General features: G+C 41.8%; 1 protein-coding gene and 1 non-coding gene across 2 annotated transcripts; both read right to left on the bottom strand.

Moving 5' to 3' along the window:
* Nucleotides 1-21,782: 21,782 nt before the first annotated feature.
* Nucleotides 21,783-56,326, bottom strand: LOC133254657 (aromatase). The gene is made up of 9 exons (XM_061428770.1): nt 55,967-56,326; nt 52,631-52,781; nt 39,298-39,452; nt 35,801-35,977; nt 33,228-33,342; nt 30,334-30,448; nt 29,515-29,677; nt 26,853-27,094; nt 21,783-25,686 (listed from the first exon to the last, which is right to left on the bottom strand). The coding sequence occupies exons 1-9, from the start codon at nt 56,109-56,111 to the stop codon at nt 25,438-25,440; spliced, it is 1,512 nt and encodes a 503-aa protein (XP_061284754.1). The 5' UTR covers nt 56,112-56,326; the 3' UTR covers nt 21,783-25,437.
* On the bottom strand, nt 44,562-44,633 carry TRNAR-ACG (transfer RNA arginine (anticodon ACG)). The gene has a single exon. It is a non-coding gene; the product is annotated as a tRNA-Arg (tRNA).
* Nucleotides 56,327-63,590: the final 7,264 nt, after the last annotated feature.

Below are 63,590 nucleotides of genomic sequence, written 5' to 3'. Positions count from 1 at the left end.
GCATTTTGTTTAGGCAATCTTTTCCCTGGAGGCAACCTTTTCTTTTTTTTTTTAAAGCGATCCCTCACCCGCTTCCTGCTGAAAATTACTTTCCCCAAAGAGTAAGCTTTTTACAGTGATGAGAACTTTTAATTTCTCACTCTTCATTCTTCTTCTGACTCTGATCATTTTTATGATTATTACCTCAAACTCTTCAGTGTGTAGATGGCTTATTTCCACTTAATTATTTTTTGGGGGATTTATCTAATTCTTTGATTTGGAACAGATTTCTCTGTAGCCTCATTTTGCATAATTCACTGTTTTTATTCCCATGCATTTGGTATGTTGATTTTGTTTCTAATCTTGGAGACTTCCTTATGAGGAAATGTCCCACAGGGCCCAGCAGTACACTGCCCTCTGGTCACCTGAGCAATATATTTTAGGGGTGCCCTCTATGTTGGCTGCGTGAGTCTCTCTGTTGTGGCAGGCTGACTATTGTGGGTATGGTGATTGATGTGGCTGCACCAAGGTCAGGTTGGTTGCCAGGGCCTGCCTTGTGCATAGATTGCCACATGTAGTGGGCAGGTCCAGGTCATAAAGTGGCTTTGAAGCCCAGGAAGGAGGGTCCTTTGCTAATGCTGACTTGGTGGTGACAGAGCTTGGTCCTGGGGTGGCTGCTTGTGGGTCCAGGACTCCTAGAGTTGGGCCAGACTGTTGATGGGTGGGACCATGGCTCAGAAGTGCTAGGCCTGATGTCCCCCTACCGGGCAGGGCCAATTCCTCGCTTGGAATTGGGTGACTGTGGAGTCTGGGGTGACCCAGAGCTGGTGACGGTCCACTGGTGAATGCACCAGATCCTAACACAGCTAGCTGCAGGGCCATGGTTTTCCCAGGGCTAGTGTCCACCTACTGATGAGTAAGGCAAGATCCCAGGTCTAGGGGTGGCCCACTGATTGAGTGGATCTGTGTCTCTGGCTGGAAGGTCCTTAGATTTCCTTAGGTCCTTAGGTGTTAGCCTGCTGGTGGGCAGTGCCAAGGCAGAGTGGGGCTTCTCAAGACTAGTGCTGGCCCCCTGCTGGGCAGAGCAGGGTCCCAGGGTCTCTGGCAGCAGGGCCCTAGTTTGACACCCAGAATTTGTGTCAGCCTGCAAGGGCTAGGGCCTAACGCCTTGTGGGTGAGGCCAGATTTAGAGCTACTGTAGGCCTGGTGGGTGGTCTGGGTCTGATGACTAGCTTCAGAATCCTGGGAGTCCTGGGGCTTTGCTGGCCTGTTGGTACGGAGGGCCAGTTCTTGGGCTGCTGGGTGCGTAGGGTGTCCTTCAGCAGCAGGCCTGCTGGCCAGTGGGGCAGTATCCCCACCCAGCTGACTGCCTGTACTGGGACTTCTTGTGACTGGGGCAGACTCGCAAGTGGGTGAGAGCAGGTCCCTGCACTGATCGTCTAGGTAGAGAATTTCACAATGGTGATTTCCAGCACCAGTGTTTCTTGGTAGGATGTGCTCTCATTAATGACTGCTGCCAGCGTCTAAGTTCCTAGGCTGAGTTTCAGTTGCTTCCTGTGTCTCTGGGAGGCTCTCCAAGGTCAGCAAGTAGGTCTGACCCAGGCTCCTTTCAAATTGAAAGCCTGTGAGCTTGTGAGATTTTATGTCCATCCTTTAGAACTGGATTCTCTATTTGCCACAGACCTCTGGCTCTCCCAAAAGTAGCCCTACTGGCCTTAAAGCCAAATGTCCTGCAGGGCTGAGAATCCAGAAATACACCCATGCACTTATGCTCAATTCATCTACAACAAAAGAAGCAAGAATATATGATGGAGAAAAGACAGTCTCCTCAAAGAGTGGTACTGGGAAAACTGGACAGCTACATGTAAAAGAATGAAATTATAACATTCTCTAACACCATATAAAAAAACAAACTCAAAATGGGTTAAAGACCTGAACATGAGATCGGATACTATAAAACTCCTAGAGGAAAATACAGGCAGAATACTCTATGATATAAATTGCAGCAATATATTTTTGGATCTGTCTCCTACAGTAGTGGAAACAAAAACAAAAATAAACAAATGGGACCTAACTGAACTTAAAAAGTTTTTACACAGCAAGTAAAGTGAAGTGAAGTGAAGTCGCTCAGTCGTGTCCGACTCTTTGCGATCCCATGGACTGTAGTCTATAAGGCTCCTCTATCCTTGGGATTTCCCAGGCAGCAGTACTGGAATGGGTTGCCATTTCCTTCTCCAGGGGATCTTCCCAACTCAGGGGTCGAACCCGGGTCTCCCGCATTGCAGACAGACACTTTACCGTCTGAGCCACCAGGGAAGCCTTACACAGCAAAGGAAACCAAAAACAAACAAAAAGCCATTTATGGAATGAGAGTAATATTTGCAAACAATGTGACTGACAGATTAATTTCTAAAATATGCAAACAGTTCATGCAGCTCGATTTTAAAAAACCAAACAACCCAATCAAAAAATGGGCAGAAGATCTAAATAGACATTTCTCCAAAGAAGATGGACAGATAGCCAATAGGCACATGAAAAAAATTCTCAGTATTGCTAATAATTAGAGAAATGCAATGAGGTATCACCTCACTCCAGACAGAGTGGCTATCACAAAGAAGTCTGCAAATGATAAATGATGGACAGGGTGTGGAGAAAAAGAAAGCCTCTTACACTGTTTTTGGTGGGAATGTAAATTGGTGTAGCCATTGTGGAAAGCAGTCTGGAGATCCCTTAAAAAACTAAAAATAGAGGTACCATATCATCCAGCAGTCCCATTTCTGGGGCTTATGTCCGGAGGGAACTATAATTCAAAAATATACATGCACCCCCAGAGAAGGCAATGGCAACCCACTCCAGTACTCTTTCCTGGAAAATCCCATGGACGGAGGAGCCTGGTAGGCTGCAGTCCATGGGGTCACGAAGAGTCGGACATGACTAAGCGACTTCACTTTCACCTTTCACTTTCATGCATTGGAGAAGGAAATGGCAACCCACTCCAGTGTTCTTGCCTGCAGAATCCTAGGGTTGGCGGAGCCTGGTAGGCTGCCGTCTATCAGGTCACACAGAGTTGGACACGACTGATGCGACTTAGCAGCAGCAGCAGCATACATGCACCCCAGTGTTCATATCAGCACTATTTAGAATAGCCAAGACATGGAAGTATGCATTAAGAAGTGTGGATAAAGAAAATATGGTATAAATACTCAATATTGCTCAGCCATAAAAAGAATGAAATAATGCCTTTTGTAGCAACATGGATGAACCCAGAGATTATCATACTAAATTAAGTAAGCCAGACAAAGACAAATACCATGTGATATTGCTTTTATATGTGGAACTGAAAAAAAAAAAAAAGATATAGATGAACTTATTTACAAAACAGAAACAGGATGAGAGACATACAAAACAAACTTACGGTTTTCAGAGGGGAAAGCAGGGGAGGGATCAATCCCAAAGGGGAGTTTGGGATTAAAATATGTACATTATTATATACAAAATAGATGATCCGCAAGGACCTACTTTAAAGCCCAGGGAGTTATACTCAGTATCATGCAATAACCTATAATTGAAAGGAATCTTAAAAAGTATGTATGTATATTTATTTGTAAAACTGTAACTGAATCACTATGCTTTACACCAGGAACTAACAACATTATAAATCAACTATATTACGATAAAAGTTAAATGGAGAGATACATTTGATTTTAGCCATTAAAAACCTACAAAAGTCCATGGGGCTCATCTTCCTTGCACAGAATGACTAGCTGAGGAGTCCAATGTGGGGTTCAGATCCCTGACTCACAGGGGACACCTCAGCAATTATAATTATCCTCTCATTAGTAGACTGCCCACCCAGTGCGTAGGAATCTTAACCAAGTCTCCTGTCCCTCCTACCTGTCTTGTTGTGGTTCCTTCTGTATATCTTCAGTTGTAGAAGATCCTTTCTGCTAATCTTCAGATCTTTCTCATCAGTAGTTGCTTGTAAATAGTTGTAATTTTGGTGTGCCTGTGGAAGAAAGTGATTCTGGGTCTACTTGGCTACACCCTCCATCCTATGAGATTGAAGGACTGTGTATGGCTTCTGTAGGCATTCCCCTTGCTAATTTCACCATGGGCTCCGGGACTGGCAGCCCTAAGCCTGAGGCCCACTGGGAAGAAGGCGAGAACGTGCAGGCAGAGATGTTGTACAAAGTGTGAGTGAAAAGTATGTTGTACTCATATCCTCAAATTTTGTTCTTTTCAAAAATCTTAAATTATGGTATATATGTGCACATACATGCAGAATATTTTGCCAACCATGGACACCCTTCTTATTTGCCACATTGGCTTTAGAATACCTACCTGTAACTTTAGAGAACTAGAACTGTACAAATAAGTCCCCAAGTCCTCACCTTCTCTTCTATCTGCAGAAGTGTCTGCATTCCAGAACCCAGTGCTCATCCCTGTGTGCGTGGTTTCAAGTGTGCCCCCATCCTCTGTGGACACTCTGATAGGAGTGTCCATAATCAGAGCCCATGGCACTGCAGAGAGAGACAAGGTGGACACACAGGTTCAGAGACACGTGCTTCTGAGTAGGAAGGGTTGCTTAGGACAAGGGAGCCTTGGGGAGCTCCAGTACCTGAGGACATGAGGAAGAAGCAAAGAGGTCTTGAGGGCTGGTGCTGGGTGCAGCTAGCGCTGTGGAATAGCTACAGGTGGATGGATTGCAAGGATGGATTACCCCAGAGAAGTGCTGGGAGGTTGTGGTATGACCCCTTCCTGTGACCCATGGCCATCAGGAAAATGGCAAAGATAGTGCAATGCCTTAAACCAGTGAAGGGTCAGCAGTGTGCCTGTGCTGGTTGGTGTGGGTGGTCAGGGGGTTGGGGAGGGGTACTGTGGGCTCCTGGGACTTAAATGTAAAGGCTAAGACTTGCACATGTGTGCAATAATTAGACAGTCAGTTCAGTTCAGTTCATTCACTCAGTTGTGTCCAGCTCTTCACAACCCCATGGACTGCAGCACGCCAAGCCTCCCTGTCTATCACCAACTCTCAGAGTTTACTCAAACTCATGGCCACTGAGTCGGTGATGCCATCCAAGCATCTCATCCTCTGTCATCCCCTTCTCTTCGTGCCTTCAATCTTTCCCAGCATCAGGGTCTTTTCAAATGAGTCATCTCTTCACATCAGGTAGCCAAAGTTTTGGAGTTTCAGCATCAATATCAGTCCTTCCAAAGAATATTCAGGACTGATTTCCTTTAGGATGGACTGGTTCGATCTCCTTGTTGTCCAAGGGACTCTCAAGAGTCTTCTCCAATACCACAGTTCAAAAGCATCAATTCTTCAGTGCTCGGCTTTCTTTATAGCCCAACTCTCACATCCATACATGACCACAGGAAAAACCATAGCCTTGACTAGATGGACCTTTGTTGGCAAAGTGATGTCTCTGCTTTTAAATAAGCTGTTTAGGTTGTTCATAACTTTTATTCCAAGGAGCAAGCATCTTTTAATTTCATGGTTGTAGTCACCATCTGCCGTGATTTTGGAGCCCAAAAAATAAAGTCTGTCACTGTTTCCCCATCTATTTGCCATGAAGTGATGGGACCTGATGCCATGATCTTAGTTTTCTGAATGTTGAGACAGCTACCCAATGATTCCATTTTATTGACATTTTAAAGACACCAACACTGTGTCAGGCACTGGGGAGGGTACAGAGGTGACTAGTTCAGTGTTTCTTGCACCAGGAGACTCACAGTGTCTGGGGACAGGGTCCCAGCCCATCAGAGTCTGCTATGGGCCAGAGACCCAGGCCAGCATGAAGGACCATAAATGTGTCCAAGGTTCCAGCTGAGGAGGTGAGAAGAACTTCCTCCAGGAGGGGCATTGAGATAGGAGAAGGCTTCCTTGGGTACAAGTTGGCTTTTTTTTTTTCTTTTTAAAATTAATTAATTAATTTTAATTGGAGGCTAAGTACTTTACAATATTGTGGTGGTTTTTGCCATACATTGACATAAAGCAGACATGGCTTTTAAGTGAGAGTGAGAGGAGTGCAGACAGAAGGGTTGAAAGGTACATGGAGAAGAATGCATGAGAGGTAAGCTGGAAAGGAGCAGCTTTGGTGACAGAAATAACCAATGGGCTCTTCTTGGAGTCCCCCACCCTTAGGACCCCCTGTAGACTTCTTCCTGGTAATATGTGGGGTGTGAGGCAATTGCAGTCCTCAGCAGACTGAGGAGACCAGGAGACCCCATTGATGGGAACACATGGATTTTACTACTGATTCACATCCCTGCTGGCCCACAGGTTCTCAGCAGCTATTTTATGTTTCCCTCTTCCCTCAAAGATTTCTGGACATCCTGGGTGTATCTGATGTGAACCCAGGCCTTTGCTGATCCAAAATAAGGATCCCTCTGCTTCTCCCTATCCCTTCCCACTGAACCCTGGTTTGCCTGTGAGTCAGAACCTCAGCTGTGTACATAGGTAAAGTCTCTTCTCATAAGGTCTTCAGATTAATGTTTTTCAGGAGATGCAACTAGCTGCTGGGATGCTCCACCTCACATCATCCATGATTAGTTTCCAAGCCTGCCTGTGGCCCCAGCTGGAGCTCCTGATGTAGAGGGAGAGAGGGAGGGTGGGCAGGACACAACCTTGAGGGAGCACGTGCTCTAATGGCAGGATCGCTGAGCCTATCAGGCATCTCATCTCACTTCATCCAACCTGTAGGGCACATTCTGTCCTCACTTTTTAGGTGGGGAAACTGAGACTCTATTTCTATGACAGCAAAATTTGCAGAGCTGGAAAGCAGCAGATCTGGCCAGTCTGTCTGGCTCAGAAGCCCCTTCCATCAAGCCATCTTCCCTTTCTTCTCTGCTTACCTCCCAGTGTTGTAGAGAAGGAAGTACAGCTGGCAGTAGGGTCCGCTCAGGTTCTGAGCCAAGACTGGCATTTGGGGGGCTTGTCTACTAGCAGGCCTTGGTTCTTCTCCCAACTTGCCACAGCCCTTCTCTGGGCCTCGGGTCACTTATCTGTAGATTGGAAGTGTTGTTCTCACCTCCATGGTCCTTTCTGCAGTGACAGTTCATGATTTACGCTCTGAACCCCTGACCCTCATCAAGGATGGTCAATAGACCCTTGAAAAGAGGTCTCTTTTGGTCTTTATTTCAACCAAGTTTGATAGGCATTTCATGACCAGTTTGTTCCAAGGTGCCAGGAAGCTTTATTCCCATGTCAAGGGTGGATTTTATTATTACTTATTAGTGGAGTAGGCCTTTGGACTGCCTATTTTACTAGCCTGTTATGGTCCAGGGAATACTTTCCTCTTTTGCTTCTTCCCATATCCAGAGTTACATTGTTAAGATGGTTAATCTTATAAGACTATATATTTGATAATAGTTTCAGGTTGCCTAATCATCCGGTCCCATCATTTCATGGGAAATAGATGGGGAAACAGTGGAAACAGTGTCAGACTTTATTTTTGGGGGCTCCAAAATCACTGCAGATGGTGACTGCAGCCATGAAATTAAAAGATGCTTACTCCTTGGAAAGAAAGTTATGACCAACCTAGATAGCATATTCAAAAGCAGAGACATTACTTTGCCAACAAAGGTCCATCTAGTCAAGGCTATGGTTTTTCCTGTGGTCATGTATGGATGTGAGAGTTGGACTGTGAAGAAGGCTGAGCGCCAAAGAATTGATGCTTTTGAACTGTGGTGTTGGAGAAGACTCTTGAGAGTCCCTTGGACTGCAAGGAGATCCAACCAGTCCATTCTAAAGGAGATCAGCCCTGGGATTTCTTTGGAGGGAATGATGCTGAAGCTGAAACTGCTGTACTTTGGCCACCTCATGCGAAGAGTTGACTCATTGGAAAAGACTCTGATGCTGGGAGGGATTGGGGGCAGGAGGAGAAGGGGACGACAGAGAATGAGATGGCTGGATGGCATCACTGACTCGATGGACGTGGGTCTGGGTGAACTCCGGGAGTTGGTGATGGACAGGGAGGCCTGGCATGCTGGGATTCATGGGGTCGCAAAGAGTCGGACATGACTGAGCAACTGAACTGAATCATCATTCATTTTATCTGAGGCTCAGATACACATCTAGTAATACCAGGAACAATAATCTTGTAAATTCACATGTCATAGTCACTTTAGTTGTGTCCAACTCTTTGTGACCCCATGAACTGTAGCCCATCAGGCTTCTCTGTCCTTGGGATTCTTTAAGCAACAATACTTGAGTGCGTTGCCATTCCCTCCTCCAGGGGATCTTCTTGACCCAGGGATCCAACCCAAGTCTCTTATGTCTCTTGCATTGGCAGGTGGATTCTTTACCTCTAGCACAACCCAGGAAGCCCAATCTTGCAAATAGGCAGATACAAGTCACATAGCTAAGAACTTTGGTGAAATCATAAATAATTATATAAATTCTTATTTAAAGAATTTCTATTAGGTTTGGTCCATTATCTCCAAAGGTTGTCTGACTAGTCTGACCTGCACCAACCACTATGATTAAGGGAAATTATATGTTGGCATTGTATATAAAGATCACCAAAGATGTCTACATCTACATGGTGAGTTATGGGTCTTTGTGTCCATTATAGGATTAAGAAAAACTGTTATCGTCTAAGGAGCTACCTGATTGGTGTCAGAAGGAGAAAAATTGATCTTTATGGCTAAGCAGGTATTTCTGCCTTTGAGGGGTGGTTTGGTTAATGTAAATACAGATGCACAGTGCACACTAGACAGGAGAAAAAGGGCCAAAGAGAAAAAGTACCAAAGAGAAAAAGCTATATGTTTAAATTTTTCTGGTGTTTCCTTAAAAATTGAATTTTTATTTTTATCAGCATCACTCAGTTTACTGTTGAGGTTTTAAAGTGAACTCAGAAAGCAGTTACCAGTGAAACTATCTCCTTTATTCCAAGGAAATTACTTATACAAATCTTGCTTTAATATACCAACTACATAGCCTTAGTCATGTTTCATTCCTTGGAAAATTCTCAATTCTTTTCCTTTCCTTTGCTTGTGAAAAATCTCTTCAACCTCTGATCAGTCATCTCCCCTGACATTTGAGGTAAAAGAGGTCTGTTTCCTAGTGAGTTTGGTCTGAGAAGAGGCTACATGGGGAAAGCAGAACTGCTTCTGTGTTCCCTCTGAACTAAGTCTATAGACATTTGAAAGTCTAGCTGACATCATAAGAAGCAGTGGATTGTCTGTCCACTGAGACACCCCCAGAAGGTCATTGCCATGGTAAACTGACCATCATCCAAGTTTTAGGCTCTGCTTTATGGGCTTGCAATATGTCTCCCTCACTGTCTCAGCACCAATAAATCCACCCAGGCTAATGGAGTTTGTGGAGACAAGCTCCAAGCCTGAAAGTCAATGTGCTGATGAAAATAAGAAATTGTAACCGCCAGATGGACTGCACATTCAGGACTCTCTGTCTGCAGGTACACAGAAAGGCAGATGAGAATCAGAGTATCTATTGCTGAGCGTAAGAATGGGGAGAGAGGATTTAATTATAGGATATGGGTTCATTTAATGGCACCAGATCTCAGCAACCCTCTGTCCCCATGAGGGAAGCATCCTTCCAGGTGGAACAGAGCTGGTAAGGCCTTAACGAGGCTCCTTCTCTACAGAGCTTGGGTGAACCTCTCCAGGCTTTCCGTGGCTGACCAACTTCCTTCAGATCGGTACAGTCTTTCTGAAACTATTTTAATACCATCTGGTTTGTTTATATTGGAACCAAGTCACCTAGGGTATCTGTTGTGGATCAGGTTCTCTGGAAAGCAGACTCACAGGCAGAGATGTATGTGCACTGGGGGTACTCTTGGGATGAACACCTATGGTGGTATGAAGACAGCAGGGTGGGGAGAGGGAGTTGAAGTGCTGTGCAGATGTGACAGAGGTCAGCCAATCCCACGGGAGGCCCTGGAGCTGCAATGATCCCTTCAAGTTGTTCTGTATAAAGGTGGGAGGCCCAGGCTTTGTTCCCTGCATCCGTCGCTGGATGTGGGTTATCTGTGGGAAGGGGTCATGACTTTGAATGAGGCTGTTCTCTTCAACTGAGAGCAAATCCTAGAGGAAAACTCATCTGAGACATCAGATGGCAGCACTCCTGCAGCTGGTCATCGGTGCCTCAGTCTAGTACACACACCACCTCAGTCCACACTGGGACTTGTGAATATGAGCCTTGATCCCAGGGCCGGATTCTCAGAGACTGCTGAGCCCCATACAAGCCCAGCCATATCAGTGCAGTGGCATGTGAAATGAGTCAGAAGTGGCTGCATGGGATTTCATTCATTTGAAACCTTATTATTAGTTGTTATTGCCTCAGGCACCCTCTGGAATGATAAATCTACCCAGTGGAGGGAACATATGGCCATCACGACCATTCTGAGGTGGTCAGAATCTGGGTCATTACACACTAACTGTGCACCTCCTCTCCCACCATGGAGAGGGACTGCAGTTACAGACCCTCCGTTTGTTCTGTGTTTCCAGTTGCAGCTCCCTTTGCCTGGGATGCTCTCTGCCTAGCCTTCCCCCACGTCCAGCTGATAACCTTCTCATCTTTCAGGGTCCAATGTGAATGTCACCTTCTCTTGGAAAACAACGCTCCCTGCCCCCCTCCCCCACCAGTCCAGCTCTATTCCAGTGCCTAGCAGAACTTCTTATGCCCTCTCTGGGCCCCTAGAGCACCTGTTATCCCTGCCTCAGGCAGCTCCATTCTTGTGGTTCTGTTGGTCTTTCTCCTTTTGAACTCCTTAAGTCCAGGGACTGGATTTCACCCCATCTGTATCTCTGAGCACAGAGCGAGACAGATTCAGTGGATGAGCTGCCTGGATGAAGGAGGGAACTTGAAAGCTTTGACTCAAGAATGAGAGAGCAGTCAGGCTGAAGAGAAGTTATGGTGGATTGAATTAGAAAGAGTTCGTGTCAAGAGGCCCAGCAGGGAAGCTCCTCATCCTTCTCGACTTGCACAGTTTCACCTGAAATCCTCTGTGAATAAGCCCTCTCCCTGGTCCGCAGGTGGTGCTGCCTCATGTCTCTACCGCCTGCCCAGTGTGTGGCTGAATATACCAGCAGTCAGTGCATGGTCAAAATGTGTTGAATAAATGAGAGAATCCAGAATTCAAGGATAAAGGCCAGGACTGGGATGTTGCAGTAGGAAGGAAGTGTTAACTTAAAAATAGTTTGAATGTAGAAACGATAGCCTTAGATGACAGGCTGTAGCATCTGGAGAACAGGGAGGGTTCGTGCCAGAGGAGAAGGCAGTTTTGAAGGTGGAAGAGTCAAGTAAGTCAGGTTTGAACATTGAGTTATGGTCAGCTCACATGGTCCATCCACTGAATATGAATACTTAAGTCAACAAAGCAGGACTCTGGGTAAGAGGAAATGTGAAAATTATATTGTATAGCAGAAGAGAAGCATGGTACATAGGTCTCAGAGCTCCTGTTCTATTTGTGATGCTTCACTTTAAATACTTTGAGCAGTTTTTCAGGATTTTTCCATTCAGAAATGACAACTATGGATTTTCTGTCTAGACTTCGCTATCCTCTCAGTGGCTGTCAAATGGAACCTTCCTTTGCTATTTCCCATTCAGAAATGTTTCCTAAGTCGCAAGAGAGACTCACTTGCCTCTCGGCAGTTGTTCTTGAGTCGCTCAGTCAGTCTTTGTGACCCTGTGGGTCACATGCAGTCTGTGGACTGCAGCACACCAGGCTTCCCTGTTCTTCACCATCTTCTGGAATTTGCTCAGACTCACGTCCACTGAGTCAGCAATGCCATCCAACCACCTCATGCTCTGTTGTCCCCTTTTCCTCCTGCCCTCAGTCTTCCCCAGCATCAGGGTCTTTTCCAATGAGTTAGCTCTTTGCATCAGGTGGCCAAAGTATTGGAGCTTCAGCATCAGTCCTTCCAATGAATATTCAGGGTTGATTTCCTTTAGGAGTGATCCTGACCTCCTTGCTGTCCAAAGGATTCCCTGCAGAACACTTGCTTTTTGATAAACTACAGAATTAGCCTCATGGTATTTCAGCTCCATAAAAGCAAATTTCTCTTTGTAAAATACCACTCAAATCTTCATTATATACAACAGTTGAAAATTTACCAAAGATGTATTTAAGGATTGTAAAACCATTCAGAATAAACCTACAAACAAATGTAATGACCATTTTTCTCTAACCAGGTTATCCACTATCCTGCCTGACTTTCCTGAGGAACTCATTCGTATAGGAGTCCTGCTGCTACTGCTACTGCTAAGTCGCTTCAGTCGTGTCCGACTCTGTGTGACCCCATAGACAGCAGCCCACCAGGCTCCCCTGTCCCTGGGATTCTCCAGACAAGAATACTGGAGTGGGTTGCCATTTCCTTCTCCAATGCATGAAGGTGAAAAGTGAAAGTGAAGTCGCTCAGTCCTGTCTGACTCTGAGCGACCCCATGGACTTCAGCCTACCGGGCTCCTCCATCCATGGGATTTTCCAGGCAAGAGTACTGGAGTAGGGTACCATCTGAGTTTTGCCCATCTATCTCAGCTTCTTTTCTAGGATTTTATGAAGTTTATCTCTGCCTCTTCTAAGGCTTGAAATAAACTACTTTTTCTCCTTTTTTTCCTATTTAGGTTTCTATACACAGTAGGGACAAAGCCTTGCAATAGCGGTTACTTGATGAACCAGCTGGAGACAGACAGAGAAAGTTGTTGAAGCTGGCTGAGCAGAAGCATTGACTTTGTAGAGGTCAAGGAAGCCATACAACTGTGCTGATTTTATATTTCTTGAAAAATTAAGAGTTATCATATCTCCCTCCCCATGAGGTCGTTTGAAGAACGGATAAGAAGAGGACAAAATACTGGTCTTTTGCCTTTGTGTGGAGCCCTAGATTCATTTCCTACTTAGTGTGTTGGTGATTGATGTTGAAAGAAATAACATGCTCTTCCATTAGTGATATAAACTTATGGAATGTATAAACTCTTGAAGTACTTATAAACACTTAACTATATGGAAGCTGCAATTGCTTCTCACTTACAACAGTGAGAAGCAGATAAAATATTCCCCAAATAAATGTTATCGTGAAAGTAATATATTTCTGGATTAAGTTAGGGAGACTTTACATCTTTTCACACAGATGTATCAGTATCAAAGTCTTTTCAAATCCATAGAAGTTCAAACATATCAGACCTTTCCACTGCTCAAGACTTTTTTGGTATCCTCTTTGGTGTGGCTTAACATAGCATTCTAAACATGTTTTTGATGTGTATCTGTTTATATGATTAAACTCACATTTTTATGCATATAACCTGAATCTAAGTTCACATGAAAAAGAAGCATATTCTTAGAAAAATTATAATGAAAAGATACTGGTCAGACCAAATATTAAAATATTATAAATCTATGATAATTAAAACATGACTGTATCACTAATATAGACTAAAAAGCAAGGCAAATATATGCTGGAATTTATTACATTATAAAAGTTGTATCAGGTAGGGAAAAGGTAAATTATTCATTTAATGATGTTCAGACAACTATTAAATACATTATTATATGAAAAGAAAAGTTGGATCTCTAACTCACTTTTAACAGCAAATTCCAGATAGACCCAAAAAAATTCATAAAGAATAAAATTATAAATGTAATATGTGAAAATATGAGTGATTTGACTAATAATAGCAGAATGTGAAATAATCTTTTAACAAACCACATACACACAAATTAGTACTCTTGCCTGGAAAATCCCATGGACGGAGGAGCCTGGTAGGCTGCAGTCCATGGGGTCGCTAAGAGTCGGACGCGACTGAGCGGCTTCACTTTCACTTTTCACTTTCATGCATTGGAGAAGGAAATGGCAACCCACTCCAGTGTTCTTGCCTGGAGAATCCCAGGGACAGGGGAGCCTGGTGGGCTGCTGTCTATGGGGTCACACAGAGTCGGACACGACTGAAGTGACTTAGCAGCAACTACATAGAAATAACAAAAACAAGTGTGCATGAGAAAGAATTTTCAAGCAAAATTAAAAGAGAAAGGGCAAACACAAAGCTGAGAAAAATACTTGCTACCTGTGTAACTGATAAAGAGCTATTTTATACAATAATTACTTCTGCATATATAAAAGTGAGTGAAAGTCACTCAGTCATGACTGACTCTTGCAACCCCATGGACTGTATAGTCCATGGAATTCTCCAGGCCAGAATACTGGAGTGGGTAGCCTTTCCCTTCTCCAGGGGATCTTCCCAACCCAGGGATCAAACCCAGGTCTCCTGCATTGCAGGCGGATTCTTTATTAGCTGAGCCACAACAGAAGCCCAAGAATACTAGCGTGGGTAACCTATCCCTTCTCCAGCGGATCTTCCTGATCCAGCTATCGAACTGGGGTCTCCCGCATTGCAGGTGGATTCTTGACCAACTGAGCTATCAGGGAAGCCCATATATAAAAAGCATCCTGCAAGTAAATGTGAAATGGAAAAATGATATGAACAGTTATCAAAAAGGAAATGTAAATGGTTCAAACATGAAAAGATGCTCAACTTCGGTGTATAAGAATAGAAGTGTAATTAAATGTATAATGAGATATCATTTTTGGTAGCCTATTGGATTAACAAAGATTGTCAAACTAGAAAAACAAGAGGCTTTATCAATGATGAAGTTTTGTGAGCAAGAGGGATTCTATGTCTCTGAGATTTAACCTGTAATCTGTTTGGATTTTGAACTTCTTGAAGAAATGTAGTTGTCTGTGAAGTAAACTGGCATTTAAAAATAGAGTTTGCAACAATAGTACATGAATTGCTGTAGGCAAAAATCATCAGTAGATGCTAAAAGTAGTGAAAAAGTTATGATTGAGATACAGAGTTTTTATTCAGCCTCATACTATCTCTCTATAAGCTACTTAGTAATAACAAAGTGAGAAGAAGTGACTGTACAGTAGTTAACCCAAGCAGCCACCATCCTGTAAGGAAGCCCAACTGGCCACGTGTATGGGATCTGAGGCTCCCGGGGCAGATGTATGTGACGTATGTGAGTAAAGGAGCCTTCAGAAGATTCTAGCCTTTGGGCTTCAAGCTTTCCAGCTACCTCCAACAACATCATGGAGCAGAGGCAAGCCACTCTTGATGTACCTTGTCTAAATTCCTAAACCCCAGAATCCATGAGCATAATAAATGACTGATTAATGGTGGTGAGTTTGGGGATAATTTGCACAATAAAGGACAGAGATGGTATGGACCTACAGAAGTAGAAGAGATTAGGAAGAGGTGGCAAAAATACACAGAACAGCTGTTTAAAAAAAAGTCTTTATGAGCCAGATTACCACAATAATGTGGTTGCTCACCTGGAGCCAGACATCCTCGAGTGTGAAGTCAAGTGGGCCATATGGAAGCATCACCATGAACAAAGTTAATGAAGGTGATGGAATCCAGCTAACCTATTTAAAATCCTAAAAGATAATGCTGTTAAAGTGCTGTGCTCAATATGCTAGCAAATTCAGAAAACTCATCAGTGGCCACAGGACTGGAAAGGGTCAGTTTTTCATTCCATTCTCAAAGAAAGACATTGCCAAAGTATGTTCAAACTACCATACAATTGCACTCATTTCACATGGTAACAAGATTATGCTCAAAATCCTTCAAGCTAGGCTTGCACAGTACATGAACTGAGAACTTCCAGATGTACAAAGTGGATTTAAGAAAGTCAGAGGAACCAAACATCAACTTCTGTTTTACTGATTTCACTAAAGTCTTTGACTTTAGTGGATCATAGCAAACTGTGAAAAATTCTTAAAGATATAGAAATAACAGACCAATGTCAAGTCTGTATTTTGTCACCCTGCTTATTTAACTTATATGCAGAGTACATAATGAGAAATGCCAGGCTGAATCACATCCTGATTCCAGGATGAATCACAAACTGGAATCAAGGTTGCCAGGACAAATATCAACAACCTCAGATACGCAGATAATACCACCCTAGTGGCAGAAAGTGAAGAGGAACTAAAGAGCCTCTTCAGGAAGGTGAAAGAGGAGAGAGAAAAAGCTGGCTTAAAACTCAACATTCAGAAAACTAAGATCATGGCATCTGGTCCCATCATGGCAAATAGATGGGGGAAAAATGGAAACCGTGAGAGACTTTATTTTCTTGGGCTCCAAAATCACTGTGGATGGTGACCACAGCCATGAAATTAAAAAATGCTTGCTCCTTGGAAGAAAAGCTATGACAAACCTAGACAGCATTTAAAAAGCAGAGGCATAACTTTGCAACAATGGTCAAAGCTATGATTTTTTCAGTAGCCATGTATGGATGTGAGAGTTGGACCATAAAGAAGGCTGAGCACTGAAGTATTGGTGGTTTTGAACTGTGGTGTTGGAGAAGACTCTTGAGAGTCCCTTGGACTGTAAGGAGATTAAACGAGTCAATCCTAAAGGAAATCAATCCTGAATATTCATTGGAAGGACTGATACTGATGCCGAAGCTCCAATACTTTGGCCACCTGATGCAAAAAGCCAAATCATTGGAAAAGACCCTGATGCTGGGAAAGATTGAGGGCAGGAAGAGAAGGGGACAACAGAAGATGAGATGGTTGGGTGGCATCACTGACTCAATGGACACGAGTTTGAGCAAACTCCAGGAATAGTGAAGATCAGGGAAGCCTGGTGTGCTGCAGTCCATGGGGTTGCCAAGAGTTGGATACGACTTAACTGATTGAACAACAACAATGAGTAGTAAACGCATTCACCTATGTTTGTGGAAGGTGGTAAGCTTGCCTGAGGGAAAGTGTTGATGGTCAGGGAAAGCGTTAATTTCCCATGGGAAGGGAGGTACTAGTGAGCCAGTCCAGCTCATGGATGACTTGGTTTGGTTGACACTGTATTTCGGAACGTTGAACCTGTGTTTGGTGCCTACAGGTGAGACATGCTCCTTTTTTCCCACAGGCTCTACTTACAGATCATAAGTGCCTTGCTCCTCTAGACATTTGGAGTAGGGAACCCTTGTAACCTAGACACCACTGTACAGGTAGGAACAGCCTCATCTTTAGGTAAAGAAAATGCTGTTGTTTTGGGGGTATCTGGAAGGCCGAACCTCCTTTCCTTCCACAAGTCCTGCTTGCTGATGCTTATAATTTTCTTAAGCAATTCTTTGGGAAAATAGCTATGTTTGAAGGGAGGAAAAGATTTTGGATTTATGTATGTTTTATAACTGAGGTAGATAAATTCAGCAGATCAAGAAAAACTGGAGGGGGCAGGTGTTGATAAGAGAACCTGAGACACGGAGCATGTATGCTGAAGTTTGTATGGGGAGGTTTGAGAAACTCTACGAAGCAAGCATCTCAACTGGTAAAGAATCTGCCTGCAGTGCAGAAGACCCCATTTCAATTCCTGGGTAAGGAAGTTCCCCTGGAGAAGAGATAGGCTACTCACTCCAGTATTCTTGGGCTTCCCTGGTGGCTCAGACAGTGAAGAATCTGCCTGCAATGCAGGAGACCTGGGTTCGATCCCTGGTTTGGGAAGATCCCCTGTGGAAAGGCAAGGCAATCCATTCCAATATTCTTGCCTGGATAATCCCCATGGACAGAGGAGCCTGGTGGCGTCCTGTCTATGGCATCACAAAAAGTCAGACACAACTGAGTACCTAAGCACAGTGAACAGTTAACAAAGCTAGTAGCAAGAATTTAATGGCTGAAAGGGCAGAATTAATCTGTAAAATGGGGGAGATATCTGCTTTGTAGTATTATTGGAAGAATTAAATGAAATAATTTTGTAAAGGGCTGAACACAATAAGAAAGTACCTACAGTTATGATTGCTTTCTTGGTGTGAAAGAATGAACACTTCACAATAAATTGAAATAAGAAAGGCTGAAGAACGAAGTGTTCTCAGCTCCTAATCTATCCAAGCTGAACTAGGCTAGAAGAGGAAACCCCCATGCCTATGTCTGGCTGGATTAAATATCTGGATATTTGGAAATAACCAGATAAGGAACTATTTCATTCATATCTGACATCTTTGCCAAAAGAAGAGTTTGTCTGATATCCATCTCCATCATAATGGGTTTCTTCAGTTCAGTCGCTCAGTCGTTTCCAACTCTTTGTGAGTTGAATCATGAATCACATGAATCACAGCACGCCAGGCCTCCCTGTCCATCACCAACTCCCAGAGTTCACTCAGACTCACATCCATCGAGTCAGTGATGTCATCCAGCCATCTCATTCTCTGTCGTCCCCTTCTCCTCCTGCCCCCAATCCCTCCCAACATCAGGGTCTTTTCCAATGAGTCAACTCTTCACATGAGGTGGCCAAAGTATTGGAGTTTCAGCCTCAGCATCAGTCCTTCCGATGAAATCCAGGACTGGTCTCCTTTAGGATGGACTGGTTGGATCTCCTTGCAGTCCAAGGGACTCTCAAGAGTCTTCTCCAACACCACAGTTCAAAAGCATCAATTCTTCGGTGCTCAGCCTTCTTCACAGTCCAACTCTCACATCCATACATGACCACAGGAAAAACCATAGCCTTGACTAGATGGACCTTTGTTGACAAAGTAATATCTCAGCTTTTAAATATGCTATCTAGGTTGGTCATAACTTTCCTTCCAAGGAGTAAGCGTCTTTTAATTTCATGGCTGCAGTCACCATCTGCAGTGATTTTGGAGCCCAAAAAAATAAAGTCTGACACTGTTTCCCCATCTATTTCCCATGAAGTGATGGGACCAGATGCCATGATCTTCGTTTTCTGAATGTTGAGCTTTAAGCCAACTTTTTCACTCTCCTCTTTCATTTTCATCAAGAGGCTTTTTAGTTCCTCTTCACTTTCTGTCATAAGGGTTGTGTCATCTGCATATCTGAGGTTATTGATATTTCTCCCGGCAATCTTGATTCCAGCTTGTGCTTCTTCCAGCCCAGCATTTCTCATGATGTACTCTGCATATAAGTTAAATAAGCAGGGTGACAATATACAGCCTTGACGTACTCCTTTTCCTATTTGGCACCAGTCTGTTGTTCCATGTCCAGTTCTAACTGTTGCTTCCTGACCTGCATATAGGGTTCTCAAGAGGCAGGTGAGGTGGTCTGGTATTCCCATCTCTCAGAATTTTCCACAGTTTATTGTGATCCACATAGTCAAAGGCTTTGGCATAGTCAATAAAGCAGAAATAGATGTTTTTCTGGAACTCTCTTGCTTTTTCGATGATCCAGTGGATGTTGGCAATTTGATCTCTGGTTCCTCTGCCTTTTCTAAAACCAGCTTGAAATGTGGAAGTTCATGGTTCATGTATTGCTGAAGCCTGGCTTGGAGAATTTTGAGCATTACTTTACTAGCGTGTGTCATGAGTGCAATTGTGCAGTGGTTTGAGCATTCTTTGGCATTGCCTTTCTTTGGGATTCGAATGAAAGCTGACCTTTTCCAGTCCTGTGGCCACTGCTGAGCTTTCCAAATTTGCTGGCATATTGAGTGCAGCACTTTCACAGCATCATCTTCAGGAGTTGAAATAGCTCCACTGGAATTCCATCACCTCCACTAGCTTTGTTCATAGTGATGCTTTCTAAGGCCCACTAGACTTCACATGGGTTTCTTTTTTTTTTTTTTTTAATTTACCAGAAATTCACATGGGTTTCTTAGCATTTCTCAATTTGGCCAAAATTGAGAGGATTTTATGGCCATCATGAGGTCTGGTTTGCCCTCAAGTTGGTTTTAGAAAAGGCAGAGGAACTGGAGATCAAATTGCCAACATCTGCTGGGTCATGGAAAAAGCAAGAGAGTTCCAGAAAAACATCTATTTCTGCTTTATTGACTATGCCAAAGCCTTTAACTATGTGGATCACAATAAACTGTGGAAAATTCTGAAAGAGATGGGAATACCAGACCACCTCACCTGCCTCTTGAGAAATCTGTATGCAGGTCAGGAAGCAACGGTTAGAACTGGACGTGGAACAACAGACTGGTGCCAAATAGGAAAAGGAGTACGTCAAGACTGTATATTGTCACCCTGCTTATTTAACTTATATGCAGAGTACATCGTGAGAAACGCTGGACTGGAAGAAACACAAGCTGGAATCAAGATTGCCAGGAGAAATATCAATAACCTCAGATATGCAGATGACACCACCATTATGGCAGAAAGTGAAGAGGAACTAAAAAGCCTCTTGATGAAAGTGAAAGAGGAGAGTGAAAAAGTTGGCTTAAAGCTCAACAGTCAGAAAACGAAGATCATGGCATCTGGTCCCATCACTTCATGGGAAATAGATGGGGAAACAGTGGAAACAGTGTCAGATTTTATTTTTTTGGGCTCCAAAATCACTGCAGATGGTGATTGCAGCCATGAAATTAAAAGACGCTTACTCCTTGGAAGGAAAGTTATGACCAACCTAGATAGCATATTCAAAAGCAGAGACATTACTTTGCCAACAAAGGTCCGTCTAGTCAAGGCTATGGTTTTTCCTGTGGTCATGTATGGATGTGAGAGTTGGACTGTGAAGAAGGCTGAGTGCCAAAGAATTGATGCTTTTGAACTGTGGTGTTGGAGAAGACTCTTGAGAATCCCTTGGATTGCAAGGAGATCCAACCAGTCCATTCTGAAGGAGATCAGCCCTGGAATTTCTTTGGAAGGGATGATGCCAAAGCTGAAACTCCAGTACTTTGGCCACCTCATGCGAAGAGTTGACTCATTGGAAAAGACTCTGATGCTGGGAGGGATTGGGGGCAGGAGGAGAAGGGGACGACAGAGGATGAGATGGCTGGATGACATCACTGACTCGATGGATGTGAGTCTGAGTGAACTCTGGGAGTTGGTGATGGACAGGGAGGCCTGGCATGCTGGGATTCATGGGGTCGCAAAGAGTCGGACACGACTGAGCGACTGAACTGAACTGAATAGTAAATTACTACTTTTTTCCTCCACTCTTTTTTTTCTTGCAGTACCACATGAATTGAGATTATGCAAAACTAAGAATGTTCCTGATGGTTAAGTAATAGCTTAATGGAATCTGATAATTTCCAGTTGAGGCAGCTGGTGCAATCCACATGTTAATACCATCCACTTATACTAAGTGAAGTTTTACAGCACTTTCCCATGAAACACCTATCTTGAGCATGAGCCTCCAAGCACTCATGGGAAGTGGGTAAGGCAGGTAGAATCATCCAAATTTTATGGATGATGAAACCAAGATATTTCCTGACTTATTTTCTTTGGGTAATGAGATGAACATGAGGTGAAGTGAGACTTGAAAAGGGTTTACCCAACATCACATGGGTGAGAGCCCAGAACCTGGGTCTAGACTCCTCAGCCTTCCAGCAGTGAGTCCTGCTGCAGAGAGGCAGCATGATGGAGGGGCTGAGGGTTTGGAATGAGAAATGGGCCAAGAATCTAACTCCTTTACTGGCTGAGTCCTTATGGGCAAGTCTCCTTTGTCTTATCATCTATACAGTGTGGGCCTTCCCAGGCAATCATACTAATGTGAGAGTTGTCAGGAAATTTAATGTGAGATCATGAATGCAGAAGCATCTGGCACATCTTCTGCCCCTCCAGAGCATGAAAAGAGGTTTCAGAGTGTCATCATCAGCCTAGTTACTGAGCATCACCATTATCAGGCACAAGGCTTGCTGAGAGGTTGCCCTATACCAGACACTGTGCTGAGAGCGGCACCTAAATTATCCCTTGTAATTGCCACATCAACCTTCTGAGGAATTTATTATTCCTATTGGATTGATGAGAAAACTGAGATATGAGAAAGTAAATAAACATTTGACCCAAGTATACATTTGTAAAAAGGCTGGGCCCAGAGTCAAGACTTTACTGCCTCCTTATTTGTAGATCTGTAGGTGAAAGAAACATTAAAAACACCTGGACTGCAGGCTCAGCTTCCAGGTCTTGCGACTTACAATATTTATTACAAGAAATGTTTTATCAATAAGTTAAAATGCTAAAGTCTGTGAAAAATTTGCTTTAGGCTGTAAGTACAGTGCATTTAAGATTATTCTTATAGTAATCATTCATAAGAACTTTAACTTTAATTAACTTTAACATAAAAACTCTCATAAGAATTTTAATTTGTTCTGTAGTCGGTAATATTTGTTTCTTTTTATTTTTTTATTTAAGAATAATTGCTTTACAGAATTTTGTTGTTTTCTGTCAAACATCAACATGAATCATTGTCAAAATCAACATAGGTATACATATATCCCCTCCCTTTTGAACCTCCCTCCCATTTCCCTCCCCATCCCACCCCTCTAGGTTGATACAGAGCCCCTGTTTGGGTTTCCTGTAATGCTTTCTTGGTGGAACATAAAAGAGGCATGTATGCCTGATGGGCTGGGTTTGAGGACCAGATTACCTTATCTATATGCATTCCTTTTGTCTTGTTGACCTGGTGGAAATGGCATGGCAGTGACTCCCTAGACATAGGTCAAAACCGGCTAAAAACTTCAGTAAGAGAATGAGTAATATCTTGAGTTGAGCCACGGAGAGTTTGTCTTTGCCCTTAGCGCTTGACTTTGTTTTTGAGCTAAGTTCAACTGAAAGTACCACAAATTCCATTCAACTCCATACTTTGACAAAGTTTAGCCAGTTTTTTTGCAAATACAGATGAGAAATTCAGTTCCAGAGACCAACTACTACAGGAGATTGAGGAGGGCCCAGCTAGCACTCTTTCCAGTGGGCCAGTGCCCCACACTTCTGTGGAATATTAGCACCATGAATGGTGAGGGGTGCTGCTTAGAAATAAAAAGTGACAGCTTCCAACTGGCATTTCCCATTAGTCTTTCTAAATGAGATGATTTTCCATTTGGGGGAGGGAAGAGTAAGAAGTCGATGAAGGCAGAGGCAGGTGTCTGGAACTTCCAAAGATGGGAGACTACAGTTTTCCTCACAGGTTGAAAATGATAGAGCCCTCATGTGTATGCATTTCCTTAATAATTTATACATTCCAGTTCTTTGAGAGGTGGTGAAGACAGAATACACAGCACATTCAGAGTCACAATTAAGTACTTAACAATAAGGCAAAATTCTGAAGCGAAAACAGGATTTTCAAATATACATTCATCAACCCAATGTAAAGTCAATGACATTCCATATTCCTTAAGCCAAGTCTGTACATACTTATGAGGTTTGTCAATACCGGGAAAAGAGTGACAAGCTGAACAATTACCCAGGTAACTTGTTTCTGGGAGAGTTTGCTTAGACAACGCTAACCTATATTTTCCCTCTCTCCTTGCCCCCACCCCACCCCAGTTTTCCCCGAGCATATTTTTGTATCTGCATTATCTATATACAACTATATTCACCTTCCATTTCACTTTGTATAGGCAGAGTATGACCTTGGCTGCATATATGCATATTAAATACAGTAGATGTTCAGGAGAATTAGATGGATGAAGTACAGGGATCCAAAGTCTGTTTTGCTCTACTATGTAGCTCCAGCCAGACAAAGGAAACCATTAATAATCACCAAGTGAATTAATGAGGATCTGTTCAGTCTAAAATCCTTTTCTTTCAAGCTTTTGAAGTGTTTGGATACTCATCTAGACCTGACTGCTTCCCTTGTGGCTCAGCTGGTAAAGAATTAGCCTGCAATGTGGGAGACCTGAGTTCAATCCCTGGGATCCCTGGGAAGATCCCCTGGAGAAGGAAAAGACTACCCACTCCAGTATTCTGGTCTGGAGAATTCCATGGACTGTATAGTCCATGGGTCACAAAGAGTTGGACATGACTGAGTGACTTTCATTTTCTAGACCTGACAACACAGATACATCCAGATACACAGATATATTTCTGCATATGTTTATGTCATATAGATGATCTAGATAATTTCAATTTCAAATACTTGCTGCTTTATTAATGCCCATCCTTTAATTTTTAGGATTCCTGCTTGTCCTTTACTTGATTTCTGGGTCAATTAGAATATCTCAGTATTGATCTTGAAAATAAATATGGGGAGTGAGAATAAGGGACAGGCATGGATTCCAAAAGAAAGAAAAGAGCTTCCACTCTCAGGAGCTTACATTCTCATTTTATACTCAGCTGTTGCCCTACTGCCAAACAGCAGGATGAGAAGAATATTCAGGTTGACTCAATGGCAAACATTTACATATTTGTAAATGAATTTAGTTTTTTAGTTTTTATGTGGCATTCAGCAGATACACTTGTAAGGCCATATCAATAATACACAAGGAAAATACTATTAATACTTGGAAAATTCACTCATCTGTTTGATTTGGCGCTAATTCCAAGATGTGCATTTTTCTACGGTTACATATAGTGGTGATTCAGTAAATCAGGTTAACTGTTAAATCTCATAGGTAACTGTTAAATTGGAGCTAGGATAAAATGTGATTGTAGGGGTTCTACCCTGGCTGTGTTCTCTATTGATATGCTTGTTGCTCTTGGCTTAGGGTCATGGAAAGAAAGAAGAGGGAAGAAATGGTGAGAGAGAAGGATAATGGTACAAGGAGCACTCCTTAGAGTTTGAACCCACTGGGTTGTAGATTTAGATATACATTCAGAGTCTTACCCTCCCTGAAAATCACAGAAGCTTCAGTAAGAGTTAATAGGTGCCATTATCTAAATTTATCTCTTGGTTACTGCACTCCTGGAGCTAAGCAACTATGCAGACATGAAAAGAGGAATTTTATTTAATTTAAAATGTATTGTGTGAATTTTTTAGTATGGCAGATGAATGGTAGTAATTATATCTTATTCAGGCTATTAATAAGTTACTTTGTATTCATATACCTGAATCTACACCTGTTGTATCAGAGGTAAGAGAGGAATAAATTGAGAAATTGGGAAAGGATAGTCTTCAATTTAACTTTTTCTGCAGACAAGTCACATGTGGATAAACAAGAGTTACTTGAATGTAGTTTGTAGGAAAAGCCAAATGCTGAATCTGTAAGCATTTCTCCAAGGGTGTGGATGCTGTGGTCCCCACCCCACCAAAAAGCAAGTGAAAACCGTTTTATTCACACTAGGAGGTCCGAGGTACGCAGATGTTGGCCTGGCCTTTGTAATCAAATTGAGTGCTTCTGCCCCAGATGTTAAAAAGCTCCCAATTCAGTGTAGGACAGTAAGGAGCTGGGGTGAGTTTTGCTGGTGGCTTGTCTTTTCCAACTGAGAAGGCAATGGCAACCCACTCCAGTACTCTTGCCTGGAAAATCCCATGGACGGAGGAGCCTAGTAGGCTGCAAATCCATGAGGTTGCTAAGAGTCGGACACAACTGAACGACTTTACTTTCACTTTTCACTTTCATGCAAAGCATGTTTTGTGGAATTGGGTCTTTAGGGCTGCAGTTTCCTGTACAAACTCTTGGCCTCTATTTTCTCTTGCAGTCTGGTGTCTGGTTTGGATCTGGTCAGATGAACCGTGTCTCCTGCCTAGCTGACAACCCACAGGAGGTAAGCCTATAAAACGGCACAGGCCATGGTTGTTCATGTGAGGAGGACTACCTGGCAAAGATGGGTGGTTCCCATGTGGAGTTCTGTTGAGCAGTGCTCTGGGGCAGGGACTGACCAAACTTCTTTAGCGCTCGAGGCACTTGTCTGAATTTCTTGGGGTGAAAATCATTTCCAGCCGGTCTCTGGTCTCGTCTGGATGCAAGGATAAGTCATTTTTCTTCTGCATCTTCTCAACGCACCGACCTTGCAAAGTCTGCACGTGGAAGCGTCTCAGAAGGGTGACCAGGACGACCTTCATCATCACCATGGCGATGTACTTTCCCGCACAGGCCCGGGGCCCAAAGCCAAATGGCTGAAAGTACCTGTAAGGAACCTGGGAAAGAGATCAGACAATTAGCCAGAGTAGTAAAGGCTAGAGTCATGCATCTCCATTTGATTCGCCCTGAAACCACAGTTAGTCAGAATGCTCGGTTTTAGTGATTTGGCCATACTGCTTCTTCACAGACAGGAATGACTATGACTCAGATAAGACTTTCTCCTTCCAGTTTGATTCACCCTTTGTGATACAGACACAGCCTCAATAATCCCTAGTTATGTTTTCATGTGAAGTACTCAGCTAGCTCTGTGGGAAGGCCACATTTTTACTGCTGTTCTGCCAGTCACTGAGGCAAAGACTGTTGTGCCAGGCCGTATAACCTGACGCCAAGGACAATTTAGGCAAAAGTGTGCATTCCTGTCCTATTAATGCCAAGAATCTAAATACTTTTTTGTCATACAAATATTTAAAGGGACACACCTCTCTGTCTTGTCCCCATTTGGATTCTGGCACCTAATAGATGCTTAGTTATTTTAGACCAATTGGCAACATGGCATGGGTTGCTTACATAGAAGCAAAATGAATTAGAGAACTGGTTTAGCTTAGATCATATCTCTTCCCAATATGGCAATGGAAAAAGGGGCACAGAGGGAACTGTATGGATAATTCAGATTTTTTTTTAAATTGCCTGGAATTTGACATAACAGAGGCAGAATCTCCAGTACACCTCAATTAAGAACAAGGTGGGAGTTCTTCTAATTACCAAATCCTGTTTAGAATAGAGACTAGTACTTGTGGGGCCATTTGGAGAACCAAAGGCAGACTGCAAAAAACAAATCATTTCTTCTCATTTGATTTCCATCTAATCATCATTGATGATGCTTCAGCTGAATCTACATGATGACAATATGATAAGTTTAAATGGAAAAGTGGGTTGGTTAAATAAACTTCATCTCATTTTAGGCAAATTAAGGGCCTGAATTGTTCACACTTTGATCTTTCATGTGCCCTCCATGAAGACATTTCCAGGAGCTGGAAAGCCAGCCTCCTTGGCTCAAGGACAGAACTGATGGGCATGTTCTAGCCAGGGGAAATGTGTTCTCTCCTGGTGAGGCTGGAGGGGATGAGTGAATAGAATGAAATGTACAAACACAAATACAGAGGGGATTTAACAGTTGATGCTTTCAAGGGTGGCACACTCAGTTTTAAGGAAGGACTCTTACATTCTTGGCAAAGTTTTCAAGAGTAAACTCATTAGGCTTTGGGAAAAACTCGAGTCTATGCATTCTTCCAAGATTCAGGATAATGTTAGTCCCCTTTTTCACCGGGTAGCCATCGATGACATCATCCTCTAAGGCTTTGCGCATGACCAGGTCCACAACGGGCTGGTACCGCATGCTCTCATTAATAAAGTTTTCCACCACTTTTAGCTTTTGCATATCATCAATCCTTATGTCTCTTTCACCTGTAGAATAAGATTAAAAAGACACAGCTCATGTTAGTTTCAATATATGGTCAGTGTTTAAAATCATACATTTTCCACAGAACAGTTTGCTCTTAGTTGAAAAAATGTATATCTATAATTCTAATGTAAACCAGTAACTGGAGTAAAATATCCTGTGCTTGTTCCGTAGAATGTCTTATGAAAATTTTGATTTGAATTTTATTATCTGAACATCTAGGGGTTTCATAGTTAAGTCTAAATTTCTAGAAAATAACAAAAAAGAAAAACATTGGATCCGCATCCCCACATGGCTGCAGTTGGCTGAGGCTGAGTGTCTGAGGAGCCCTATAGAAAAATTCTCTGCAGCATGATGTAGATCTACTCAGTCTGCTTCAAACATTTATCTGCCACCTCTGTGGTTCTTGAGTTTGGTTCCCTACTCTAAATTCTACAAGATGTTAATTTCTTCTTTAGTCAAAGTGAGATGGTGAGTTTAATCATGTTCAAGGAAATGTTCTCTTCTGGTATCCTGTGCAGTCATCTGTCAGAAAATGTCTTTGATTATCCCTCCTCCCCATCTCATCCAGGACAACCTGGTGTGTTAAGGTGCCAAGAACTCCCTCTCCCCACCACACAAAAGGGGGTCCTGAGATAAGCCCTAGGTGAGCTGGGGATTGGTGGACACCTCTACAGTCTCAGTATGGCCCAACACTGGTCAGACAGGCTCAGATAACTCTAAAGCATTCTCAAATGGAGTATCAGTTCTATAGAATGAAATTCAACCCAGAATCCCAAGGCAGGTCTGTCTCCTGTATAACTATGCTATCCAGGAGAGGTCTTACTTGGTCAGAGAACTCTACTGACCCAGCCCTTCATGTACTGCTCTTTGTGTTTATCTGGGGTGGGGAGGTGGAGGGCAGATGATGGGGAAGGTAATCCAAGTCATTTCCTAGGAATGACCAGGTGTGTGGGTCTAGAGGGAGCACGTGTACATGCACTAGTGTTTGTCCCGGTTTTATGTTTCAAGAGGACTGTTTTGTCAGGGAGACATCATGGAGCACAAGCCCTTTTCACCTCTCAAGGAAATTGTATTAAAGGCTTATGATCTCAAGAGCAATTTGCTCCTTGTTGTCTACAGTCTGTCATTCTATGGCTCTCCTTCTCGCTCCAGTGAGCCTGCTTGTTGAGTTCTCTTTTCCTCATGATACTGAGAGCCCCAGGACTGCAGAGATGGCTCTGGCTCCTTCACCACGGTGCCCCCACACCTGGCACAGAACCCATAACCTAAAATGGGTGCTCAAGAAAACATTCCAGAACCAAAGCCTGGGGGTTATTGTGGTTCCTCGCTATCTACCTTCCCAGGCAGCTTTCCTCCTACAACAGCACATCTGCAGAAACCTTCTTTCACATATTTAATACTTGTATGAAATTTCACCTTATTGTCAACTATTTCAAGCAGCACTCAATTGTTTTAAAGGTAAATAAGATAAAATTTTTTTTAAAATGTATTGCCTTTCATCAAAGAAATAGGTTGTTTCATAGAGACTCTTTAAAGTCAACAAAGAAAAATCTATCATTACAGATATCTCTTCACATGTGTCTGAAATGTACTCCTAAAGAGATTACTTATGTGAAGCATGTTCCAAATAAAGCATTTCATTTTCTCCCAGAAAGCAATTCTGACTTGAATGTGGCAGTATTTTTAGGGGAAAGTGGGGATATCAGAAGCAATGCGAGAATGATGTGAAGCAGAGGCAGAGCAGGAGGAGATGGAGTTGGGAAGAGCTGAGCAGGGACCTGGGGGCTCCCCTGCAGAGGAGGAGAGGGTAGGGGGAAGAAGGGCCTGGCAGTCCAGGACCGTGGGGGAGGGAAACTGATTACTCCTCTGCCTTTGCTATCACATTCTCTTCCTCCCTCTGCTCCCAACTGGAAGAAAGGACTGCTGGAAACCCGGAAACACTGCCTTAAATGATAGCCATTTCCCTAAGTGGACCTTCAAAAGCCTTTGGTACTGACAAGGTAGCAAATCCTTGTGGATGATCTCATGTGTTTTAAACACAGACATATAAAACCACATGTATGTGCTTATGTCACCCTTTAAAAAGACCTTGAAGAATACACAATAATAACAGTGATTCCCTCTGGGAATTGGGATGAGGCTGAGGAGAAAAGTGGTTGGGTTCAGGTGACATTATTTTCTGTTTATACATCTCTCCATTATTTGGATTTTTTCAGTGAGTATGTGCTATTTTAAAATTAGGAAAACACAGGAGGAACCATCATTTTAACCTGTCTGGCATAATGAAAATACGACCCAATGACTTGCCTTATTGTTCTCTGAGCAGATTTTAACAAAGTTTTTGACATAAAAATTTTAGGACATAGAAGCTAATATCAAGAAATTGTTTTCTGAGCTTATTGTTTGTTTGATAAATTCTTACCAACAACAGTCTGGATTTCCCTTATTATTGCCTCTTCAACCTGGGGATGCTTTGCAATAAGAAACAGCATGAAGAACACAGAAACAGACATGGTGTCTGGTGCTGCGATCAGCATTTCCAATATGCACTGGTTTACATTCTCTCTTGTAAGTTCACCACGTTTCTGCAGAATAGGAAGGGAGAGAAATATTGGGAAAGTGAGTGAGGTTCAGAACAGAAAGGGAGGTGGCACTCAAGGATCAATCACCTCAACAAAATGAAATCGTAGGAATTACAAGTCTCTGGAATTGACAGTGGACATTTTTATGAATAATCTTCAGCTCAAAGCTGAACAGTTTAGACATTTATCTATGTATTTAATGTCTTTGCACTCCCTGGTTTTCATATTTTGTATTGTACAGACACAGAGATGTTTAAATCTTAAGGATCAGTCTAATCAGATTGTCTAATACTGAGCTATTTAGTTTGGGTATTATATAAACACTAAAGCAAACATTTAAAAGCAGAAACATGCAGCAATTGACAAGGGCGAATTTTTAGACACCTATACACAATCATACATGCTTCCCAGGTGGCTCAGCGGTAAGGAACCTGTCTGTAATGCAGGAGACCTGGGTTCAGTCCCTGGGTCAGGAAGATCCTCTGGAGGAGCAAATGGCAAGCCACTCCAGTATCCTTGCCCGGAGAATGGACAGAGGAACCTGGTGGGCTACAGTCCATAGGGTTACAAAGGGTAGGACATGACTGAACAACTGTGTACGCTCGCATACAGTCATACACATATGTTGTGTGGGAATTATGGTCAGTGGAGATCTGTACCTCAGCAAAAATCAACTCAGTGGCGAAATCTATGCTGTCTTCCAGCTTCTCTGCTGTTGAAATCCTGTGTCTTTTTTCTTCTATGAGAATTTCCATGGCATCTTTCAAGTCCTTGCTGGAAATAAAAGTGAAAATATAATCTACCTGTTGTACTCAGTTAAGACACCAAAAAATGGATTTATTTGCCATTTAAATAAAATGAAATGCTGTAGATGAAGCTATTAGTACTCATGAATAACCAAATTTATGCTTAATTATGTGCAAATATCCTTAAATTATGTATACATTACAATTCATATCAAGGAACCAGAGTTAGCCACATATCTAGCTACTGGTAGCAAAATCAAGGCTATGACCTATAGTTAAATGTTGAGAATTGTTACCAAAAGGCTAAATCCAATGTATTTTTTTAAGTATTGGCATGATAGAGAAAATACATACTGGCTTTCTCACTTGCCTGTGGAATCTTTCTCACTTATATGTGGAATCTTTGTATTTTAATTCTAGTTATTCATTTTGGCTGTGCTAGGTCTTCACTGCTGCCTGGGCTTTTCTCAGTTTGCAGTGAGTGGGGGCTACTTTCTAGTTGCGGTGTGGGCTTCTCATTGTGATGGCTTCTCTTGAGGCAGAGCACAGCCTCTGCGGCATGCAGGCTTCCATAGCTGCAGCACTTGGACTCAGGAGTCCTGGCTCCCAGGCTCTAGAGCACAGGCTCCATGGTTGTGGCCCGCAGGCTTAGTTGCTCTGGCTCATGTGGAATCATTCTGGACCAGAATCGAACCTGTGCTCCTGCACTGGCAGGCAGATTCTTTACCCCTGAGCCACCAGGAGAGCCTCGTGTGAAATCTTTTTAAAAATGGGATGGCAAAACCAATACGATATTGTAAAGTAAAATAAATTAATTAATTAATTTAAAAATAATAAAAGTGGGAGTTCATAACCACATAGAGCAGATGGTTGTCTACCAAGGCATGACGCTGAGGGTGGGGCAAACTGGCGGTGGTGATTATCAAAAGATACAAACTTTGGGTTATAATAAGTCACTGAGATGTCATGAACAGTATGTGTTCATGTTACTGTGTTGTATATTTGTGAGTGGCCAAGAGGGATCTTTAAAGTTCTCATCACAAGAAAAATTTTGTAACTGTGTATGGTGAAAGATACTAGACTTATTATGATGATAATTTTGCCGAGTATACAAATATTGAATCATTATGTTGTATAACTGAAACATAATTTTATGTTATTGATATCTTAACAAAAAACAAATATTGGCATATTGCAAGGGCATATGGGGAAGAAGACTAAAAAATTTCTCTAGATCTTTACTGCTCTCGGTCATAGGAGATGTTACCTAGTTCGCTATCCATTAGCAAATTTTATATATCGAGAGAATGTTGCTGAGCTAATTTTAAAGAAAACAAAGAGGAACAGTCTCATGTGATAAGTTTCTGTGGGCCTGCTGACAATAGTGAAGATAAAATAATGACCAAATGTAGCTGCAGACCAGTATGACTCTTTAAACCACCACAAAATCTGACCAGAGTGAAGAGATGAATAATTGACCTTATTGATTCAAGTCACACTAAGCTCTGGTTGAGACAAAGAGAAGTATTTAAAGGACCACGTGTCCAAATCATCCACCTGATACTCATCGACCAGTTGCGAACATGTAAGAGCAACATGAAGCTGAGTTCCTCCTTGGAGACTAATATTACTGAATTTCAACATGTGCAAATGGATGAAGTTAGCTCTTCAACCAAGTTTAGGAACTTTAAGAGTTGGAGAATTTAAGACAGTCTGGACATCTGAGTAAGATATGAACAGAGGTATGAAGACAGCTAACATGTTTATTGTCGCCTACGTGTCATGCCCTGTGCTGATTGACCTACGTAGAGGATCTCATTAACTCATATCCCACCCTGGAAAGTAGGTTATATTTTATTTTAAAGAACTTCCCAAGACCATTTGGTTACTAAGTGGTAGAGATAGGATACAAATCAGGTCTGTCTACCTCTAAATCCCCTGGGTTTTCCATTGGTGGTTAGAGGTGGCATGTTTAGTGGCTGGCAACTTTTACACTGAAGCTTCCCTGGTGGCTCAATGGTAAAGAATCTGCCTGCCAAGCAGGAGACACAGGTTTGATCCCTGGGTCAAGAAGATCCCCTGGAGTAGAAAATGGCAACTCATTCCAGTATTCTTGCCTGGGAAATCCCATGGACAGAGGATCCTGGTGGGCTATAATCCATGGGGTTGCAAAAGAGTTTGACATGACTTAGTGACTAAACAACAACAACACTTGCACCTAAAAACCCAATGATTATCCAGCAGGCCATTGGGCATTTGTCCAGTCTTCTGCTAGACTAGTCTGAGACCAAGGCAAAGCCATTTAATGACAATTTTAGGATCTCCCAAGACATAAGATGTATAATTAAACAAACAAAAAAAACACACCTTATAAAAGTTCATCATGAAAAAATTCTTTTGTGACTACTGTCAATTCTTACAAGTTGCATTAAATTAAATTGTTTCAATGTAATACAATAAATGATTTCATGTTTCCATTTTTCTAGACATGAAAAGAAAATTTTGACAAATAATAATGATAGGTTCAGCCAACCCTTTTGTCTTCAACTCAAAACACACTGCAGTGTCCTAGTTCTAGATTTGGGGTTCTTAGCTTCCTAGATGAAAAGCATCCCTGGGCCAAAGGCTGCCTTTCCGCTGTGGTCTGGCCACATGTGCCCAAAGCGCTGTAAGAAGTGCTTCACCAGCATCTTAATCAACAGCTCCCTGTGGTTCTGGGGACGAGAAAGCTTGCCAAAGAGGCCAGAAATATCTGAGACACACACAAATCAGTCTCATCAATAATTATTCCAAAATGTGTTACTTACACAGACTTTTCATACTTTCTGCACAGCCAAGAAATCTTAAAGAAGATGTCTGGTTTGAGAAGGAGAGCTTGCCATGCATCAAAATACCCCTGGATTTTAACCACGATGGCACTTTCTGCAAAAACATCAGAGCAGATGAGCAAAAATATGAGTCCAAGAAGGGTATGCTGATGAAAGAAGATCCCCTGTAGACTCTCCTAGCATCTTGGACTCTAAGCAGGACAAAGTTCTGTCTTCAGTGGGTGTTACAGCCACGTGAATGTCACCAAAGAAATCAACACTAATTCATTCTACTTTAGCACCTAAATAGCCAAGTTAACCAGAGATTTGGCAGTTTTCATGTTTATGGTAGAGATCCAGCTTAGAATCTCACATGCTTCTCTTTGGCTGAGCCTCCAACACCTTCTGTTTTCCTGACCATGGGAAATAAAAAGTAATTAATGCTATTATGGCCTCAATTTGGTACCAAAGGCAAAAAGCCTTGCCATTCTTCTGCTTATATTTCAGTTCAGAGTGTAGAATTTATGTTGTAGTCTTCAATGCCTTATCCTAAGTCTCCTGAACAGTCAGTTCTTAATTGATTTTCTTGAATTACATTGAATACTAGAGAAAAGAAAAAACACTGCTTTTCTCAAATTATACACAAGGGAAGGGAAGAGACATGTATTTTCAACTGCTAAACACCAGGCGCAGGGTAAGGTGCTTTACAAAGAAACTTCATTTCATCCTTAGAGTCTTGCGAAGGGAGTGAGAATGTCCTCATTGTGCAGATGCAGAAGCTGCAATTCATAGAAATGAAGAAGTTTGCCCAACAGCATACAGCCAGTGTGGCTGGCAGCTCTTAGGCTGCAGCCCAGTCCTATCTGACCTCAGGGCCATGTCCTTTCCTCTTTGGTGCACCGTGTCCCCCAGGCCCATTGAGAGTTTAACAAGGACCCAGTGAGCAGGTGGAAATACACATAACTCTGTATGGATTATGCAGGCTCTTAGCAACAAAATCTGCATCCATAAGTTAACAGAGAGTTGTACAATGCACTTTTCCTTACCCCTCCTAAGAGTCAAGGCTGTTTGGGAATCAAGGAGAAGGGACTTCTAAAACAGGTAACTGTCAGTCCTTAGGAGTGTGTGGGACAGGCAAATAGGACTTCTACAGTGCCTGTCTGAAAGGAGTTCAGACAAGAGGCTGTGACTAAGGTCCTCAGAGTGAATGAGACACCCATCCTGATGTCAATCAGACTATAATGTCCTCTTGAAAGAAATAATTAAAGAGTGGAGACAGGAGACAAGGAGAGTGGAGAAAAGGAAGGGAGGACTTATCATTTGTTTGCTTGTCCAAATGTGGTCAATCAGGGAGCAGGTGTGATAGCTCAGTTGGTGTGGGCAAGAGTGAAATCATGCCTTGTTCTTATTCCTGTGATGTTCTTCCCTCAGATCTGCAGGGGGTTCAGGACTAAACTTCATCTGGGGCTTTGTTCAGATGTCCATTCCACATCAGAGGATCAGAGACCTTCCTGATCACCCCTTTTCTCCACTATAGTTTTGGCTTGTCTCCAATTGCCCCCCTTCACTTTCTAGCCCTTTGCCCTACTTTTTTTTTCAAGGCACTTATTATTGCCTAAAATATTACTAGACAGTAACTTGTTTACTCTTCATATGGCCACTGGGATGTACACTCTTTGAAGGCAAGGACTTTATCTAGTTCATTGCTGTAACCCCAGAACCTAAACCTGCCATAAAATAGGCAATTGATAAATATTAGTTGAATGAATGTATGAATCAGTGAACACTGTTAGAAATCAAATCGGGAGAAATTTCTTTAAGCTGACAACAGCAGAATGGAATGAGTCCACGTGATTAATGTTTGGGGTTTTTTTGTTGGTGGTAGAGTTAAATGGATGTGTTTAATGTTTGTTTCTATAATATAATGAGGAAAGCATCTTCTTGAGTGAGAAATCTTGCCAGGATTGTTATAAATGCTAAATCACAAGCTTTATGTGAAGCAATTTTTTATACTACTTGGCATATTGTAGATACTAAATTTATGGTAGTTATCATCATCATTTTAAGCAGCATCAGCTCAAAGTTTTCATACTTAGTGGCTTTGAGGGAGAGGTGTAAGTGTATATTTATGTGTGTGTGTTTGTATATATACATAGAAAGTTAAATAGATTGAATGTGGCTATGGGTTTGTATGTATGTGTGTATGTATGCATATATATCATATACAAAAGAAGGTTGGTAATGGTTGAATACATAGGTTTGGTGGTAGGATGTATTTATGACCAAATGAAATGATCACATCTATTAAGTTTCAGCTGTGGGTAGAATTATCCTATTTCCTAGAGCAATGAGGAGAGATACAAAAGAAATAGAAGATGGCTCTTGCTATGAATATTTAAGAGTTTATAAATAAAGAATGCAGACATACTAGGAAAACACTTTAGGAATACTTGGAAAGATTTAAATAAGAACAGTGTACAAAAAAGTGTATCTTTCCATGAGTTCATTATCCTTCTCATGCCCTGTTTAGTAAAAGGCTGAATGTCAAGTCATGAGAATGAAAATTTCAGTACCATCCAAGGGGATCCCCAGGAAGAGCATGTTAGAGGTGTCCAGCATGATGCGCCGCATGAGGGTCAACACGTCCACATAGCCCAAGTCATTGCAGACCTCCTCCAGCCTGTCCAGATGCTTGGTGATGGAATCAGCACAGATGGTCACCATGCGCACCAGGCCAGGGCCGGACAAAGCTGAAGGGGACAACATCAGAGTGAGCTACCTCCAACTCCAGGGCACACGGCAATCAGGCAATTTTGGCTTTTTATGTTCGGAGCTTAACTGACCACAGATTTTTATTCAATAACTGGGTGGAAATTTTCATATTCTTCTTTATGCTTTCTCTGTATTCTCTTAATTTTCTACAGCAGGTCATCACATTTATGGTTAAAAATGAAAAAAATAAATATTTTAAAAACAGACTATTCAAAATTATACTTTTCTTCATATGATAACAAATCATTTGTGAGATTGCAAATGAACTATGTAATACTTGTGGTTATAAATCACAAATCTGTGATTTTCCATGTTTATTATATACCCTTCTAAAGAAGATTTGGATTTGGTAATAGGATATTTTATATTTCATTGGATGGCAGAATATTGCTACAGAACTATTTAAATTGGATCTTACTGTTTTGATCTAAGGTGCTTACTGTTTAGTATAGGTTGGGCTCCCCTAGTGGTTCAGATGGTAAAGTGTCTGTCAGCAATGCAGGAGACCTGGGTTTGATCCCTGGGTTGGGAAGATCCCCTGGAGAAGGAAATGGCAGCCCACTCCAGTATTCTTGCCTGGAAAATCCCATGGACCGTGGAGCCTGGTAGGCTACCGTCCATGGGGTCACAGCTAATTTTCTAAATTACCAAATGTTTTTGTTGTTGTTTAGTCGCTAGGTATGTCTGACTCTTTGCAACACCATGGACTATTGCCAACCAGGCTCCTCTGTCCCAGGCAAGAATACTGGAGTGGGTTGCCATTTCCTTCTCCAGGGGATCTTCCTGACTGAGGGGTCAAACCTGCATCTCCTGCTTGGCAGGTGGGTTCTTTACCACTGAGTCAGTTGGGAAGCCCTTACCAAATATAACTTTCTCTTAATCTTAGTTTCTCTTCAAACTGCAATCATTTATTGTACTCAATCAATGTCATAACAATAAAACAAATCCTTGTTTGAGCAGTCTTTCTCATAGAACTGTGCACTCTTTCAGGGCAATGATAACCTATTAGCTTTGTACTTCAAGTCCATTGTACATGGTGGGTCTCCAAATGTATTTGTCAAATAGAGGAATGAATGAAACCTGGTAGAGTTAACTAGCTCTATTCTCTCCCTTTGCTTTGTCCCTGACTGTCTTAGAAACTAGTGGGTCATGATGGTAGATGGTCTAACTTGAGAGTTTAACTCTTAAAATTATTTCTCTCCTTGTTTTAAGTTTCTTTGAGTTTTCTTTAGGAGTAATTGCTTTTTTATGTCTTTTGTTATTCAGATTTTCTGTCAAATTCATAGTGCTCAAACAAAGCAAATCAGCTGTGCTGCAGAGCCCCTGAAGACACACTTTACAAATAAGAAAGAGACCTGTAAGTGGTTCTAGACTCTAAGCATTTCCACCCATGTATAAAAAGGAAGCTTGGGTTGGCAGCATAATTTCTAACTTAAGGAAGGAGTTGGAGATATGGAAGGTGGGGATGCTGTTTTCTGGGTGACTGTCACATCCACAAGTGGGACAGCTAATTCCTTCATGAATCAATCCTTTGCATGAAAGGATTGGCCTTGAATATCAGTTCCAGGCTGATGTCTGATTTTCCTTTAAGTTCAAGAGTTTGAAGCCACATTTCAAATGTATAAACAGAATGTAATATCACTGATAGGGCCATGGGCCAAAGAATGTGGGCAGCCTCTAGAAGCTAGAAAGGGCAAAGAAACATTTTCTCCATAGATCCTCCAGAAAGGAATAGTTTTCCCAGTATCTTGATTGGAGAAGGAAATGGCAACCCACTCCAGTATTCTTGCCTGGAGAATCCTATGGATGGAGGAGCCTGGTAGGCTACAGTCCATGGGGTCATTAAGAGTCGGACATGACTGAGCGACTTCATTTTCACTTTTCACTTTCATGCATTGCAAAAGGAAATGGCAACCCACTCCAGTATTCTTGCCTGGAGAATCCTATGGACGGAGGAGCCTGGTAGGCTACAGTCCATGGGGTCATTAAGAGTCGGATGTGACTGAGCGACTTCATTTTCACTTTTCACTTTCATGCATTGCAGAAGGAAATGGCAACCCACTCCAGTATTCTTGCCTGGAGAATCCTATGGACGGAGGAGCCTGGTAGGCTACAGTCCATGGGGTCATTAAGAGTCGGATGTGACTGAGCGACTTCATTTTCACTTTTCACTTTCATGCATTGCAGAAGGAAATGGCAACCCACTCCAGTATTCTTGCCTGGAGAATCCTAGGGACAGAGGAGCCTGGTGGGCTGCCATCTATGGGGTCGCACAGAGTTAGATACAACTGAAGCGACTTAGCAGCAGCAGCAGCAGTATCTTGATTATTGCCCTCTGAGACCCACATCAGACTTTTGACCCATAAAACTATAAGACTTCAATTCCAGTGGCAGATGGTAAAGAGGGAAAACACTAGATAAAGATATTTGGAATCTAGCTTTTGCTATTCCATAATCTGGCTATGTTGCCTTGGGGAAAAGTCACAAGCTCTCTAGAAATGTATTTACTTAAGTAAAAAACTCAGAGCCTGGAAGAAATGACATATATAGCCACTCACAGTTTTAAAATTCTCTAAGTTATTTGCAAATTGTTTTCTGTTAAAACATGTGGGATGTCAACCAATGGTTCAGCAAACATGTTGGCTATGCTAAATATGGCTGGTGGTGGTTTAGTCACTAAGTTGTGTCCGACTCTTGCGGCCCATGGACTGTAGCCCACCAAGCTCCTCTCCTCTGTCCATGGGATTTTCCAGGCAAGAATACTGGAGTGGGTTGCCATTTCCTCCTCCAGAGGATCTTCCCAACCCAGGGATCGAACCCAGGTCTCCTGCATTGCAGGCAGATTCTTTACCGACTAAGCTATGAGGGAAGCCCGAAATATGGCTGACACACTAAATTCTTAATTGAAGTGACATTAAGTGTATAGAGAGCCAATTCTTTTTTAAATCCATGAGATGGATGTAGAAACAGGAAGAACCAGATCAAAGTGGTTAAATATGTAGGCTCTGGGGTTGTCTTCTGTGCTAACATTTACTAATGATGGAAATTGGGCCAGATAGTTAACCTCTTTATGCCTCAGTTTTCTCATTTGCAAAATGTAGGTGGTATTATGATTTACCACCTGGGGTTGCTGTGGAATTAAGAATTAAGTGTTTAAAATAGTGCCTACTATATAATACATGAGTAATGAATGTTAGCTGTAACCATTTTAAAACTATGAAGCAGAAGAAGTTAAAAATGATTTCAAAACAGACATGTTCATAGACAAAGCAGCAGAATGTACCCGGCACCTGAATACCTTTTGTAAAGAAAGGTCGAACAGCTTTCCAGAGTGCTGGATTATTGTTAAATATGATGCCTTTCTCGTGCATGCCGATGAACTGCAACCCGAGTTTACTGCCAAATCGGGATATGTAGTGACTGTGCTTCATTACGTGGAACATACTTGAGGACCTGCAGCAAAAGCAAAACTTGGTATTGAATTTTAAGGGTCAAGAACTCAAAATGATGAGTTTGACTACCTGTTGGCTCTTGTAGCAAATGCATTTGATCTAGACAAAAATGCATAATTTCTAGTGTTAGATTAAATAAGTATTTGTGTTAGCACAAGAACCTCCTCCTCCAGTTAAAACATTTCTACCTACTAGCTCTCTGTTTGGGCATCACTAAAGATCAACAAACAACACACACAACACACAGAGTTATTTGTTATTTGCCCTTCTTCTCTAACACCAAGTCTCTAAAATATTACCCATTAATGTGGTCAAAGCTGCAAGGCTGTAAGAAACTGCACCCTCCATATCACCACATATCCAAGAGCCTCCAGCCCTGAAGCAGCCAGGTGGTGCCCTTCTCTCCCCTCCCCGGGAGGTGAATCTCAGGATTGGGAGATGCTGGAATATTTGAAGTCTCATCACTTTAGTCTGGAAGCAGCAGTTCTGCCTTGTACCACCTATTCCCCAGAGTCTCTAATCAGGCCTGGTCCCTCCAGGGGTATCATTCTGGAACTGAAGGATATACCTGGGTACCTCTGCCTTGAGCTTGACTGACTTGGGTGGACCTGGAAGGCTCTCTGTGGTGGTGACAGCAATTCTTTTGGGGCTCTGCATCCATCATGAATCACCAGGGTCTAGAGGGTCACAGAGTTCTCCCAAGATGTAGGATATGTTGAGCCATTAGATAGCCCTTGATGTGGCATCCCTGGGACTTTGCCAATACCCCAGGCTTCCTTCAACTTCCCAGTTCTTCTTCCACTACTCTGCCCTCTACCCTCGCTCCTGGACCAGTTCTTACAGCCTAGGCTCAGCCTTCGGAACAAGTAGGTAGGAAGGAGGCAGCCCCCCTCCCCACAGATCTCCTCGAGGGCTTGCTTCCTACCTCCAATACCAATAGAATTAGGGCATGACAAGACACTGAGTATTATAGAATTTTTAAAAATTCTAGCTGAACGCATCATGGGGCCTCCACATGTGAGGAGAATATTATCTTAGGACAGCAGTACAGAATTCTTCTGCAGAGAGGCTCACTTTGCTGAGAAGCTCTTTTATGAAGGCTGCTTATAAGTTAGGCTATGGCATTGGAAGTATAAATCAATCATTTAAATAATTTAATAATTGAAAGGATAGGGTTTTCTGTGTAATATCATGTGATCTCCAAAAGTGACAGTTTTACTTCTTTTCCAATTTGAATTTCTTTTATTTCCTTTTCTTCTCTGATTGCTGTGGCTAGGATTTCCAAAACTATAGCAAATGAAAATGGCAAGTGTGGGCATCCTTGTCTTTTTCTTGATCTTAGAGAAAAAGCTTTCAGCTTTTCACCATTGAGTATGTTTGCTGTGGGTTTTTTATACATGGCTTTTATTATGTTGACATAGATTCCCTCTATGCCCACTTTCTGGTGAGTTTTTATTACAAATGGCTGTTAATTTTTATCAAAACCTTTTTCTGCATCTCTTGAGATGATCACATGGTTTTTACTCTTCAGTGTGTTAATGTGGTATACCACACCAATTGATTTGTGGATATTGCAAAAATACACAAACAATGAAAGATCAGAAAGAGAAATTAAGGAAACACTACCATTTACAATAACATCAATGAAAATATGATACCTAGGAATAAACTTACTTAAGGAGGCAAAAGACCTGTACTCTGAAAACTAAAGACACTGGTGAACTAAATTGAAGACCACACAGATGGAAAGATATACCCATGTACTTGGATTGGAAGATTGAATATTGTTAAAATGATTATACTACCCAAGGCAATCTACAGATTCAATGTAATCCCTATCAAATTACCAATGACATTTTTCACAGAACTAGAAACTAAAAATTTTTTAATTTGGAAACACAAAATACCTTGAGTAATTAAAGCAATCTAGAGAAATAAAAATGGAGCTGGAGGAAGCAGGCTTCCTGACTTCAGAGTATACTACAAAGCTGCTGCTGCTAAGTCACTTCAGTCGTGTCTGACTCTGTGTGACCCCATAGACAGCAGCCCACCAGGCTCCCCCGAACCTGGGATTCTCCAGGCAAGAACACTGGAGTGGGTTGCCATGTCCTTCTCCAATGCATGATAGTGAAAAGTGAAAGGGAAGTCGCTCAGTCGTGTCCGACTCTTAGCGACCCCATGGACTGCAGCCTACCAGGCTCCTCCGTCCATGGGATTTTCCAGGCAAGAGTACTGGAGTGGGGTGCCATCACCTTCTCCGTACTACAAAGCTACAGTAGTCAAAATAGTGTGATACTGGAATAAAAGTCATATGGATCAACAGAACAGGAGAGAAAGCCCAGAAATAAACCCATACACCTATGGTCAATTAGCTTATGACAAAGGAAGCAAGAATATACAGTGGAGAAAAGACAGTCTCTTCAATTAAAGTGGTGCTGTATACCTGATACTAACAAAACATTGTAAATCAACTATACTTCAATAAAAAATTTTAGGAGGACAAGATGGCAGAGGAGTAGGTGCACGTGGAGTACATCTCTCTTCACGGATACATCAGGAATACACCTTCAGACACAGAAATGCACGCAGAACACCAGCTGAGAGCAGACAAGAGTACCTGACCAGCATAAAATAATGTATGCTGCTAAGTCACTTCAGTCGTGTCCGACTCTGTGAGACCCCAAAGACAGCAGCCCACCAGGCTCCGCCGTCCCTGGGATTCTCCAGGCAAGAACACTGGAGTGGGTTGCCATTTCCTTCTCCAATGCATGAAAGTGAAAAGTGAAAGTGAAGTCGCTCAGTTGTGTCTGACCCTCAGCAACCCCATGGACTGCAGCCTTCCAGGCTCCTCTGTCCATGGGATTTTCCAGGCAAGAGTAATGGAGTGGGGTGCCATTGGCTTCTAGAACCATGCAAAACTCGCATCCTCAGCTGAACAATAGAGAGGCTGGCCCATCAAACACCTGATGTACTGAACTACAGAGTAGGATCCTACCCAGGGTGCCCCTTTAAGTGCTTGACATGCTGATCTACAGAGTAGGAGCCCAGCCATGTCTATGTGTCTGACGTGTGGAACAACAGAGGAGGACCCCAGGCAAGGGAGCCTTCTAAGTGCCTGAATGGGCAGAACTATGGAGAAAGACTGGCCAAAGAGGCCTTCCAATTGCCAGTTACAAGAGGCTCAAAAAAAGACTCTGATAAGGCAAGAACTCCTGCAGTGGAGGCAGTCTGTGTCCCTGCACATTTGGCGCTGCCAGGGTCCCTGCAAGCCAAGCAGCTGCGCCACCTTCGCACTCAACCCTTACTGGGGCAAAGCTGCCACAGGCAACAAAAGTCTTGTGTCTAAGCATGCAGGGTTGCTTCGGTCATGTCCAGCTCTTTGCAACCCTGTGGACTGTGGCCTGCCAGACTTCTCTTTCAGGGGGTTTTTACAGGCAAGAATACTGGAGCGTATTGGCCAATACTGGTTGCCATACCCTTCTAGAACTCTATATTTCCTTCTGTCCTAGCTGCCAACTCTCCTGAGCACCTGGTGCCGCCGGAACCCCTGCAATCCAAACAGCTGCTCCACCTCCACACCTGGCCCTCACAGGGACAGACTCAAGTCCTCCAGTGCAGCCTCCGGAGCAAACCCCAATGAATGACTCACATGCAGAGGTGGATATAAAACCACAGTTGAAACCCAGGGGCAGTGTAGCTAAGGAAGAAGACCCAAAACCTTCCCACCAGCTGTACAAGCTGCAGATTAAATCCACATGATCAACTAGGCAGACTCTGTGTCTGTGAAATATATAAAAGGTCATTGAGAGCTCCCACAAAAGAAAACGCACTAGTTCTGATAGCTGTGGACATTGGAGGAAAGAACACACAGGAATAGGACCAGATTAGAATCTGAGCTGCCCCACAGCAGGTCCAGAGATCAGCACAGTGTTGGAGGGCATCCTAGGGAGGTGAGGCGGACTGTGACTCCCAGCAAGGGAAAGGACTCTGACAGCAGTGACTCAAGAAAAACATTTATTATTATTATGTTTTGATTTGTTCTATAGATTCTTTGGATTTTTTTTTAATTTTCTTTTTTTTTTTTTCCCCTTCCTACCCCCCTCTGTTGTAGTTGTTGATTTTATTGACACTATGAAATCTAATTAAGCTTTTGAGCTTTTTTTTCTCAGTCACATTTTTTCTTGTTGTTATAAAACTCTGCCTCTCCATTGGGTTTTTGCAGTTCTATGGAGTTTGCCTTTTTTTTTTTTCTTCTTCCTTTTTTCCCCTCTCTTTTATTAATTTTAATTTTTAAACCTATAATTATTTTTTCTACATTATCCCTTTATTTGCTTTTCCTACTGTTCTTTTCCCCTTGCAGTTAATCTTTAATGTATATAAATCTTCTTTATCTACCTCTATTTAACTTTGCATACCTATTCTTTCTTTCTTTTCTTTCTTTCCTTTCCTCTCAATGTATTTGTTAGTTTTGTTTCCATTGTTTTATTCCCCACTTGGCACTGTGCTTTAGTTTTGTTTTCCAACTTGTGCTTTAGTTAGTTTTGTTCTTAACTGGTAGATATAAGTATTTCCTTTGTTCACCAGATCAATCTACTGTACTTTGTTTTTGTTGGACTGTTTTGATTTTGCTTATGGGTGTGTATGTATATGTGTATATTCCATTATCATAATTATTATTTGCCTGATTTTGTAACTGTCATTTGGGGTTCATCTTTGGTTTCTCGTTTTGGGGTATTTATTTTAATTTCACTTAATGCCATAACAAACCACTTGTGGAGTCTTTGTTCCTGACCAGAGATCAAGCCCTAAGCCTTTGGAGTGGGAGCACTGACTTCCAAGACCCTAGACTAAAGAGAACTAACCCTAGGGAGTATCAAATAGTGAGAACTCACACAAAGGACACCACTGGAATACGAGACCTGGCATCACCCAGCCCCCAGTAGCACCCTGTGCAGTACACCTCATCTACATACATGTACGTACATGAAGTCGCTCAGTCGTGTCCGACTCTTTGCGACCCCATGGACTGTAGCCTACCAGGCTCCTCTGTCCATGGGATTTTCCAGGCAATAGTACTGGAGTGGATTGCCATTTCCTTCTCCAAAGGATCTTCCCAACCCAGGGATCAAACCTGGGTCTCCTGCATCGTAGACAGACGCTTTACCATCTGAGCCACCAGGGAAGTACACCTCATCTAAACAACAAACAAAGCAAAAATACAAACCCAGTCATCAGCAGACAGGATTACCACCTCACTCAGCCTTGCCCATCAGAGGGAAAAAAAAAATCTCAGCATAAATCTCACCCTATACAAAGCTTACACAAATCACTGGACCAACCTTAGGTCTCATGTACCACCTTCCACCTCCCTGTGCTAGCACAGCTGTTCCAAGCTTGTTACCCAGACCCCTCTGTAGGGCAGGACAACAGGCTCTTCAGATTACAGGGTTTATGTCACACAGTATTTTTATGTGGACCACATGGCCAAGTGTAAATACATCTTAGTGACACATAAGCATAGCAGAGTGACTTTCCTCCTTATATGTTTCTGAAACTTCAAAAAATTTCCACTTGAGTATCTTCAAATTAACAGCCTTTTTTTCACAGAGATAATCAGAAAAAAGAAGCAGAGTTTGGAAATTAAAAAGAGGGACAGAGTGGTGAGCAGAGAAGTAGAGGTTTTTTGCAGTGCAGCTGCTGGAGACATGAAGAAAGTCAGTGCAGGGTGAACCAGTATTAGTCTGTGCTTCAGCAGTATTTACAAGACAGAAGCCAGAATGTGTATAAAAGATGCCCACTTTGTGTGCTCTGGTGAGGAGCTGCCAAAGGCAGAGCTAAAATGATATAACCCTTAAATTCGGGGCTCAAGAGCCAATCTGCTCAAGTCTGCTAGGGAAGTTAAAATAGACCTTCTAGAGCTTTCCCACTATTCCATGTGTCCAAGGCCAGAGTGGAATTCAGAAGAGACACAGATCATGACATCAGAAAGGGATCAAACATTTGAGCAGAGGAATAAAGGAAAATATGCACATTATAACAGGAAAGTAAATATATTTTTAAACAAAAAATTTTTTTTGATGTGGACCATTATTAAAGTCTTTATTGAATTTGTTACAATATTGTATCTGTTTTATGTCATGATTCTTTTGGCTGCAAGGCGTGTGGGATCTTAGCTCCCCTGTCAGGGATGGAACCCACACCACAGGCATTGGAAGGTGAAGTCTTAACCACTGGACTGCCAGTAAAATCCCTAGGATATATTTATAAACATCTTTTTGACATTGCAAAAGAGGGAGAATCTGGAATTTTTCTGGTGTGCAGGGGATAGAAGTTGGAAAGAATCACACAGTGCTCAATTGTGCAAATTCTAGATGCATAACTTATTTCTGATGTTAGCTTTACTTTAGATGTTATTTTCTCCCTTATTTTGGTGCTTAATATTGTACAGATTTTCATGTATTCACTACTACTTTGGCTCATCCTTCCTTCTATACTAAAATTCTGTTTCTCAACTGCAAATTCTCCTACTATGGCTGTTTTCTGAACAGACAACACTCAAAGATTGGGAGTGGCTACTATACCCTATGCATTTATTCTTCCAGTGGGCTAGGGTGGTCCTCTCGCTCCAAGTTGCAATTGGCTCCTGAAAGGATGACTTATCTCTAATGAGGTTGTTCAGTGAATGCCTGTGAGAACACATTGCCATAGAAGACCCTGGGCCAAAGGAGCTCAGCTCCAACTGAGTAGATTAGGTGGTGGGCTAAGTACTAGCCAAACCCACACATCTGTGATGGATTTCAAGATCCCATTTAAACTTTAAAAGAAAGCCCCTGAAATAATGGCAGTGCTATGAAATGAAAACAAAATTATCATATGAATGAATTTACTTGATATATATTTTAGGAACAAAATCTTATTTTCAAACCAAAATACTCTCTAAGTCACATATATTCTTGATTTAATCCCAGATAATATTAATCAAATTATCCTAAGTTTTGGGTAAGTTTTTCTCTTCTTAGCAACTATAAAAGCAAAAAACCAAATATCCAGATGCTTCTATTTGTGTTTCAGGGAATTAGTTTAACCAACTAGCCAAATTTTGTCCTGTGTGGAAATGTCATGGTATAAAAGGACTGAAACTCTTATTAATTAAAAGATTTTAGGCCTCTAGCTTTCTCGTCTTCCCCCACCTCATTCTATAATTAAAGCAGAAAGCAAGCAATTTATTTCCTCATTATTCACAAACTAGTATACACATTTTAATTAGGAAACAGGCAGAACAGTATTTTTCTACTCTGACTCCTAGGGCTTTGGCATATTTCATAAAAGATATTGGTCTTTCCATATGTTTTGAGGAACTACCTCATCAATTTAAAAAAAAGAGAATAAGAAATCCCAAATCAATCCAACTAAATGCTGGTTAATAAAGAGCTACCATTTAAAGGCAATGTGTTCTTTAAGGGGCACCAATATCTTACTTATCCTGAGACAGAGGCTCTGACTTGGCAAAGAATGCTTCCCAGGTAGTGTTAGTGGTAAATAACCCACCTGTCAATGCAGGAGATACAAGCGATCCCTGGGTTGGGAAGATCCCCTCAGGGAGAGCATGGCAACCCATTCCAGTATCCTTGCTTGGAGAATCCCATGGACCAAGGAACATGGCGGGCTACAGTCCATAGGGTCACAAAGAGTCAGACATGACTGAGCAGCTTAGCACGCACATGCAGGCAAGACAGAGGTGATACACACAGCAAGGAAAGTGTGACTAAAGACAAGCAGTTTAAAACAAGATCACTTATCAAAAGTAGGCTGGTCTTATCTAACCAGAGTAAATCAGGAGAGCGAAGAAGGGAAGGTTGGTGAGGCGCTAAGGACCTCAGCCCAGAGCTCTCCTGACATTTAGGAGGACAGAGGAGACCTCCTTCCCATAATTGTACCGGCTGTAACACTAGGTAAGGGGGATGTTACATTGATTGACTGACTGAGAGAGTGAGGGCCTCTCACCACTGAGAAGAGACCAGAGTCCCCAAGCTCAGAAAGGATACTGGGTAGTTTAAGATGCCTGGTCCCTGGAGTTGTTATTCTTCTCAAAACATGACCCGAAGTCAAAAGCTATCTCCAAAGAAGGCAAATGTTTTGTCTCTTCAGAATGAAAAGTAGTCAGGAAGTCGGTTTAGGTGGTAAAAAAGAAATTTAGGTGGTTAAAAAAAAAAAAAAAAAAGACCTCCCTTCTGAGTTTAAAGAACTCACAGACCCATGGTGAGGTTCAAGACTGATGAGTACTAGAAATATGGGGAGATAATCAATGGAACAACTGGTACCAAACATTCAAAAACACTTGCTTCCTGTACACCTGTTCTGTGCCTGTCACTCACACTCCATTAGTCTTACCACGTTTTCCCTGTCCTTTGCCCTCTAATAATCTTATGCAGCTCTAATACTGAGGTCACTGTAAGAGAAAATGAATATAACAGAGACCTAACTGCAACGACCCTAAGCTGATCAGATTTAGTATTCATAATATGGGACCACCTTCCCTGGGCTCCCGATTATGATGCAATATGAAGTATCTAGGACTAAACAGGAAAATACTCTTACAAAACAGTTAATCTGAATTGAATTGAGCTTATAAACCTAGTGTTCAGTTTATAAGCAATACCAGGAATAGAAGAGTATGTTCAATGACACCATAATGAGACAATGAAAGGCATATGGAATGTGGGGCATCCTGTAAGACAACTGACATGGTTTCTTCAGAAGGTCAAGGTCAGGGGACAAAAAGTAGGGAGATTGTTCGGAGATTGTTCTTCTAACGTTCTTGTTCATTTGAACTTTTCTTACTAAAAAGTTGGGAAAATATTTCTTGTTTATCATTAAAGTCTCTGCCTGTCATGCATCCTCACCTCCTTGGACCTCTACTTACTTTGTCCTCGTTCCCTGGTAAAATCTCAACCCTGCTAAAGCGAACTCTTAGATTACTCTGCTTGCACCTGGCAGCTGAATGGGGCCAGGGAAAAACCATAGATGCACAAAGACACACACACACACACACAGAAGGAGTCTCAGTTAAATTCAAATGGGCCCATGGTGCAGTTGCCCAATCTAGTACATTTCCTGAGTCCAATCATGCTCTTGTCTCCTCTATGACTGTTATATCCTGCCTCCTCTCTTCACTGTTCTACTTCCTCACCTTTAATCTCAACTACAGACTTGATTGGGTCAGGAAGATCCCCTGGAGAAGGGAATGGCTGCACATTCCAGTATTCTTGCCTGGAGAATCCCATGGACAAAGGAGCCTGGCAGGCTACAGTCTATAGGGTCGCAAAGAGTTGGACACCACTAACACACACATAGAGGCTTGATTTCCTATTTTAATGAGAAAACAGAAGCAAGTCCAACCATCAGGATCAGTGCCATATGTTCAACTTCACTTCTGTTACTGGGGATGAACTTCCATGTCCCTATTCAAGGCCAATTCCACATGTCACCTGAACCTCTTTGTCATCTCACCTGGCACACTCCTCCTTTCTGCTGCATCGATGGTTTTCCTCTGTGACTCATCATTCCCACCAAAGCACACATGTCATAGTATCTTGTATCTTAGCAAACAAAAAGACTTGGACCAAATACCCCTTTCAACCCTTATTCTATTCCTCTGCCTCCTTTAGGACAAACTCCTTGAAGAGTTTGTACCTGGCACCTCCAATTCTTCTCTCCCATTCTCCACAGTGGCCACATTTTGCCCCCAGAACGCCACTGAAACTCCCCTTGTCAAGGTCACCCTTAACCTGCCTGGTGCTAAATGCAATGCTCACATCTCTGTCTAGTCTTGTGGCACTATCTGTTCCATCCTCCCTGCCACGCATTCCTCATCTTGCTTTCAGACCACCACATTCTCCTGGTTTTCCCTTTTCTGTCTGGCTCTCCTCCTCAGCTCCTTTGCTAGTTTATGACTACAGTAGAAGGTCTGGATGGTCAGAACTTCCTTCTTAATATCCCATTCAGTGGTACTAGGCAAGTCAAGTCAACATATCTGAAATGGAATCCTGATTTTTCCCCATCCGAAAGATGTTCCACCCACCTCATCTTTTATACAGCACATATTTACCTGATAATAGTGTGGGTTTGCCATCCTGGTTTGCCTGGAACTATCTGAGTTTTACCATAAAAATCCCACAACATGGGGATAAATTTATGCACTATTAAAACAGATATATAAACACTATAACAATAGTATTTAAACTGGTAGCAAATGGGCCAATTTGACCCCAGTTAGCGTATTAAGTGCTACTCGCTTATTGATGCTACCCATGTTCTTCTTTTTGATATTCTTGCAAACACCAATATATACTTAGGGCACGAAGTGTCTGTGGCCCCTCATTATTTACAGCACCCCTGCCTGGGGAACTGTGCACACTTTACCTACAGATGATCAGATGCCCTCCCCCCGCCCCCCCCAGCTGCTCAGGCAGAAGCCCAGCAGCCCTGGTGCCTGACATCTCCCCCACCCAAAGTTCTGCAGCCCCAACCACTTCAGAACTAAGCTGAATTGAAAAGTTGGGCCATAATCTCAGCACAGTTGTAATGACAACAGATATCAAACTTTCTGAAGAGAAAAGACCTGGCATATTATTCAAAGAAAAAGCTTTCTGGGGTCCAGTTGGGTCTCTTCAAGAGGTACAGGAAGTTCTGGAAGGATCTGAAGAGCAGCGAGGGAAGGAGATGGGGACAAACACGTCCTATTCCTGTGGGGAGCTCAGCCCTTAACAACAAAATCGAGCGGCTCAGAGGCAATTATAGAGAACACAGAGACTCCAACCAGAGAAGAGCCTGTGAGGACAGGACCAGGGAAGAACGGGGAGAGCAGAGATGGAGCTGGGCACAGGCAGAAGGCTGTTTGTGTCCTCAGTGTGAAGGAAGCACCTGACAGTTTGAGGGTCAGTAAGGTCACATTCCTGTAAGGTGCAGACTGGTCAGATGGCACGTGCTGTGACAAGGATCCTGTTTCAGGAATTGCCTGTGAGGCTCCTGGGCATTATTCTGGGGATCTGAGTATCTACTGTCTATGAGCTGTTTCTGTCCTGGTCATCTGATCCTTTCTCAGGTGCTTCATTCTTCCCTCCAGGTCTAGTCTTGCACCTCCATCACCTGACCTAGACCTTAGGGGGAGAAAATTAGATGAATCCACTCCAACCTGCTTCAGCATTTCCCCATACTGAAGGGAAAAGCCCTCTGTCCTGGGAGCTTCTTACCTCCTCTCCTCCCTCCAGTCTGCAGCATATTGGAATTACCTGGAGGGCTCTAAACACCATCAATGCCTGGGTCCCCCCATCAAGAGACTATAAAAGTTGGGATGTGACCTGGGCATTGGGATGTTGAACAGCCCCCTGGGCGACTTTGATGTAAAGCCAAGACAAGAAGCACTGCTCTAGACCCCGGGCTGCAGGTGTCATCCTTTTGGATAAATATCCTGTGGGTCCCTTCACCGGTATCTGAGGGACAGGCAGATGCTGACTTGAGGAGGGCTAGAAGGCAACTTGCTGCCCTGGGAGATCAAAGAGCAGGAGGTAGTGTCCCAGTCCCCCAAGCTCAATAGTCATCTGTTCCAGGACAATTTTGAGACTGAAAATTGGCTGCAAAAATGAGTGAAGTAATGATTCTGAAAATGAGAACATGTCAAATTCATTTAAATTTGGCTAAGCAGAGCTCAATACACCAAGAGGAGTAGAACCTAAGAGCACCTATATTCTCACCATTAGAGCAGTGAGTCTCAAACTGGAGTGTGCCTCAGAATGACCTGGAGGCCTCATGGACAAAGATCCCTGGGCCCCGACCCCAGATTTTCTCATTTAGAGTGTCAGGGAGGGACCAAGGATGGAAAGCCAGATGTGTCTACTGCTGGTCAGGGGACCACAGTCTGAGAACCACTGTACTGGGGTGTTTGACTTTAACCCAGTGAAATGACATTTCCACCCAAAATGACATTTCCGCTGAAGCTGTATAAACATGTTTAGTTATATAAACATGGTCTGTCTTAGTTACTATTAAGACTCTTACAACAGCAAACTGAATGAAATGGGAAAACACCCAGGCAACGATTGAGGAATTAGTTTGGTTCAAAATAACATTCTTGGATAGGTAGAAATATTTGAAAGGATAACATCTTTTTCTCCCCTCCTCCCTTCTTTCAAGTATTTGGTTCAAAGTATTCAGGCTTTGTGTTTACCATGGTATTTTCGGAAATGATGTATAATATGGCATGAAAAAAAGCCAATGTAGTTTCCAGAAATGCTTCACTTATTTCTGGGCAATAGTCTATGTATCTGAAGAAACAATTCTAATAAATAAGTGAAATACCCTGGTCAGTCTTAGTTTCTGAGTAAATCTTTGTCAGGGATTATAAATATAAAATCTCATTAATGAGACATTCTGGCAGTTAGCTTTGCTAAATTCTAGCAAAGTAGCTGAACATCTATGATATGTGCTTTATTTTAAATGCTTCATTTTCTATGATCAGTCAGTAAGAAAACTAATATTTCACAAAGCTAGTTCTTTAGTTGATCCATATTTTGTTAACACTGAAGTGAACTCAGTCTACCAGTTATCTGGAAAATGTAATGGAGCAGGAGAATACCATTGCTTTTACCGGCACACTGACAGTCACTTTAGGACAGCAGCATTCTGTAAAGAGAAGAACGCCTTCTTCGTCTGCTGTCTACCCTCCTGTTGGCATTAGAAACACATCAGCAAATTGATGCAATCAGAATTCCGCTCCCTCAGGTATTTGTTTTTTTATTACTATTTGTTCATTTGTTTTCATGCTTACTTCTACAGTTAAGACCAAAATCTTAGGGAAGTATAAAAGATAACACCTCTCCTTCAAGTGTTTTGTCAAAACCAAATCCTCTGTATTCTAAGTTTCCACATTCCCTGCTCAGAGATATTTTGAATAATTTCCAGTCTTTCCAGAATTCATTATATATGCCTCAGGTTTCAAGCAAAACCCAATTATTCTGTTTGTCTCAAGTGTTAGATTTTTAACCTGGTAATCACTCATCTTTATTTAAGTAGTAAAGACATTGGAAACAAAGATGGCAAAATATCAAAATGAGTTTGCTTTTTAATAGGAAATATCCCAACCTTGATTTTTAAAGTATTTCTCCAATTATTGAGACTTACTTGCTAATAATAAGGGTTTCCTCTCCACATACCCAGACTCTCATGAATTCTCCATACATCTTGTTGTAGTAATTGCAGGCACTGCCGATCCCCATCCAGAGGAACCTGCAGTGGGAAATGAGGGGCCCAATTCCCAGAAAGTAGCTGGGACCTAGGAAAGTCATCAGATCATAATCAGTATTTCAGCACTACTCAAAAGAGCAATTGTTTAAGATACTGTTGTTCTTGTTCCTATAAATCCAAATGTCCTTTTATATCTTCTGATCTATATGGGTGAGTCACACACACAAAATAATTAAAACAACACAAGTTAATTAACATGAGGCTCTTCACAGCTCTACAAGTAAAAAGTAGTCCACACCACACCAATTCCTTATGGTCTCAATCATTTCAGTCTGAATGGACTGGTTTAAGAAGAGAATCTTAAGCTAAACCTCATTAGACAAAATAAACCTGTGCACATGAATGTTCATAGCAGCCTTGTTCACAATAGCCCCAAAATGAAGACACCCCAAATGTCTATTAGCAGTAGAATAGGTGACTAAACAGTGAGGTGTTCATGTAACTGCATACTATATGAACTGCAGCTGCATGCCACAACCTGAATGAAACCTACAGGCAAAAATGTAAGGAAAAAACCAAGACAGAAGAATAAGGAATATAGGATTCCTATTGCTAAAACATGCAAGAGCAGGTAATACTGAAGGATATTGTTTAGAATATGAAATTAGGTGAAAAATCTATCAGAAAGCAGGGGAGTGATCATTATAGAATAGAAGGCTATTTACTTCTGGGGGTGACAGAGGGTATAACTGGAAAGGCACAAGAGGAGTTTCTGGGATCCTGCTAGCATCCTCCTTTTCATTCTGATCTGTGATCACATGTTTATTTGCGCATTTTATGTAGAACAGATTTTTAACAGGCAAAAGGAAACTGTGTCACCATACCTTTTTCCCCAGCGCTCCCATAAAGAATGTGGTGCACAGGGCAGAGACAGGGTCTGGGGGAGAGGGCCCACGTGCAAGGTTAGACATCACCCTGTAACCTTGGGGAAGGGAGAGCTGCCAGGCGCCAGGTAACAGTAGTCTTGTCAGAGATCAGAGAACTGGCGCAGTTTCTCCAAATTGAAGCTTGCACATCACCAAGTGGGAATGATTCCTCTCCAACCCTCACGGCCCTCCCTGGCACTATGTCCTCTGCCTATGTGGGTTACCTCTCACACTCCTGGACCCCCTTCCCCATGACCTGATAATACGGGGCCTCTCAGTAAATGTGAGTTGAGGAAGCTTCAATTTGAGTCCCAGCTTCATCGTCTACTAGCCATGGACATCTGGCCTCTTTATGTCTCAGCTTTTTCATCTGCAAAGTAGGGATCAACACACTTACCTCACCAGAGTGCCCAGAGGTTCACAGGAGAAAGTGGGTGTGAAACTGCTTTCAAAATTTTTAAACTGAGGGATTGGCTCACTGTACCTTCTCAACTCTTTGGCTCCACTGACCCCGAGATTCTCCATATGCATAAAACTCAGAGCCCAGAGAGCTGATGATTGGAGGGATCTGGCCTAGAGGGTTCTAGAACTAGAGAGTTCTAACCAGACCTCACCTTTCCCCAGGGAAAGCATGGAACTATTCAACAGAAGCTCCCTAGTAGCAAAATGAACATCCATCTGGGATTTAGGACTTCCTGGTGGTCCCCCTGCTCCCCCTATTCCCACTTGCCTTCCAGCTGAGATGCTGGCAAGCCCTTTCTCTTCTGGGGCTTTAACCCCTCACCTATGAACAGAAGAGATTGGCTCCACAGTTACTCATACCGCCTGGACCAGGCAGAGGCTGTCTCTGGTGCTCAATTTCCCTTTCTTTCAAATGAAGGGGTTGGGCTCCATTCTGTGGCTCTCAACCCTGAGTGCTCAGGAAAACCACCTGGGAAATGAAAAGTCCACGTGAGGACCCACCTCAGGCAGGGCTGAGAATGACAGCACTGTGTGATAGTGTCACAGACTGTCGGCGTGTGACAGCCTGATATCCCCAGCCCAGAGGTGGTAGACAGAGGAGCTGCCCCTTTCTGGCTCCTGGTCCAGAGCTTCAGGGATGCTCATTCTGTGCTTGCCTCCCCCCACCTCCCCAAAGGTCCAAGGCAGTTCTACCATCACCTGCAACGCAAACCTCTGGGGCGACTTGTTAAAAACAGCCCCTCCCTCCCCTCTACCATTCATGGACCCTGACTTGGGTGCCCACTGGGGGAAGAGAATCCAGTGAGAAAGGGGCAGTGACGGAGAAGGGGTTCATTGAGCTAAAGACCATGGAACAGTCTTCCTTCAGACCCCTATCAGGGAGTAGAGAAGAAAACCAACTAAGCATTCCATTACATTGGGCATTTAAAGTAACCTAAAATACCAGGCTGAATCAAACAGAGAGACAGGCCGTTCTCTCAAAAATGATAAAGAAACCAGACCCAGGGCATTTTGCAGCAGCCCTACACTCCCACTTTCCATCACTGTGCAAAGAGGCCCACACTTGAAAGTGTGTAATGAGTATGCTCTTGAAATAAAGCCTTATCAAGTATCTTATGGGACTGGAGACAGATGCTTGCTGTGAGGAATTTTCCCTGAAAATTAAAAAGCAATCTGATATTTCTGAGAATTCTGAGTTAGTATGACAGTGTAGAGTGATGGTGTTTCTACTGGAATTATCTGGATAACTATATTATGCTCTACTTTTGATTGGTCCACAGAGCTTGTTGAAGATGTTTTTAGGTTTTCAAGGCAATGATAGTGGTCCCCCATTTTTCTTCCACTATCCAGGATCCATCCAGCTCTTATGTTGGCATCAACATCACCACCTTATCCAAGAATAAAAGAAAATAAAGAATGGGATAAAGAGAAGGAATAAGTTTGAGAAGGGAGAGGGCAGAGGACATGGCTGAGGCAAAGTGGGAATGAGACAGAAAGGGGGACAGAAGGCATTCCAGAGACATTTTCACCTTCAGAGCAAAATTGGAACGAATTTGAATCAAAAGAAAAATAAGTTCCTGGAATTTTACTTTGCTGTCCCCATCTTAAACTTATTTTAAAGGATACTTGTGCCAAGTCTATTTTACCAAAGTAAAGTATAGCCTGGAAGAGATTATCTGAGGTATTGTTTTAATGTTGTCATTAAACATGTGCAGATAATTGGCTAAACATTTTTTCACCTGAGTCCTCATTTGCTTACATGCTGTGGACTTCAGCCAGCTCCCCAGGTTTACTCTTTGTCGTTTTGTAGAATCTCCTTTACCCTCGTGGATCAAAAGCCCAAGGAAACAATCTCTTTAGATACAGAAATAGACGACTGCCTTACCTGGTATTGAGGATGTGTCCTCATAATTCCAAACCAAGAGAAGAAATCCAGTGAGCAGCAGGATTGCAATGCTGGCAATAGGCACAACTTCGGACACCATGCTGGTGACGTTGTAATGCCTTGGGTTCAGCACTTCCAAAAGCATTTTGTTTTACTTGATCTCAGGGGAAGTAATTTAAAGTCCTGTGGAGATCAGAAGAGTGGAAAAATTAGAAAATCCCCCAAATGTACATTTAGGACTCCTGTTGCTTCAGAGGATGCTGTACTGTAGAGATTGGCGCTTTGTTTTATAATATGATTGGACACTTAGACAAGACAAATTTATAGTCACGAGTCAAAACAAGCAAGCCCAAGAGAGATCTTTTGGCTTGAAGTGCAGCATTTCTGACCTTGGTAGAGTCTCAGGTTCGTTTAGACGCTTGGTCTGATAGAACCTTATCACCTTGCCCTTGAGTGGGTAGAGTGACTGAGTTCTCAATTAAGAGCCATATTTCATACCAAAATACATGAAAATGCAGCTCATTCCAGAGGTGGAGTCATTCTGTGACTTCATCAGCAGTTTCTGTTTAGGCAATATTTTTCCCCCCGAAGCCAAATACATTTTTTAAAGCACAATCCCCAACTACCTTGCTTGCTTGGGATTACTTCCCCCAGAGGGTAGGCTTCTCCAGTCAGAAGGTATTTCTCAGGCATCACTGAGGCATTCTCAGAGCCTCCCATAAATTGTCTATTGAATTCAACAGGACAATCTTTTCCTATTGGCTTTAATAAAGCTTGAAAACCTCTTGCACCATGTGCTGGTTGAAGCAGTACACATTGGACTATGACAGAGGTGGTAGGATAGAAGAAGAGGAGAGAAAGAATAAAAAGAGAGGAGGAAAAAGAGAAGTGGGGAAGCAGGAAGAAAAGAGATGGCTTGGTTGATACCACCAGCAGTAGGCTCGGATGCCACCCAGCCACCAAGCTCTCCACAGCAGCTAATCTCCTGTACAGGATAATTTTCAGTTTGATTTTCTGGTTCTGATGTGGTTTTCTCTTTCCTTTTTCCTCTTGGAGAGCATTTTTTTTTTCTGCTTTATTGAGTTGTAATTGACATACAGCAGTATATAATTTTAAGGTGTACAATATAATGATTCGACTTACATGCATCCTGGAATGATTATAAAATGAGTTTAGTGCTGATCTATCATCTTATACAGATACAACACTGAAGAAATAGAAAAATAATAGTTTTCCTTGTGATGAGAACACTTTGGATTTAGTCTCTCAATAATTCATATATAAGATGCACAGTGTCGGTTATCTTTATCATATTGTCTTTATCTTTCCTAGTACTTATTTACCTAGTACTTATTACTGGAAAGTGAAAGTCACTCAGTCGTGTTCGACTCGTTGCAACCCCATGGACTATACAGTCCATGGAATTCTCCAGGTCAGAATACTGGAGTGGGTAGCCTTTCCCTTCTCCAGGGGATCTTCCCAACCCAGGGATTGAACCCAGGTCTTCCGCATTGCAGAAGGATTTTTTGCCAGCTGAGCCGCAAGGGAAGCACTTATTTATCTTATTACTGGAAGTTTGTACCTTTTGACCACCTTCATTTAATTCCCTTCCCCGCCCCCCCCACCAGCTTCCACCCTTTGCCTCTGGCAACCACATATTTGATTTCCTTTTCTATGAGTTTGTTTTTGAGGTTTAATTGAAGTACACCACCATTTTGGTTCTTGGTACACATGGCATAGTGATTTGGTATTTCTATACATTTCAAAATAATCACCATGATAAGTCTAGTGGTTATCTGTCACCACAGAAAGATATTATGTAATTATTACTGTGTTCCAACACTGTAAAGTTCATACCCATGACTAGCTTATTTTGTGACTAAAAGTTTGTACCTCTTAATCTCCTTCAACTATTTCCCTCCCCCAAACCCCTCCCCTCTGGCAACCCCTATTTGTTCTTTGTATTTATGACTTTGTTCACTTATGGTTGTTCATTTGTTTTGGTTTTTAGGTTCCACATATAAGTGAAATCATATATAGTATTTGCCTTTCTCTGTCAGACTTAGTTCATTTAGCATAATACCCTTTAGGTCCATCTATGTTGATACAAATCGTAATATTTCACTCCTCTTTATGTCTGAGTAATGTTTCATTTTATATACACTCCCCACATCATCTTTATCCATTCATCTGTTAATGAGCTCTTAGATTGCTTCCATATCTTGGTTATTGTGAATAATTCAGCAAAAAAATAGGGGTTCCTGTATCTTTTTGAATTAGTGTTTTCATTTTTTCCCATAAACACCCAGAAGTGGAATTGCCGGATCATAGATAGTTCTATTTTTAATTTTTTGAGGAAGCTTTGTACTTTTTTCCAGAGTGGCTATAGCAATCAACATTCCCACCAATAGTGCACAAGTGTTCCCTTTTCCCCACATCCCCACCAAAACTTATTTGTTCTCTCTTTGATAATAGCTATTCTGACTGGTATAAAGTGATATCTCATTGTGATTTTGATTTGCATTTCCCTGGATAATTAGTGATGTTGAACATGTTTTTATGTGACTGTTGGCCATCTGTGTATCTTTGGGAAAATGTCTATTCAAGTCTTCTGCCCATTTTTAAATTGGGTTGTTTTTTTTGATATTGAAAAGAGTTCATTATATATTTTGGACATTAACACTGTTGGACATATCATCCTCTCCCATTTAGTAGATGATCATTTTGTTTTGTTGATAGTTTCCTTAGCTGTACAAAAGATTTTTTCACTGTATTCCCATTTATTTTATTTTGTTTTCCTTGCCTGAGGAGACATATCCCCTAAAATATTGCTAAAACTGGTGTCAAAATCTGTATTTTCTTCTAAAAGTTTCTGGTCTTACATTGACGTCTTTAATCTAGTTTTAATTTTCTTTCGTATATGGTCTGAGTGGTCTAGTTTGATTCTTTTGTGTGTAGCTGTCCAGTTTTCTCAGTACCATTTATTGAAGAGGTTGTCTTTTCCTCATTGTTGTAGATTACATGCCCATATCAGAAATGAGTCATTTCTGCATTTTCCACTCTGTTCCTTTGATCCATGTGTCTGATTTTGTGCCAGAAGTATACTATTTGGATGATTATAGCTTTGTTTCAAATCATGGAGTGTGATACCTCCTGTTCTTCTTTCTTATGATAGTCTTGGCTAATGGGGGTCTTTTTTGTTTCCATACAAATTTTAGAATTACTCATTTAGTTCTTTCAAGAATGTTATCTTTTGATAGGTATTTTATTGAATCTGTAGATTGCCTTGGGTAGTACAATCATTTAACAATATTAGTTCTTCCAGTCCATGAGAACAGTATATCGTTCCATCTGTTTGTGTCATCTTCAATTTCTTTCATCAGTGTCTTTATAGTTTTCCAAGTATAGGTCTTTTACCTCCTTGATTAGATTTATTCCAAGGTACTTTATTCTTTTTGATGTTATTGTGAATGGGATTATTTTTAAAATTTTCTCTAGTAGTGTGCCTTTTATTGTATAAAAATGCAATATTATTAAATATTAATATTAATAAATATTAATGTATAGAAAGATTTCTGCATGTTAATTTTGTCTCCTGCAACTTCATTGAATTCACTGATGAGTTCTAGTAAATTTTCTGGGTGTGTCTTTGGGATTTTCTATGTGTATTATCAAGTCATTAGCAAACAGTGACAGTCTTACTTCTTCCATTCTAATGTAGATTCCATTTGTATCTTTTCCTTCTCTGTTGGCTGTGGCTAGGACTTCCAAAACTATGTTGAATAAAAGTGGTAAGAGTGGGCATCCTTGCTCCTGAACTTAAAGAATATTTCGGCTTTTCAACATTGAGTATGATGTTAATTGTGGGCTTGTTATATATGGCTTTAGTGTGTTATGTTCCCTCTATTCTCACTTTGTTGAGAGTTTTTTTTTTTTAATCAAAGATGGATATCGTATTTTGTCAAAAGATTTTCTGCATCTATTGAGATGATCTTATGATTTTTATTCTTCAGTTTGGTAATGTGGTGAATCACATGGACTGATTTGCAGATATGAAACCATCTTTGCATCCCTGGTATAAATCCCACTTATTTATGATGTATGATCCTTTTAATGTATTGTCAAGTTTGGCTTTCCAATATTTTGTTGAAGATTTTTGCATCTATGTTCATCAGTGATATTGGTCTGTAATATTCTTTTTGTGTGTTATCTTTATCTGGTTTTGGTATCAGGGTGATGCTGGCCTTGTAGAATTAGTTTGGAAGTATTTCTTCCTCCGAAAAGTTTTGGAATAGTTTGAAAAGACTGTTAGATTATCTTGTGTTTGGTAGGATTCACCTATGAAGCCATCTGGTCCTGGACTTTTGTTGGGAGGTTTTTGTTTTTGTATTAGTGATTCAATTTCATAGCTAGTAATTGGTCTGTTTATATTTTCTATTTCTTATTGATTCAGTCTTGAGAGGTTGTAGACTTCTAAGAATTTGTCATTTTCCTCTAGATTGTCTACCTTATAGGCATATAACTGTTAGTAATCTTTTATGATCCTATGTATTTCTGTGGTGTCAGTTGTAACTTTTTATGGTTTTATTGATTTGGGTCCTCTTTTTTTTCCTTGATGTACGGCTAAATGTTTTCCAATCTTATCTTTTCAAAGAACTAGCGCTTAGTTTCACTGATCTTTTCTTTTTAAGTTTCTCTTTCATTTCTGCTCTTACCTTTATGATTTGCTTTCATTTTCATTTGTCTCCAGATATTTAAATTTCCTCTTTGATTTCTGTAGTGATCCATTGGCTGTTTAGTATATTGTTTAGCTTCTATGTGTTTTTGTAGTTGGGTTCTAGGCTCATAACTTTGTAGCTGGAAAAGATGCATGATTTTATTTCAGTCTTCTTAAATTTACTGAGATTTGTTTTGTAGCATAGGATGTGATCTATCCTGAAGAATGATTTACATGCACATGCATCACTTTTCGATAGACCATTCTATACATCTATTAATTTATTCTGGTGTAATATGTCATTTAAAGCCAATATTTCCTTATCCATTTTCTGTCTAGATGGTCTGTCCTTTGATGTAAGAGGGGTGTTAAAGTCCACTACGATTTTTGTATTACTGTCAATTTCTCTCTTTATGTCTGTTAATATTTCTCTTTATGTATTTAGGTGAGAAATAGATTTAAGGGTCTAGATCTGATAGATAGAGTGCCTGATGAACTATGGATGGAGGTGCATGACATTGTACAGGAGACAGGGATCAAGACCGTCCCCGTGGAAAAGAAATGCAAAAAAGCAAAATGGCTGTCTGGGGAGGGCTTACAAATAGCTGTGAAAAGAAGAGAAGCAAAAAGCAAAGGAGAAAAGGAAAGATATAAGCATCTGAATGCAGAGTTCCAAAGAATACAAGGAGAGATAAGAAAGCCTTCCTCAGCGATCAATGCAAAGAAATAGAGGAAAACAACAGAATGGGAAAGACCAGAGATCTCTTCAAGAAAATTAGAGATACCAAGGGAACATTTCATGCAAAGATGTGCTCGATAAAGACAGAAATGATATGGACCTAACAGAAGCAGAAGATATTAAGAAGAGGTGGCAAGAATACATAGAAGAACTGTACAAAAAAGAGCTTCACGACCAAGATAATCACGACATCCTGGAATGTGAAGTCAAGTGGGCCTTAGAAAGCATCACTACGAACAAAGCTAGTGGAGGTGATGGAATTTCAGTTGAGCTATTTCAAATCCTGAAAGATGATGCTGTGAAAGTGCTGCACTCAATATGCCAGCAAATTTGGAAAACTCAGCAGTGGCCACAGAACTGGAAAAGGTCAGCTTTCATTCCAATCCCAAAGAAAGGCAATGCCAAAGAATGCTCAAACTACCACACAATTGCACTCATCTCACATGCTAGTATACGTGAACCATGAACTTCCATATGTTCAAGCTGGTTTTAGAAAAGGCAGAGGAACCAGAGATCAAATTGCCAACATCTGCTGGATCATTGAAAAAGCAAGAGAGTTCCAGAAAAACATCTATTTCTGCTTTACTGACTATGCCAAAGCCTTTGACTGTGTGGATCACAATAAACTGTGGGAAATTCTGAAAGAGATAGGAATACCAGACCACCTGACCTGCCTCTTAAGAAACCTATATGCAGGTCAGGAAGCAACAGTTAGGACTGGACATGAAACAACAGACTGGTTCCAAATAGGAAAAGGAGTACGTCAAGGCTGTATATTGTCACCCTGCTTATTTAACTTATATGCAGAGTACATCATGAGAAACGCTGGGCTGAAAGAAGCACAAGCTGGAATCAAGATTGCCGGGAGAAATATCAATAACCTCAGATATGCAGATGACACCACCCTTATGGCAGAAAGTGAAGAGGAACTAAAGAGCCTCTTGATGAAAGTGAAAGAGGAGAGTGAAAAAGTTGGCTTAAAGCTCAACTTTCAGAAAACGAAGATCATGGCATCTGGTCCCAGCACTTCATGGCAAATAGATAGGGAAACAGTGGAAACAGTGTCAGACTTTATTTTGGTGGGCTCCAAAATCACTGCAGATGGTGACTGCAGCCATGGAATTAAAAGACACTTACTCCTTGGAAGGAAAGTTATGACCAACCTAGATAGCTTATTGAAAACCAAAGACATTACTTTGCCAACAAAGGTCTGTCTAGTCAAGGCTATGGTTTTTCCAGTGGTCATGTTGGATGTGAGAGTTGGACTGTGAAGAAAGCTGAGCACCGAAGAATTGATCCTTTGAACTGTGGTGTTGGAGAAGACTCTTGAGAGTCCCTTGGACTGCAAGGAGATCCAACCAGTCCATTCTGAAGGAGATCAGCCCTGGGATTTCTTTGGAGGGAATGATGGTAAAGCTGAAACTCCAGTACTTTGGCCACCTCATGTGAAGAGTTGACTCTTTGGAAAAGACTCTAATGCTGGGAAGGATTGGGGGCAGGAGGAGAAGGGGACGACAGGGGATGAGATGGCTGGATGGCATCACCAACGTGATGAATGTGAGTTTGAGTGAACTCCGGGAGTTGGTGATGGACAGGGAGGCCTGGCGTGCTGCGATTCATTGGGTCACAAAGAGTCGGACATGACTGAGTGACTGAACTGAACTGATGATGGGTGCATATATGACTATAATTGTTAAACTTCTTGCTGGATTGAGCCCTTGATCTTTATGTAGCATTTTTTTTTTTTTTGTCTCTTGTAACAGTATTTAAAGTCTATTCTGTCTGATATAAGCACTGGCGTCCTGGCTTTATTCTTTCCTATTTGCATGGAATATACTTTTCTATCCCCTCACTTTGTATGTCTTTAGATCTGAAATGAGTTTCTTATAGGCAGCATATATATGGGTCTTGTTTTCATATCTATTCATCCATTCTATGTCTTTTGATTGGCGCAGTTACTCCACTTACATTTAAAGTAATTATTTACTCCCTGGTGATCCAGTTGTTGATTCCATGTTTCCAATGCAAGGGTCACAGGTTCAGTCCCTGATCAGGGAACTACATGTGATCAAATCCTGCATATCATGTAGCACAGGCCCCAAAAAACAGATTAAAAAAAAATTCATTGTTATATATTTATTGCTATTTTGTTAATTCTCTTTTGTTTG

This window comes from Bos javanicus, chromosome 10 (assembly GCF_032452875.1).
Source record: "Bos javanicus breed banteng chromosome 10, ARS-OSU_banteng_1.0, whole genome shotgun sequence".
Lineage (NCBI taxonomy): Eukaryota > Metazoa > Chordata > Mammalia > Artiodactyla > Bovidae > Bos > Bos javanicus.
The sequence above is the reverse complement of the archived record's forward strand: the minus strand, read 5'-3'. Positions and strand labels throughout refer to the sequence as shown.

Bases quoted from the DNA above. Each gene is read 5' to 3' on its own strand.
- LOC133254657 (XM_061428770.1), bottom strand. From the start codon at position 56,111: ATGCTTTTGGAAGTGCTGAACCCAAGGCATTACAACGTCACCAGCATG. The intron at 39,453-52,630 runs GTAAGTCTCAAT...CTTTTGCTGCAG, and splicing joins GAAACCCTTATTATTAGCAA to GTCCTCAAGTATGTTCCACG. The intron at 35,978-39,297 runs GTATTCAGGTGC...TGTCCCCTTCAG, and splicing joins TCGACCTTTCTTTACAAAAG to CTTTGTCCGGCCCTGGCCTG.